The 64,786-nt window shown below is 41.8% G+C and overlaps 27 non-coding genes across 27 annotated transcripts; all 27 read right to left on the bottom strand.

The window, feature by feature from the left end:
- Positions 1–3,021: 3,021 nt before the first annotated feature.
- Positions 3,022–3,092, bottom strand: TRNAG-GCC (transfer RNA glycine (anticodon GCC)). Its single transcript has one exon. It is a non-coding gene; the product is annotated as a tRNA-Gly (tRNA).
- A 1,847-nt stretch (positions 3,093–4,939) lies between these two features.
- TRNAG-GCC (transfer RNA glycine (anticodon GCC)) lies at positions 4,940–5,010 on the bottom strand. The gene has a single exon. It is a non-coding gene; the product is annotated as a tRNA-Gly (tRNA).
- A 1,441-nt stretch (positions 5,011–6,451) lies between these two features.
- Positions 6,452–6,522, bottom strand: TRNAD-GUC (transfer RNA aspartic acid (anticodon GUC)). The gene has a single exon. It is a non-coding gene; the product is annotated as a tRNA-Asp (tRNA).
- Positions 6,523–7,265: 743 nt separating this feature from the next.
- On the bottom strand, positions 7,266–7,336 carry TRNAG-GCC (transfer RNA glycine (anticodon GCC)). The gene has a single exon. It is a non-coding gene; the product is annotated as a tRNA-Gly (tRNA).
- Positions 7,337–8,859: 1,523 nt separating this feature from the next.
- On the bottom strand, positions 8,860–8,930 carry TRNAG-GCC (transfer RNA glycine (anticodon GCC)). Its single transcript has one exon. It is a non-coding gene; the product is annotated as a tRNA-Gly (tRNA).
- A 784-nt stretch (positions 8,931–9,714) lies between these two features.
- TRNAG-GCC (transfer RNA glycine (anticodon GCC)) lies at positions 9,715–9,785 on the bottom strand. Its single transcript has one exon. It is a non-coding gene; the product is annotated as a tRNA-Gly (tRNA).
- A 2,091-nt stretch (positions 9,786–11,876) lies between these two features.
- Positions 11,877–11,947, bottom strand: TRNAG-GCC (transfer RNA glycine (anticodon GCC)). Its single transcript has one exon. It is a non-coding gene; the product is annotated as a tRNA-Gly (tRNA).
- A 1,847-nt stretch (positions 11,948–13,794) lies between these two features.
- On the bottom strand, positions 13,795–13,865 carry TRNAG-GCC (transfer RNA glycine (anticodon GCC)). Its single transcript has one exon. It is a non-coding gene; the product is annotated as a tRNA-Gly (tRNA).
- Positions 13,866–15,306: 1,441 nt separating this feature from the next.
- TRNAD-GUC (transfer RNA aspartic acid (anticodon GUC)) lies at positions 15,307–15,377 on the bottom strand. The gene has a single exon. It is a non-coding gene; the product is annotated as a tRNA-Asp (tRNA).
- A 743-nt stretch (positions 15,378–16,120) lies between these two features.
- TRNAG-GCC (transfer RNA glycine (anticodon GCC)) lies at positions 16,121–16,191 on the bottom strand. The gene has a single exon. It is a non-coding gene; the product is annotated as a tRNA-Gly (tRNA).
- Positions 16,192–17,673: 1,482 nt separating this feature from the next.
- On the bottom strand, positions 17,674–17,744 carry TRNAG-GCC (transfer RNA glycine (anticodon GCC)). Its single transcript has one exon. It is a non-coding gene; the product is annotated as a tRNA-Gly (tRNA).
- A 785-nt stretch (positions 17,745–18,529) lies between these two features.
- TRNAG-GCC (transfer RNA glycine (anticodon GCC)) lies at positions 18,530–18,600 on the bottom strand. The gene has a single exon. It is a non-coding gene; the product is annotated as a tRNA-Gly (tRNA).
- A 2,500-nt stretch (positions 18,601–21,100) lies between these two features.
- TRNAG-GCC (transfer RNA glycine (anticodon GCC)) lies at positions 21,101–21,171 on the bottom strand. The gene has a single exon. It is a non-coding gene; the product is annotated as a tRNA-Gly (tRNA).
- Positions 21,172–28,914: 7,743 nt separating this feature from the next.
- Positions 28,915–28,985, bottom strand: TRNAG-GCC (transfer RNA glycine (anticodon GCC)). Its single transcript has one exon. It is a non-coding gene; the product is annotated as a tRNA-Gly (tRNA).
- A 1,968-nt stretch (positions 28,986–30,953) lies between these two features.
- TRNAG-GCC (transfer RNA glycine (anticodon GCC)) lies at positions 30,954–31,024 on the bottom strand. The gene has a single exon. It is a non-coding gene; the product is annotated as a tRNA-Gly (tRNA).
- Positions 31,025–31,686: 662 nt separating this feature from the next.
- Positions 31,687–31,757, bottom strand: TRNAG-GCC (transfer RNA glycine (anticodon GCC)). The gene has a single exon. It is a non-coding gene; the product is annotated as a tRNA-Gly (tRNA).
- Positions 31,758–34,334: 2,577 nt separating this feature from the next.
- Positions 34,335–34,405, bottom strand: TRNAG-GCC (transfer RNA glycine (anticodon GCC)). Its single transcript has one exon. It is a non-coding gene; the product is annotated as a tRNA-Gly (tRNA).
- Positions 34,406–36,740: 2,335 nt separating this feature from the next.
- TRNAG-GCC (transfer RNA glycine (anticodon GCC)) lies at positions 36,741–36,811 on the bottom strand. Its single transcript has one exon. It is a non-coding gene; the product is annotated as a tRNA-Gly (tRNA).
- A 2,048-nt stretch (positions 36,812–38,859) lies between these two features.
- TRNAG-GCC (transfer RNA glycine (anticodon GCC)) lies at positions 38,860–38,930 on the bottom strand. Its single transcript has one exon. It is a non-coding gene; the product is annotated as a tRNA-Gly (tRNA).
- Positions 38,931–39,715: 785 nt separating this feature from the next.
- On the bottom strand, positions 39,716–39,786 carry TRNAG-GCC (transfer RNA glycine (anticodon GCC)). Its single transcript has one exon. It is a non-coding gene; the product is annotated as a tRNA-Gly (tRNA).
- A 2,378-nt stretch (positions 39,787–42,164) lies between these two features.
- TRNAG-GCC (transfer RNA glycine (anticodon GCC)) lies at positions 42,165–42,235 on the bottom strand. Its single transcript has one exon. It is a non-coding gene; the product is annotated as a tRNA-Gly (tRNA).
- Positions 42,236–43,061: 826 nt separating this feature from the next.
- TRNAG-GCC (transfer RNA glycine (anticodon GCC)) lies at positions 43,062–43,132 on the bottom strand. Its single transcript has one exon. It is a non-coding gene; the product is annotated as a tRNA-Gly (tRNA).
- Positions 43,133–44,573: 1,441 nt separating this feature from the next.
- TRNAG-GCC (transfer RNA glycine (anticodon GCC)) lies at positions 44,574–44,644 on the bottom strand. Its single transcript has one exon. It is a non-coding gene; the product is annotated as a tRNA-Gly (tRNA).
- A 785-nt stretch (positions 44,645–45,429) lies between these two features.
- Positions 45,430–45,500, bottom strand: TRNAG-GCC (transfer RNA glycine (anticodon GCC)). The gene has a single exon. It is a non-coding gene; the product is annotated as a tRNA-Gly (tRNA).
- A 13,750-nt stretch (positions 45,501–59,250) lies between these two features.
- TRNAG-GCC (transfer RNA glycine (anticodon GCC)) lies at positions 59,251–59,321 on the bottom strand. The gene has a single exon. It is a non-coding gene; the product is annotated as a tRNA-Gly (tRNA).
- Positions 59,322–60,716: 1,395 nt separating this feature from the next.
- TRNAG-GCC (transfer RNA glycine (anticodon GCC)) lies at positions 60,717–60,787 on the bottom strand. The gene has a single exon. It is a non-coding gene; the product is annotated as a tRNA-Gly (tRNA).
- Positions 60,788–64,181: 3,394 nt separating this feature from the next.
- On the bottom strand, positions 64,182–64,252 carry TRNAG-GCC (transfer RNA glycine (anticodon GCC)). Its single transcript has one exon. It is a non-coding gene; the product is annotated as a tRNA-Gly (tRNA).
- Between the last annotated feature and the right edge of the window lie 534 nt (positions 64,253–64,786).

A 64,786-nucleotide genomic window follows, 5' to 3' on the forward strand; every position in this document is an offset into this window, starting at 1 on the left:
TGTCGAAATTCCCTGCGCAGACAGTAACCATCTCCGATTTTGAAAATTCCTCCGAGAAAAAAAGTTATGACGTCAAAATATCTCCGCAAATGGAAATCGCCTTAAACATTTTCTCCGAAACTCGGAAAGCTTTTTAAATTCTGTTTGTGGGAATGAAACAGGGCATAACAGAGATGAATTACCGCACATATGATACATCACGATGACGTCATATCAATTTTTATGACCTCGTTCCTATTTTTTGACATTTTTTGTTTCACAACCCAGAGTTTTCATTGGATCTTCGTGAAACTTGCCATGTATATGCAGAAAGCCCACGCGCAGATAGCAACCATCTCCGATTTTGGAAATTCTTCCGAGAAAAAAAGTTGACGTCACAATATCACCGCTAATGGATTTCGCCAATACCATTATCTCCGAAACTGGGCAAGCTGTTTGAATTTTGTTTGCGGGATTCAAGCCGGGCATGAGCACAGATAATTTATCGCAAACCTGTAACATCACAATGACGTCATATTCGTTTTTATGACTTCATTATTGAGAGGACGAGGATCTTCGCTCATTTGAGCTTGTGTGCAATGCTGTGCAGAGATTTCACTTCCTCTTTCACCCCATCATCTGTTCCAAAGTCATGTGCAAGGCAATCACTCTCCCCTTGCTTTCTCACACTCCTGATGCATGGACGTGGCAATTGCCTCTTCCTCTTCTCAACGTCACCACTTTTCCCGATGAGAGCAACTCCTTCAAACAAGAAATCCTTGAAAGAGCCGGCACAGGAACTCCTTCAAGTAAGAAATCTTTCAAAGAGCCTGGACAGGAACTCCTTCAATGAGAATGTGAAATTCATTCTCATTTCAATCCATTGCCAGACGCAAAACAAAATGATGTCATTGAAAAAAGTTTTGCATTGACTGGGATTTGAACGCAGGTCTCCCACATGGCAAGCGAGAATTCTACCACTGAACTACCAATGCCATGAACCTCACACCGATGGAAACATGACTAGTCTGGGAATTGCAGAACTTCACATCAAAGGGAAATATCTTCATCCTGATGACTTTTCGATTTCCATTTGTTCATGGCATCATGAAAAATATCTTTCGATCCTCTTGGAGGATCTCTCAGTCTTACTCACGTTGTTGTTGTTCATCTTCTTCTTGTGGACTTTTTTGTTTCACAGCCTTCAGTTTTCATCGAAACTTCCTGAAACTGGGCAAATATATGTCAAAATACCCTGCGCAGACAGTTACAATCTCCGATTTTGAAAATTCCTCCGAGAAAAAAAGTTATGACGTCAAAATATCTCCGCTAATGGAAATCGCCCAAAACATTTTCTACGAAACGAGGCAAGCTTTGTAAATTCTGTTTGCGAGAATCAAACAGGGCACAACAGAGATGAATTACCGCACATATACATCACTATGACGTCATTTCAATTTTTATGATATCATTCCAATTTTTTTGACATTTTTTGTTTCACAACCCAGAGTTTTCATCAGATCTTCGTGAAACTTGCCATGTATATGCCGAAAGCCCACGCTTAGGCAGTAACCATCTCCGATTTTGGAAATTCTTCCGAGAAAAAAAGTTGACGTCAAAAAAATCACCGCTAATGGAAATCGCCAACACCATTATCTCCGAAACTGGGCAAGCTGTTTGAATATTGTTTGCGGGAATCAAGCCGGGCATTAGCAGAGATAATTTATCGCAAACCTGAAACATCACAATGACGTCATATTCGTTTTTATGACGTCATTATTAAGAGGATGTGGATCTACACTCATTTGAGCTTGTTTGCAATGCTGTGCAGAGATTTCACTCCCTCTTTCACTCCATCATCTGTTCCAAAGTCATGTGCAAGGCCATCACCCTCCCCTTGCCTTCTCACACTCCTCATGCATGGACGTGGCAATTGGCTCTTCCTCTTCTCAACGTCACCACTTTTCCCAATGACAGTAACTCCTTCAAACAAGAAATCTTTCAAAAAGCCTGGACAAGAACTCCATCAAACAAGAAATTCTTGAAAGAGCCGGAACAGGAACTGCTTCCAGCAAGACATCCTTGAAAAAGCCCAGACATGAACTCCATCAAACAAGAAATCTGACAAAGAGCCAGGACAGGAACTGCTTCCAGCAAGACATCCTTGAAAAAGCCCAGACATGATCTCCGTCAAACAACAAATCTATCCAAGAGCCAGGACAAGAACTCCTTCCATGACAATGTGAAATTCATTCTATATTTCAATCCATTGCCAGACACAAAACAAAATGATGTTATTGAAAAAAGTGTTGCATTGACTGGGAATTGAACCCAGGTCTCCACATGGCAAACGAGAATTCTACCACTGAACTACCAATGCCATGAAACTCACACCAATGTCAACATGACCAGTCTGGGAATTGCAAAACTTCACATCAAAGGGAAATATCTTCATCCTGATGACTTTTCGAATTCCATTTGTTCATGGTATCATAAAAAATATTGTTTGCAATGCTGTGCAGAGATTTCACTTCCTCTTTCACTCCATCATCTATTCCCGTGTCATGTGGAAGGAAATCACCCTCCCGTTGCCTTCTCACACTCCTGATGCAGGGACGTGGCAATTGGCTCTTCCTCTTATCAACGTTTCCACGATTCCCAATGAAGAGAACTCCTTCAAACAAGAAATCTTTGAAAGAAGCTCCAAAGTAACTACTTCAAATAAGAAAGCTATTTAAGATCCTGAAAACGAACTCCTTCAAACATGAAATGTTTCACCGAGCCTGGACAAGAACTCTTTCAAACAAGAAATCCTTCAAAGAGCCTGGACAAGAACTCCTTCAACCAAGAAATCTTAAAAGGAGCCTGGACAAGAACTCCTTCAAGCAAGAGATCCTTGAAAGAGCCAGGACAGGAACTCCTCCAAACGAGAAATCTGACAAAGAGCCGGGACAGAAACTGCTTCAATGACAATGTGAAATTCATTCTATATTTCAATCCATTGACAGACACAAAACAAAATGATGTTATTGAAAAAAGTGTTGCATTGACTGGGAATTGAACCCAGGTCTCCCACATGGCAAACGAGAATTCTACCACTGAACTACCAATGCCATGAAACTCACACCAATGGAAACATGACCAGTCTGGGAATTGCACAACTTCACATCAAAGGGAAATGTCTTCATCCTGATGACTTTTCGATTTCCATTTGTTCATGGCATCATGAAAAATATTGTTTGCAATGCTGTGCAGAGATTTCACTTCCTCTTTCACTCCATCATCTATTCCAGTGTCATGTGGAAGGAAATCACCCTCCCGTTGCCTTCTCACACTCCTGATGCAGGGACGTGGCAATTTGCTGTTCCTCTTCTCAATGTCACCACTTTTCCCAATGATGAGAACTCCTTCAAACAAGAAATCCTTGAAAGAGCCTGAACAAGAACTCTTTCAAACAGGAAATCTTTCAAAGACCAAGGACAAGAACTCCTTAAAACAAGAAATCTGACAACGAGCCTGGACAGGAACTCATTCAAACAAGAAATCCTTGAATGAGCCTGAACAGGAACTCCTTCAAACAAGAAATCTGACAACGAGCCTGGACAAGAACTCCATCAAACAAGAAATCCTTGAAAGAGCCTGGACAAGAACTCCATCAAACAAGAAATCCTTGAAAGAACTGGGACAAGAACTCCTTCAAACAAGAAATCCTTGAATGAGCCTGAACAGGAACTCCTTCAAACAAGAAATCTGACAACGAGCCTGGACAAGAACTCCATCAAACAAGAAATCCTTGAAAGAGCCAGGACAGGAACTGCTTCCAGCAAGATATCCTTGAAAGAGCCAGGATAGGAACTCCTTCAAACAAGAAATCTGACAAAGAGCCTGGACAAGAACTCCTCCAGCCAAGAAATCCTTGAAAAAGCACAGACATGATCTCCTTCAAACAACAAATCCATCCAAGAGCCTGGACAGGAACTCCTTCAAACAACAAATCTGTCCAAGTAGCATGGACAGGAACTCCTTCAATGACAATGTGAAATTCATTCTATATTTCAATCCATTGCCAGACACAAAACAAAATGATTTAATTCAAAAAAGTGTTGCATTGACTGGGAATTGAACCCAGGTCTCCCACATGGCAAGCAAGAATTCTCCCACTGAACTACCAATGCCATGAAACTCACACCAATGGAAACATGACCAGTCTGGGAATTGCACAACTTCACATCAAAGGGAAATATCATCATCCTGATGACTTTTCGAATTCCATTTGTTCATGGCATCATAAAAAATATTGTTTGCAATTCTGTGCAGAGATTTCACTTCCTCTTTCACTCCATCATCTATTCCAGTGTCATGTGGAAGGAAATCACCCTCCCGTTGCCTTCTCACACTCCTGATGCAGGGACGTGGCAATTTGCTGTTCCTCTTCTCAATGTCACCACTTTTCCCAATGACGAGAACACCTTCAAACAAGAAATCCTTGAAAGAGCCTGAACAAGGACTCTTTCAAACAGGAAATCTTTCAAAGATCATGGACAAGAACTCCTTAAAACAAGAAATCTGACAACGAGCCTGGACAAGAACTCCATCAAACAAGAAATCGTTGAAAGAACTGGGACAAGAACTCCTTCCAACAAGAAATCCTTGAATGAGCCTGAACAGGAACTCCTTCAAACAAGAAATCTGACAACGAGCCTGGACAAGAACTCCTTCAAACAAGAAATCCTTGAATGAGCCTGAACAGGAACTCCTTCAAACAAGAAATCTGACAACGAGCCGGTACAAGAACTCCATCAAACAAGAAATCCTTGAAAAAGCACAGACATGATCTCCTTCAAACAACAAATCTGTCCAAGAGCCTGGACAGGAACTCCTTCAATGACAATGTGAAATTAATTCCATATTTCAATCCATTGCCAGACACAAAACAAAATGATGCAATTCAAAAAAGTGTTGCATTGACTGGGAATTGAACCTAGGTCTCCCACATGGCAAGCGAGAATTCTACCACTGAACTACCAATGCCATGAAGCTTACACCAATGGAAACATGACCAGTCTGGGAATTGCACAACTTCACATCAAAGGGAAATATCTTCATCCTGATGACTTTTCGATTTCCATTTGTTCATGGCATCATGAAAAATATCTTTCGATCCTCTTGGAGGATCTCTCAGTCTTACTCACGTTGTTGTTCTTCATCTTCTTCTTGTGGACTTTTTTGTTTCACAGCCTCCAGTTTTCATCGAAACTTCCTGAAACTGGGCAAATATATGTCGAAATTCCCTGCGCAGACAGTCACCATCTCCGATTTTGAAAATTCCTCCGAGAAAAAAAGTTATGACGTCAAAATATCTCCGCAAATGGAAATCGCCTGAAACATTTTCTACGAAACGAGACAAGCTTTTTAAATTCTGTTTGTGGGAATCAAACAGGGCATAACAGAGATGAACTACTGCGCATATGATACATCACGATGACGTCATATCAATTTTTATGACCTCGTTCCTATTTTTTGACATTTTTAGTTTCACAACCCAGAGTTTTCATCGGATCTTCGTGAAACATACCATGTATATGCTGAAAGCCCACGCACTGGCAATAACCATCTCCGATTTTGGAAATTCTTCCGAGAAAAAAAGTTGACATCATAATATCACAGCTGATGGATTTCGCCGATACCATTATCTCTGAAACTGGGCAAGCTGTTTGAATTTTGTTTGCGGGAATCAAGCCGGGCATCAGCACAGATAATTTATCGCAAACCTGACACATTACAATAATGTCATATTCGTTTTTATGACGTCATCATTTAGAGGACGAGGATCTTCGCTCATTTGAGCTTGTTTGCAATGCTGTGCAGAGATTTCACTTCCTCTTTCACTCCATCATCTGTTCCAAAGTCATGTGCAAGACAATCACTCTCCCCTTTCTTTCTCACACTTCTTATGCAGGGACGTGGCAATTGGCTCTTCCTCTTCTCAACGTCACCACTTTTCCAAATGACAGCAACTCCTTCAAACAAGAAATCTTTGAAAGAACCTCCAAAGGAACCACTGAAAATAAAAAAATCTATTTAACAGCCTGGACAATAACTCCTTCAAACAAAGACATCATTGAAAGAACCAGGACAAGAACTCCTTCAAAAAAGAAATCTGACAACGAGCCTGGACAAGAACTGCATCAAACAAGAAATCCTTGAAAGAGCCAGGACAGGAACTGCTTCCAGCAAGATATCCTTGAAAGAGCCGGGATAGGAACTCCTTCAAACAAGAAATCTGACAAAGAGCCTGGATAAGAACTCCTCCAGACAAGAAATTCTTGAAAAAGCACAGACATGATCTCCTTCAAACAACAAATCTGTCCAAGAGCCTGGACAGGAACTCCTTCAATGACAATGTGAATTTCAGTCTATATTTCAATCCATTGCCAGACACAAAACAAAATGATGTCATTCAAAAAAGTTTTGCATTGACTGGGAATTGAACCCAGGTCTCCCACATGACAAGCAAGAATTCTACCAATGAACTACCAATGCCATGAAACTCACACGAATGGAAACATGACCAGTCTGGGAATTGCACAACTTCACATCAAAGGGAAATATCTTCATCCTGATGACTTTTCGATTTCCATTTGTTCATGGCATCATGAAAAATATTGTTTGCAATGCTGTGCAGAGATTTCACTTCCTCTTTCACTCCATCATCTATTCCAGTGTCATGTGGAAGGAAATCACCCTCCCGTTGCCTTCTCACACTCCTGATGCAGGGACGTGGCAATTGGCTCTTCCTCTTATCAACGTTTCCACTATTCCCAATGAAGAGAACTCCTTCAAACAAGAAATCTTTGAAAGAAGCTCCAAAGTAACTACTTCAAATAAGAAAGCTATTTAAGATCCTGAAAACGAACTCCTTCAAACATGAAATGTTTCACCGAGCCTGGACAAGAACTCCTTCAAACAAGAAATCCTTCAAAGAGCCTGGACAAGAACTCCTTCAAACAAGAAATCTTAAAACGAGCCTGGACAAGAACTCCTTCATGCAAGAGATCCTTGAAAGAGCCGGGACAAGAACTCCTTCAAGAAAGAAATCTTTCAAAGAGCCTGGACAGGAACTCCTACATGCAAGAGATCCTTGAAAGAGCCGGGACAAGAACTCCTTCAAGAAAGAAATCTTTCAAAGAGCCGGGACAGGAACTCCTTCAATGAGAATGTGAAATTCATTCTCATTTCAATCCATTGCCAGACACAAAACAAAATGATGTTATTGAAAAAAGTTTTGCATTGACTGGGAATTGAACCCAGGTCTCCCACATGGCAAGCCAGAATTCTACCACTGAACTACCAATGCCATGAAGCTCACACCAATGGAAACATGACCAGTCTGGGAATTGCACAACTTCACATCAAATGGAAATATCTTCATCCTGATGACTTTTCGATTTCCCTTTGTTCATGGCATCATGAAAAATATCTTTCGATCCTCTTGGAGGATCTCTCAGTCTTACTCACGTTGTTGTTCTTCATCTTCTTCTTGTGGACTTTTTTGTTTCACAGCCTCCAGTTTTCATCGAAACTTCCTGAAACTGGGCAAATACATGTCGAAATTCCCTGCGCAGACAGTCACCATCTCTGATTTTGAAAATTCCTCCGAGAAAAAAAGTTATGACGTCAAAATATCTCCGCAAATGGAAATCGCCTAAAACATTTTCTACGAAACGAGACAAGCTTTTTAAATTCTGTTTGCGGGAATCAAACAGGGCATAACAGAGATGAACTACCGCGCATATGATACATCACGATGACGTCATATCAATTTTTATGACTTCGTTCCTATTTTTTGACATTTTTAGTTTCACAACCCAGAGTTTTCATCGGATCTTCGTGAAACTTGCCATGTATATGCAGAAAGCCCACGCGCTGGCAGTAACCATCTCCGATTTTGGAAATTCTTCCGAGAAAAAAAGTTGACGTCATAATATCACAGCTGATGGATTTCGCTGATACCATTATCTCCGAAACTGGGCAAGCTGTTTGAATTTTGTTTGCGGGAATCAAGCCGGGCATCAGCACAGATAATTTATCACAAACCTGACACATTACAATAACGTCATATTCGTTTTTATGACGTCATCATTTAGAGGAGGAGGATCTTCGCTCATTGGAGCTTGTTTGCAATGCTGTGCAGAGATTTCACTTCCTCTTTCACTCCATCATCTGTTCCAAAGTCATGTGCAAGGCAATCACTCTCCCCTTGCTTTCTCACACTCCTTATGCAGGGACGTGGCAATTGGCTCTTCCTCTTCTCAACGTCACCACTTTTCCAAATGACAGCAACTCCTTCAAACAAGAAATCTTTGAAAGAACCTCTAAAGGAACCACTGAAAATGAAAAAATCTATTTAATATCCTGGACAATAACTCCTTCAAACAAAGAAATCATTGAAAGAACCAGGACAGGAACTCCTTAAAACAAAAAATCCTTGAAAGGACCAGGACAGGAACTCTTTCAAACAAGAAATCCTTGAATGAGCCTGAACAGGGACTCCATCAAACAGGAAATCTTTCATAGAGCATGGACAAGAACTCCTAAAAACAAGAAATCTGACAATGAGCCTGGACAAGAACTCCTTCAAAAAAGAAATCTGACAACGAGCCTGGACAAGAACTCCATCAAACAAGAAATCCTTGAAAGAGCCAGGACAGGAACTGCTTCCAGCAAGACATCCTTGAAAAAGCACAGACATGATCTCCTTCAAACAACAAATCTATCCAAGAGCCTGGACAGGAACTCCTTCAATGACAATGTGAAATTCATTCTATATTTCAATCCATTGCCAGACACAAAACAAAATGATGTTATTGAAAAAAGTGTTGCATTGACTGGGAATTGAACCCAGGTCTCCCACATGGCAAGCGAGAATTCTACCACTGAACTACCAATGCCATGAAACTAACACCAATGGAAACATGACCAGTCTGGGAATTGCACAACTTCACATCAAAGGGAAATGTCTTCATCCTGATGACTTTTCGAATTCCATTTGTTCATGGCATCATGAAAAATATTGTTTGCAATGCTGTGCAGAGATTTCACTTCCTCTTTCACTCCATCATCTATTCCAGTGTTATGTGGAAGGAAATCACCCTCCCGTTGCCTTCTCACACTCCTGATGCAGGGACGTGGCAATTTGCTGTTCCTCTTCTCAATGTCACCACTTTTCCCAATGACGAGAACACCTTCAAACAAGAAATCCTTGAAAGAGCCTGAACAAGGACTCTTTCAAACAGGAAATCTTTCAAAGAGCATGGACAAGAACTCCTTAAAACAAGAAATCTGACAACGAGCCTGGACAGGAACTCATTCAAACAAGAAATCTGACAATGAGCCTGGACAAGAACTCCTTCAAACAAGAAATCCTTGAATGAGCCTGAACAGGAACTGCTTCCAACAAAAAATCTTTCAAAGAGCCAGGACAGGAACTCCTTCAAACAAGAAATCCTTGAATGAGCCTGAACAGGAACTCCTTCAAACAAGAAATCTGACAACGAGCCTGGACAAGAACTCCATCAAACAAGAAATCCTTGAAAAAGCACAGACATGATCTCCTTCAAACAACAAATCTGTCCAAGAGCCTGGACAGGAACTCCTTCAATGACAATGTGAAATTAATTCCATATTTCAATCCATTGCCAGACACAAAACAAGATGATGTAATTCAAAAAGTGTTGCATTGACTGGGAATTGAACCCAGGTCTCCCACATGGCAAGCGAGAATTCTACCACTGAACTACCAATGCCATGAAACTCACACCAATGGAAACATGACCAGTCTGGGAATTGCACAACTTCACATCAAAGGGAAATATCTTCATCCTGATGACTTTTCGATTTCCATTTGTTCATGGCATCATTAAAAATATCTTTCGATCCTCTTGGAGGATCTCTCAGTCTTACTCACGTTGTTGTTCTTCATCTTCTTCTTGTGGACTTTTTTGTTTCACAGCCTCCAGTTTTCATCGAAACTTCCTGAAACTGGGCAAATATATGTCGAAATTCCCTGCGCAGACAGTCACCATCTCCGATTTTGAAAATTCCTCCGAGAAAAAAAGTTATGACGTCAAAATATCTCCGCAAATGGAAATCGCCTGAAACATTTTCTACGAAACGAGACAAGCTTTTTAAATTCTGTTTGCGGGAATCAAACAGGGCATAACAGAGATGAACTACCGCGCATATGATACATCACGATGACGTCATATCAATTTTTATGACCTCGTTCCTATTTTTTGACATTTTTAGTTTCACAACCCAGAGTTTTCATCGGATCTTCGTGAAACTTGCCATGTATATGCAGAAAGCCCACGCGCTGGCAGTAACCATCTCCGATGTTGGAAATTCTTCCGAGAAAAAAAGTTGACATCATAATATCACAGCTGATGGATTTCGCCAATACCATTATCTCTGAAACTGGGCAAGCTGTTTGAATTTTGTTTGCGGGAATCAAGCCGGGCATTAGCACAGATAATTTATCGCAAACCTGACACATTACAATAATGTCATATTCGTTTTTATGACGTCATCATTTAGAGGAGGAGGATCTTCGCTCATTTGAGCTTGTTTGCAATGCTGTGCAGAGATTTCACTTCCTCTTTCACTCCATCATCTGTTCCAAAGTCATGTGCAAGGCAATCACTCTCCCCTTGCTTTCTCACACTTCTTATGCAGGGACGTGGCAATTGGCTCTTCCTCTTCTCAACGTCACCACTTTTCCAAATGACAGCAACTCCTTCAAACAAGAAATCTTTGAAAGAACCTCCAAAGGAACCACTGAAAATGAAAAAATCTATTTAATAGCCTGGACAATAACTCCTTCAAACAAAGACATCATTGAAAGAACCAGGACAAGAACTCCTTCAAAAAAGAAATCTGACAATGAGCCTGGACAAGAACTCCATCAAACAAGAAATCCTTGAAAGAGCCAGGACAGGAACTGCTTCCAGCAAGACATCCTTGAAAAAGCACAGACATGATCTCCTTCAAACAACAAATCTCTCCAAGAGCCTGGACAGGAACTCCGTCAATGACAATGTGAAATTCACTCTATATTTCAATCCATTGCCAGACACAAAACAAAATGATGTTATTGAAAAAAGTGTTGCATTGACTGGGAATTGAACCCAGGTCTCCACATGGCAAACGAGAATTCTACCACTGAACTACCAATGCCATGAAACTCACACCAATGTCAACATGACCAGTCTGGGAATTGCAAAACTTCACATCAAAGGGAAATATCTTCATCCTGATGACTTTTCGAATTCCATTTGTTCATGGTATCATAAAAAATATTGTTTGCAATGCTGTGCAGAGATTTCACTTCCTCTTTCACTCCATCATCTATTCCCGTGTCATGTGGAAGGAAATCACCCTCCCGTTGCCTTCTCACACTCCTGATGCAGGGACGTGGCAATTGGCTCTTCCTCTTATCAACGTTTCCACGATTCCCAATGAAGAGAACTCCTTCAAACAAGAAATCTTTGAAAGAAGCTCCAAAGTAACTACTTCAAATAAGAAAGCTATTTAAGATCCTGAAAACGAACTCCTTCAAACATGAAATGTTTCACCGAGCCTGGACAAGAACTCTTTCAAACAAGAAATCCTTCAAAGAGCCTGGACAAGAACTCCTTCAACCAAGAAATCTTAAAAGGAGCCTGGACAAGAACTCCTTCAAGCAAGAGATCCTTGAAAGAGCCAGGACAGGAACTCCTCCAAACGAGAAATCTTCCAAAGAGCCGGGACAGGAACTGCTTCAATGACAATGTGAAATTCATTCTATATTTCAATCCATTGACAGACACAAAACAAAATGATGTTATTGAAAAAAGTGTTGCATTGACTGGGAATTGAACCCAGGTCTCCCACATGGCAAGCAAGAATTCTACCACTGAACTACCAATGCCATGAAACTCACACCAATGGAAACATGACCAGTCTGGGAATTGCACAACTTCACATCAAAGGGAAATGTCTTCATCCTGATGACTTTTCGATTTCCATTTGTTCATGGCATCATGAAAAATATTGTTTGCAATGCTGTGCAGAGATTTCACTTCCTCTTTCACTCCATCATCTATTCCAGTGTCATGTGGAAGGAAATCACCCTCCCGTTGCCTTCTCACACTCCTGATGCAGGGATGTGGCAATTTGCTGTTCCTCTTCTCAATGTCACCACTTTTCCCAATGACGAGAACTCCTTCAAACAAGAAATCCTTGAAAGAGCCTGAACAAGGACTCTTTCAAACAGGAAATCTTTCAAAGAGCATGGACAAGAACTCCTTAAAACAAGAAATCTGACAACGAGCCTGGACAGGAACTCATTCAAACAAGAAATCTGACAATGAGCCTGGACAGGAACTCATTCAAACAAGAAATCTGACAACGAGCCTGGACAGGAACTCATTCAAACAAGAAATCTGACAATGAGCCTGGACAAGAACTCCATCAAACAAGAAATCCTTGAAAGAACTGGGACAAGAACTCCTTCAAGCAAGAAATCCTTCAATGAGCCTGAACAGGAACTCCTTCAAACAAGAAATCTGACAACGAGCCTGGACAAGAACTCCATCAAACAAGAAATCCTTGAAAGAGCCAGGACAGGAACTGCTTCCAGCAAGATATCCTTGAAAGAGCCAGGATAGGAACTCCTTCAAACAAGAAATCTGACAAAGAGCCTGGACAAGAACTCCTCCAGCCAAGAAATCCTTGAAAAAGCACAGACATGATCTCCTTCAAACAACAAATCCATCCAAGAGCCTGGACAGGAACTCCTTCAAACAACAAATCTGTCCAAGTAGCATGGACAGGAACTCCTTCAATGACAATGTGAAATTCATTCTATATTTCAATCCATTGCCAGACACAAAACAAAATGATTTAATTCAAAAAAGTGTTGCATTGACTGGGAATTGAACCCAGGTCTCCCACATGGCAAGCAAGAATTCTCCCACTGAACTACCAATGCCATGAAACTCACACCAATGGAAACATGACCAGTCTGGGAATTGCACAACTTCACATCAAAGGGAAATATCATCATCCTGATGACTTTTCGAATTCCATTTGTTCATGGCATCATAAAAAATATTGTTTGCAATTCTGTGCAGAGATTTCACTTCCTCTTTCACTCCATCATCTATTCCAGTGTCATGTGGAAGGAAATCACCCTCCCGTTGCCTTCTCACACTCCTGATGCAGGGACGTGGCAATTTGCTGTTCCTCTTCTCAATGTCACCACTTTTCCCAATGACGAGAACACCTTCAAACAAGAAATCCTTGAAAGAGCCTGAACAAGGACTCTTTCAAACAGGAAATCTTTCAAAGATCATGGACAAGAACTCCTTAAAACAAGAAATCTGACAACGAGCCTGGACAAGAACTCCATCAAACAAGAAATCGTTGAAAGAACTGGGACAAGAACTCCTTCCAACAAGAAATCCTTGAATGAGCCTGAACAGGAACTCCTTCAAACAAGAAATCTGACAACGAGCCTGGACAAGAACTCCTTCAAACAAGAAATCCTTGAATGAGCCTGAACAGGAACTCCTTCAAACAAGAAATCTGACAACGAGCCGGTACAAGAACTCCATCAAACAAGAAATCCTTGAAAAAGCACAGACATGATCTCCTTCAAACAACAAATCTGTCCAAGAGCCTGGACAGGAACTCCTTCAATGACAATGTGAAATTAATTCCATATTTCAATCCATTGCCAGACACAAAACAAAATGATGTAATTCAAAAAAGTGTTGCATTGACTGGGAATTGAACCCAGGTCTCCCACATGGCAAGCGAGAATTCTACCACTGAACTACCAATGCCATGAAACTCACACCAATGGAAACATGACCAGTCTGGGAATTGCACAACTTCACATCAAAGGGAAATATCTTCATCCTGATGACTTTTCGATTTCCATTTGTTCATGGCATCATAAAAAATATCTTTCGATCCTCTTGGAGGATCTCTCAGTCTTACTCACGTTGTTGTTCTTCATCTTCTTCTTGTGGACTTTTTTGTTTCACAGCCTCCAGTTTTCATCGAAACTTCCTGAAACTGGGCAAATATATGTCGAAATTCCCTGCGCAGACAGTCACCATCTCCGATTTTGAAAATTCCTCCGAGAAAAAAAGTTATGACGTCAAAATATCTCCGCAAATGGAAATCGCCTGAAACATTTTCTACGAAACGAGACAAGCTTTTTAAATTCTGTTTGTGGGAATCAAACAGGGCATAACAGAGATGAACTACTGCGCATATGATACATCACGATGACGTCATATCAATTTTTATGACCTCGTTCCTATTTTTTGACATTTTTAGTTTCACAACCCAGAGTTTTCATCGGATCTTCGTGAAACATACCATGTATATGCAGAAAGCCCACGCACTGGCAATAACCATCTCCGATTTTGGAAATTCTTCCGAGAAAAAAAGTTGACATCATAATATCACAGCTGATGGATTTCGCCGATACCATTATCTCTGAAACTGGGCAAGCTGTTTGAATTTTGTTTGCGGGAATCAAGCCGGGCATTAGCACAGATAATTTATCGCAAACCTGACACATTACAATAATGTCATATTCGTTTTTATGACGTCATCATTTAGAGGACGAGGATCTTCGCTCATTTGAGCTTGTTTGCAATGCTGTGCAGAGATTTCACTTCCTCTTTCACTCCATCATCTGTTCCAAAGTCATGTGCAAGACAATCACTCTCCCCTTTCTTTCTCACACTTCTTATGCAGGGACGTGGCAATTGGCTCTTCCTCTTCTCAACGTCACCACTTTTCCAAATGACAGCAACTCCTTCAAACAAGAAATCTTTGAAAGAACCTCCAAAGGAACCACTGAAAATAAAAAAATCTATTTAACAGCCTGGACAATAACTCCTTCAAACAAAGACATCATTGAAAGAACCAGGACAAGAACTCCTTCAAAAAAGAAATCTGACAACGAGCCTGGACAAGAACTGCATCAAACAAGAAATCCTTGAAAGAGCCAGGACAGGAACTGCTTCCAGCAAGATATCCTTGAAAGAGCCGGGATAGGAACTCCTTCAAACAAGAAATCTGACAAAGAGCCTGGATAAGAACTCCTCCAGACAAGAAATTCTTGAAAAAGCACAGACATGATCTCCTTCAAACAACAAATCTGTCCAAGAGCCTGGACAGGAACTCCTTCAATGACAATGTGAATTTCAGTCTATATTTCAATCCATTGCCAGACACAAAACAAAATGATGTCATTCAAAAAAGTTTTGCATTGACTGGGAATTGAACCCAGGTCTCCCACATGACAAGCAAGAATTCTACCAATGAACTACCAATGCCATGAAACTCACACGAATGGAAACATGACCAGTCTGGGAATTGCACAACTTCACATCAAAGGGAAATATCTTCATCCTGATGACTTTTCGATTTCCATTTGTTCATGGCATCATGAAAAATATTGTTTGCAATGCTGTGCAGAGATTTCACTTCCTCTTTCACTCCATCATCTATTCCAGTGTCATGTGGAAGGAAATCACCCTCCCGTTGCCTTCTCACACTCCTGATGCAGGGACGTGGCAATTGGCTCTTCCTCTTATCAACGTTTCCACTATTCCCAATGAAGAGAACTCCTTCAAACAAGAAATCTTTGAAAGAAGCTCCAAAGTAACTACTTCAAATAAGAAAGCTATTTAAGATCCTGAAAACGAACTCCTTCAAACATGAAATGTTTCACCGAGCCTGGACAAGAACTCCTTCAAACAAGAAATCCTTCAAAGAGCCTGGACAAGAACTCCTTCAAACAAGAAATCTTAAAACGAGCCTGGACAAGAACTCCTTCATGCAAGAGATCCTTGAAAGAGCCGGGACAAGAACTCCTTCAAGAAAGAAATCTTTCAAAGAGCCTGGACAGGAACTCCTACATGCAAGAGATCCTTGAAAGAGCCGGGACAAGAACTCCTTCAAGAAAGAAATCTTTCAAAGAGCCGGGACAGGAACTCCTTCAATGAGAATGTGAAATTCATTCTCATTTCAATCCATTGCCAGACACAAAACAAAATGAAGTCATTGAAAAAAGTTTTGCATTGACTGGGAATTGAACCCAGGTCTCCCACATGGCAAGCCAGAATTCTACCACTGAACTACCAATGCCATGAAACTCACACCAATGGAAACATGACTAGTCTGGGAATTGCACAACTTCACATCAAATGGAAATATCTTCATCCTGATGACTTTTCGATTTCCCTTTGTTCATGGCATCATGAAAAATATCTTTCGATCCTCTTGGAGGATCTCTCTGTCTTACTCACGTTGTTGTTCTTCATCTTCTTCTTGTGGACTTTTTTGTTTCACAGCCTCCAGTTTTCATCGAAACTTCCTGAAACTGTGCAAATACATGTCGAAATTCCCTGCGCAGACAGTCACCATCTCTGATTTTGAAAATTCCTCCGAGAAAAAAAGTTATGACGTCAAAATATCTCCGCAAATGGAAATCGCCTAAAACATTTTCGACGAAACGAGACAAGCTTTTTAAATTCTGTTTGCGGGAATCAAACAGGGCATAACAGAGATGAACTACCGCGCATATGATACATCACGATGACGTCATATCAATTTTTATGACTTCGTTCCTATTTTTTGACATTTTTAGTTTCACAACCCAGAGTTTTCATCGGATCTTCGTGAAACTTGCCATGTATATGCAGAAAGCCCACGCGCTGGCAGTAACCATCTCCGATTTTGGAAATTCTTCCGAGAAAAAAAGTTGACGTCATAATATCACAGCTGATGGATTTCGCTGATACCATTATCTCCGAAACTGGGCAAGCTGTTTGAATTTTGTTTGCGGGAATCAAGCCGGGCATCAGCACAGATAATTTATCACAAACCTGACACATTACAATAACGTCATATTCGTTTTTATGACGTCATCATTTAGAGGAGGAGGATCTTCGCTCATTGGAGCTTGTTTGCAATGCTGTGCAGAGATTTCACTTCCTCTTTCACTCCATCATCTGTTCCAAAGTCATGTGCAAGGCAATCACTCTCCCCTTGCTTTCTCACACTCCTTATGCAGGGACGTGGCAATTGGCTCTTCCTCTTCTCAACGTCACCACTTTTCCAAATGACAGCAACTCCTTCAAACAAGAAATCTTTGAAAGAACCTCTAAAGGAACCACTGAAAATGAAAAAATCTATTTAATATCCTGGACAATAACTCCTTCAAACAAAGAAATCATTGAAAGAACCAGGACAGGAACTCCTTAAAACAAAAAATCCTTGAAAGGACCAGGACAGGAACTCTTTCAAACAAGAAATCTTTCATAGAGCATGGACAAGAACTCCTAAAAACAAGAAATCTGACAATGAGCCTGGACAAGAACTCCTTCAAAAAAGAAATCTGACAACGAGCCTGGACAAGAACTCCATCAAACAAGAAATCCTTGAAAGAGCCAGGACAGGAACTGCTTCCAGCAAGACATCCTTGAAAAAGCACAGACATGATCTCCTTCAAACAACAAATCTATCCAAGAGCCTGGACAGGAACTCCTTCAATGACAATGTGAAATTCATTCTATATTTCAATCCATTGCCAGACACAAAACAAAATGATGTTATTGAAAAAAGTGTTGCATTGACTGGGAATTGAACCCAGGTCTCCCACATGGCAAGCGAGAATTCTACCACTGAACTACCAATGCCATGAAACTAACACCAATGGAAACATGACCAGTCTGGGAATTGCACAACTTCACATCAAAGGGAAATGTCTTCATCCTGATGACTTTTCGAATTCCATTTGTTCATGGCATCATGAAAAATATTGTTTGCAATGCTGTGCAGAGATTTCACTTCCTCTTTCACTCCATCATCTATTCCAGTGTTATGTGGAAGGAAATCACCCTCCCATTGCCTTCTCACACTCCTGATGCAGGGACGTGGCAATTTGCTGTTCCTCTTCTCAATGTCACCACTTTTCCCAATGACGAGAACACCTTCAAACAAGAAATCCTTGAAAGAGCCTGAACAAGGACTCTTTCAAACAGGAAATCTTTCAAAGAGCATGGACAAGAACTCCTTAAAACAAGAAATCTGACAACGAGCCTGGACAGGAACTCATTCAAACAAGAAATCTGACAATGAGCCTGGACAAGAACTCCTTCAAACAAGAAATCCTTGAATGAGCCTGAACAGGAACTGCTTCCAACAAAAAATCTTTCAAAGAGCCAGGACAGGAACTCCTTCAAACAAGAAATCCTTGAATGAGCCTGAACAGGAACTCCTTCAAACAAGAAATCTGACAACGAGCCTGGACAAGAACTCCATCAAACAAGAAATCCTTGAAAAAGCACAGACATGATCTCCTTCAAACAACAAATCTGTCCAAGAGCCTGGACAGGAACTCCTTCAATGACAATGTGAAATTAATTCCATATTTCAATCCATTGCCAGACACAAAACAAGATGATGTAATTCAAAAAAGTGTTGCATTGACTGGGAATTGAACCCAGGTCTCCCACATGGCAAGCGAGAATTCTACCACTGAACTACCAATGCCATGAAACTCACACCAATGGAAACATGACCAGTCTGGGAATTGCACAACTTCACATCAAAGGGAAATATCTTCATCCTGATGACTTTTCGATTTCCATTTGTTCATGGCATCATTAAAAATATCTTTCGATCCTCTTGGAGGATCTCTCAGTCTTACTCACGTTGTTGTTCTTCATCTTCTTCTTGTGGACTTTTTTGTTTCACAGCCTCCAGTTTTCATCGAAACTTCCTGAAACTGGGCAAATATATGTCGAAATTCCCTGCGCAGACAGTCACCATCTCCGATTTTGAAAATTCCTCCGAGAAAAAAAGTTATGACGTCAAAATATCTCCGCAAATGGAAATCGCCTGAAACATTTTCTACGAAACGAGACAAGCTTTTTAAATTCTGTTTGCGGGAATCAAACAGGGCATAACAGAGATGAACTACCGCGCATATGATACATGACGATGACGTCATATCAATTTTTATGACCTCGTTCCTATTTTTTGACATTTTTAGTTTCACAACCCAGAGTTTTCATCGGATCTTCGTGAAACTTGCCATGTATATGCAGAAAGCCCACGCGCTGGCAGTAACCATCTCCGATGTTGGAAATTCTTCCGAGAAAAAAAGTTGACATCATAATATCACAGCTGATGGATTTCGCCTAAACCATTATCTCTGAAACTGGGCAAGCTGTTTGAATTTTGTTTGCGGGAATCAAGCCGGGCATTAGCACAGATAATTTATCGCAAACCTGACACATTACAATAATGTCATATTCGTTTTTATGACGTCATCATTTAGAGGAGGAGGATCTTCGCTCATTTGAGCTTGTTTGCAATGCTGTGCAGAGATTTCACTTCCTCTTTCACTCCATCATCTGTTCCAAAGTCATGTGCAAGGCAATCACTCTCCCCTTGCTTTCTCACACTTCTTATGCAGGGACGTGGCAATTGGCTCTTCCTCTTCTCAACGTCACCACTTTTCCAAATGACAGCAACTCCTTCAAACAAGAAATCTTTGAAAGAACCTCCAAAGGAACCACTGAAAATGAAAAAATCTATTTAATAGCCTGGACAATAACTCCTTCAAACAAAGACATCATTGAAAGAACCAGGACAAGAACTCCTTCAAAAAAGAAATCTGACAATGAGCCTGGACAAGAACTCCATCAAACAAGAAATCCTTGAAAGAGCCAGGACAGGAACTGCTTCCAGCAAGACATCCTTGAAAAAGCACAGACATGATCTCCTTCAAACAACAAATCTCTCCAAGAGCCTGGACAGGAACTCCGTCAATGACAATGTGAAATTCACTCTATATTTCAATCCATTGCCAGACACAAAACAAAATGATGTTATTGAAAAAAGTGTTGCATTGACTGGGAATTGAACCCAGGTATCCCACGTGGCAAGTGAGAATTCTTCCACTGAACCTGCAATGTCATGAAACTCACACCAATGGAAACATGACCAGTCTAGGAATTGCACAACTTCACATCAAAGGGAAATATCTTCATCCTGATGACTTTTCGATTTCCATTTGTTCATGGTATCGTAAAAAATATTGGTTGCAATGCTGTGCAGAGATTTCACTTCCTCTTTCACTCCATCATCTATTCCAGTGTTATGTGGAAGGAAATCACCCTCCCGTTGCCTTCTCACACTCCTGATGCAGGGACGTGGCAATTGGCTCTTCCTCTTATCAACGTTTCCACTATTCCCAATGAAGAGAACGCCTTCAAACAAGAAATCCATGAAAGAGCCTGAACAAGAACTCCCTCAAACAAGAAATCTTTCAAAGAGTATGGACAAGAACTCCTTTAAACAAGAAATCCTTGAAAGAGCCGGCAGAGGAACTCCTTCAAGTCAGAGATCCATGAAAGAGCCGGGACAGGAACTCCTTCAAACAAGAAATCCTTGAAAGAGTATGGACAAGAACTCCTTCAAATAAGAAATCCTTGAAAGAGCCGGCACAGGAACTCCTTCAAACAAGAAATCCTTGAAAGAGCCTACACAGGAACTCATTCAAACAAGAAATCATCGAAAGAGCCTGAACAAGAACTCCTTCAAACAAGAAATCCTTAAAAGAGCCTACACAGGAACTCATTCAAACAAGAAATCATCGAAAGAGCCTACACAGGAACTCATTCAAACAAGAAATCATCGAAAGAGCCTACACAGGAACTCATTCAAACAAGAAATCATCGAAAGAGCCTACACAGGAACTCATTCAAACAAGATATCCTCGAAAGAGCCTGAACAAGAACTCTTTCAACAAAAAATCGTTGAAAGAGCCTGAAGAAGAACTCCTTCAAACAAGAAGTCCTTGAAAGAGCCGGGACAGGAACTCCTCCAAACAAGAAATCCTTGAAAGAGCCGGGACAAGAACTCCTTCAAGAAAGAAATCTTTCAAAGAGCCTGGACAGGAACTCCTTCAATGAGAATGTGAAATTCATTCTCATTTCAATCCATTGCCAGACACAAAACAAAATGAAGTCATTGAAAAAAGTTTTGCATTGACTGGGAATTGAACCCAGGTCTCCCACATGGCAAGCGAGAATTCTACCACTGAACTACCAATGCCATGAAACTCACACCAATGGAAACATGACCAGTCTGGGAATTGCACAACTTCACATCAAAGGGAAATATCTTCATCCTGATGACTTTTCGATTTCCATTTGTTCATGGCATCATGAAAAATATCTTTCGATCCTCTTGGAGGATCTCTCAGTCTTACTCACGTTGTTGTTCTTCATCTTCTTCTTGTGGACTTTTTTGTTTCACAGCCTCCAGTTTTCATCGAAACTTCCTGAAACTGGGCAAATATATGTCGAAATTCCCTGCGCAGACAGTAACCATCTCCGATTTTGAAAATTCCTCCGAGAAAAAAAGTTATGACGTCAAAATATCTCCGCAAATGGAAATCGCCTAAAACGTTTTCTACGAAACGAGGCAAGCTTTTTAAATTCTATTTGCGGGAATCAAACGGGGCATAACAGAGATGAACTACCGCGCATATGATACATGACGATGACGTCATATCAATTTTTATGACCTCGTTCCTATTTTTTGACATTTTTAGTTTCACAACCCAGAGTTTTCATCGGATCTTCGTGAAATTTGCCATGTATATGCAGAAAGCCCACGCGCTGGCAGTAACCATCTCCGATTTTGGAAATTCTTCCGAGAAAAAAAGTTGACGTCATAATATCACAGCTGATGGATTTCGCCAATACCATTATCTCCGAAACTGGGCAAGCTGTTTGAATTTTGTTTGTGGGAATCAAGCCGGGCATTAGCACAGATAATTTATCGCAAACCTGACACATTACAATAACGTCATATTCGTTTTTATGACGTCATCATTTAGAGGAGGAGGATTTTCGCTCATTTGAGCTTGTGTGCAATGCTGTGCAGAGATTTCACTTCCTCTTTCACTCCATCATCTGTTCCAAAGTCATGTGCAAGGCAATCACTCTCCCCTTGCTTTCTCACACTCCTAATGCAGGGACGTGGCAATTGGCTCTTCCTCTTCTCAACGTCACCACTTTTCCAAATGACAGCAACTCCTTCAAACAAGAAATCTTTGAAAGAACCTCCAAAGGAACCACTGAAAATGAAAAAATCTATTTAATAGCCTGGACAATAACTCCTTCAAACAAAGAAATCATTGAAAGAACCAGGACAGGAACTCCTTCAAACAAAAAATCCTTGAAAGGACCAGGACAGGAACTCTTTCAAACAAGAAATCCTTGAATGAGCCTGAACAGGGTCTCCATCAAACAGGAAATCTTTCATCGAGCCTGGACAAGAACTCCTAAAAACAAGAAATCTGACAACGAGCCTGGACAAGAACTCCATCAAACAAGAAATCCTTGAAAGAGCCAGGACAGGAACTGCTTCCAGCAAGACATCCTTGAAAAATCACAGACATGATCTCCTTCAAACAACAAATCTATCCAAGAGCCTGGACAGGAACTCCTTCAATGACAATGTGAAATTCATTCTATATTTCAATCCATTGCCAGACACAAAACAAAATGATGTTATTGAAAAAAAGTGTTGCATTGACTGGGAATTGATCTCACGTATCCCACATGGCAAGCGAGAATTCTACCACTGAACTACCAATGCCATGAAACTCACACCAATGGAAACATGACCAGTCTGGGAATTGCACAACTTCACATCAAAGGGAAATGTCTTCATCCTGATGACTTTTCGATTTCCATTTGTTCATGGCATCATGAAAAATATTGTTTGCAATGCTGTGCAGAGATTTCACTTCCTCTTTCACTCCATCATCTATTCCAGTGTCATGTGGAAGGAAATCACCCTCCCGTTGCCTTCTCATACTCTCGATGCAGGGACGTGGCAATTTGCTGTTCCTCTTCTCAATGTCACCACTTTTCCCAATGACGAAAACACCTTCAAACAAGAAATCCTTGAAAGAGCCTGAACAAGGACTCTTTCAAACAGGAAATCTTTCAAAGAGCATGGACAAGAACTCCTTAAAACAAGAAATCTGACAACGAGCCTGGACAGGAACTCATTCAAACAAGAAATCTGACAATGAGCCTGGACAAGAACTCCATCAAACAAGAAATCCTTGAAAGAACTGGGATAAGAACTCCTTCAAACAAGAAATCCTTGAATGAGCCTGAACAGGAACTGCTTCCAACAAAAAATCTTTCAAAGAGCCAGGACAGGAACTCCTTCAAACAAGAAATCCTTGAATGAGCCTGGACAAGAACTCCTTCAAAAAAGAAATCTGACAACGAGCCTGGACAAGAACTCCATCAAACAAGAAATCCTTGAAAGAGCCAGGACAGGAACTGCTTCCAGCAAGATATCCTTGAAAGAGCCGGGATAGGAACTCCTTCAAACAAGAAATCTGACAAAGAGCCTGGACAAGAACTCCTCCGGACAAGAAATCCTTGAAAAAGCACAGACATGATCTCCTTCAAACAACAAATCTGTCCAAGAGCCTGGACAGGAACTCCTTCAATGACAATGTGAAATTCATTCTACATTTCAATCCATTGACAGACACAAAACAAAATGATGTTGTTGAAAAAAGTGTTGCATTGACTGGGAATTGAACCCAGGTATGCCACATGGCAAGTGAGAATTCTACCACTGAACTACCAATGCCATGAAACTCACACCAATGGAAACATGACCAGTCTGGGAATTGCACAACTTCACATCAAAGGGAAATGTCTTCATCCTGATGACTTTTCGAATTCCATTTGTTCATGGTATCATAAAAAATATTGTTTGCAATGCTGTGCAGAGATTTCACTTCCTCTTTCACTCCATCATCTATTCCAGTGTCATGTGGAAGGAAATCACCCTCCCGTTGCCTTCTCACACTCCTGATGCAGGGACGTGGCAATTGGCTCTTCCTCTTATCAACGTTTCCACTATTCCCAATGAAGAGAACTCCTTCAAACAAGAAATCTTTGAAAGAAGCTCCAAAGTAACTACTTCAAATAAGAAAGCTATTTAAGATCCTGAAAACGAACTCCTTCAAACATGAAATGTTTCACCGAGCCTGGACAAGAACTCCTTCAAACAAGAAATCCTTCAAAGAGCCTGGACAATAACTCCTTCAAACAAGAAATCTTAAAAGGAGCCTGGACAAGAACTCCTTCATGCAAGAAATTCTTGAAAGAACTGGGACAGGAACTCCTTCAAGCAAGAGATCCTTGAAAGAGCCGGGACAAGAAGTCCATCAAACAAGAAGCGAGTTAGCAGAGGTTAGCGAGTTAGCGAGAGTTAGCGAAAGGTTAGCAAGTTAGTTAACATGAGTTCGCGAGAGGTCTCCTTCGGGGCTCCCTGCTGACGTTCTCAAAGCTAAGTTTCCGGTTGTTATTTGTCCCGTTTTAACTGTTTAATTTTCTCACCTGCATGTTACTGTGTGTTGCTAGTTCGGTTTTGTTTCAAAAATCGTGCTATTTTGTGAGTATTTTTGTCGACGTTCTTACCTGGTGCTTGAGGCCTAGGCCTAGGCTTGAGGCCTACCGGTTCCACTCGGTGTTCGATCGTTTTTTGTTTCTTTGTTTTTTCTCCCCATGACCTTCAATTTCTATCCTCCCCATTACCTTCAATTTTGATCCTCCCCACTTTCCAAACATCCCCCATTCTCCCAACTAATCTCTTTCTTATCTCAAAAAAAATAAAAATAAATAAAAAAATACCCTACAACAACAACAACACGCTCACCTTCTCCCGATTCTTATTCTTCCTATTAACTTCCTCCTCGTCTTCTTCCTCGATTTTTTATTTTATTTTTTATTTTTTTACACTTCCATGACCTAATCTGTTGAACTCTCTCATACATTATTTTTAACAACAAAAACGATCTTATAATGCTTCATCTTCCTCTCTCACACATGTGGTACTCTTTACTGTTTCACAATGCACTACTCTTCTGCTATTTTAACAGACTGCTCTCATTTCGACCTCTCCTTCATTCCTTGCCTAAAAAATCCAACTATTACAGCGCTTCTTCTCTCCATTCTCTGAATTCGCCTTCATTGCATCCATCAAGAATTGTGTTAAATCGCATCTCTGACCTAAAACTTTTAAAAACCACAGTTTGCCATGGATGTTCGCTTTCCATCAACCATTCTTTTTTTCCAACTTCAGTGCCAACTCACCTCCCTCACCCCTCACTCTCACTCTCAAAGCAACCATCCCACTCTTCTTCCTCCAAGCCTCCCTCTCACCTCTCTCAAAAATTCCCCCCTCACCTTTCTCCCACCTTTCATCCCCCTCACTCTTCCTTCTCAAAGTTTCCCCCCTCTCATCCACCAACCTGCCTCCCTCCACTGCCCTCTCATCTCCATCTCTTCACTCCACCTCCTCAAATCCTCAACTGCCTTCTTCCTTGTCTCTTGTCCCCCCTCTCTCCCAGCACCACAGAGCCTTTTCTCCTCCTCATTCGGCCCCCTCCCCTCGCTATTCTGCAATACCCCACACTCCTTCAGCAACCCTCCTTACCTGCCCCCCTCGTCCCTTGTCCTACCCTCCCCCTCCCCCTCCACCTCCAGCACCCAAAGCCTCCTCCCCTTCCTCTTCATTAAAAGTGTGGACCTCAAATATCCGGGGCCTTCGCTCAAACCTTTCAGATCTTTCCATACAGGTTGCCACTGAAAAACCAGACATTATCTGCCTAACAGAAACTTTCCTCTCCCAAGACGTATCTGACTCCCAAGTATCTCTCCCTGGTTACTCCCTCTTACGGTATGACAGACCTGAGCCTCGTCCTGGTGGAGGTGTTGCTCTCTTCAAAGACTCTATTCCTCACTCTCCATGCACTGCTCTCACTCCCCCACACCCCCAGGAATACCTCTGGCTTCGGCTTCCCCTCCACTCCCACCTCATGTTTATATGTGTACTGTACCGTCCACCGAACAGTGATGACTCCATCTACACCTCACTATCCGAAAACATGGACCATCTTCTATCTTCTCATCCAAACTCTCTCTTCCTCTTATGTGGTGACTTCAATTGTCATCACGCCAGTTGGCTAGGTGTGGGTACCTCTCTCACCTGCCATGGCACCTCAGCAAAAGCTTTCTGCGACTCATTGGGACTGACTCAATCGGTCAACTTCCCAACCCGGATCTCAACCAATGGTACTCCATCTCTTCTGGATCTGATTTGGACAAATTTCCCTGACAATATCTGCTGCTCTTCCTTCGCTCCAATCGGTTCTTCTGACCACGTCCTTGTCAAAGTGGACATCTCTCTGGCTGTTATCAGAGAACCACCTCACCGCTGTCGAGTCTGGCATTTCACTCAAGCCGACTGGCAGGTTCTCCGAGCGGCCATCAAACTTACAGACTGGTCTCCTATCACTACTTTCTCAAACATCAACTAATCCTGGGAATTCTTTCAAAGAAACTTGCTCTCCCTCATGCACAGATTTATCCCCTCTCGTGTTCAGTTGTCTTACCCTTCCTCCCGCCCTTGGTTTACTGAAGCTTGTGGCGAGGCAGTTGTCCTGAAACAACTTGCCTTTGCCTCATGGAAAGCAAACCCAACTGAGGGCAATCTCAGTTCTTTCCACAAAGCTCGGAACAAGTGTGTATCTACCCTCAGGAGAGCCAGAAAACAACATCTTTCTCATCTCAAGTCTGAACTCTCAAACCTCTCTCCCTCCTCAAAATCCTGGTGGCGTTTAATCAAATCTGTTTCTGGTGTATGTTCCCCCTCCATCCCCTCCCTTACCTCAAATGGCCGCACTACTGATTCCACACGTGATAAAGCTGAATGTCTAAACTCGGTGTTTGCAGCTAAATCTTGTGTCCTAAACCCATCACTATCTCTACCCACTTTACCCAGTCGCACCCAACTGTCCCTAGACTCTGTATCCTTTTCTCCTGACAAGGTGGAGAGCTTGCTTTCAAACCTCGAGTCAGATTCTGCAACCGGTCCAGACGGCATCAGCCCACGTGTCCTCAAAGCCTGCTCTTCTGCTCTTGCTCACCCTCTCTCTGTTCTATTCACCTTCTCATTTGCCCAAGGTCATCTGCCATCTGCTTGGAAATCTGCTAACATCACTGCCCTGCATAAAAAGGTGCAAAAACAGATCCCTGTAACTACAGACCAATCAGCCTTCTCCCAATCATCAGCAAGGTGATGGAATCCATCATCGCTTCAGACATGAAATCCTTCCTCTTCTCCAATGGCTTGATTTCCAATCATCAATTTGGTTTCAGACCAGGTCACTCTACCCTGGATATGCTGCTTCTGCTCTCCCATCAATGGATGGAGGTCCTCAATGCCAGACAGGAAATCCGAGCCGTATCCCTGGACATATCACGTGCTTTTGACACAGTCTGGCACCCTACCCTACTCACCAAACTCTCTTCCCATGGTATTCAAGGCCATCTCCACTCATGGCTCGCAGACTTCCTCTCCTGTCGCAGTCAACGTGTGGCCCTAAATGGAGTTCTTTCATCCCCTCTTCCTGTGCAGGCTGGAGTTCCTCAAGATAGCGTTCTGGGCCCTGTTCTTTTTCTGGTTTTCATCAATGATCTCTCGGACTCTCTGGAAAATCCTCTATTTCTCTTTGCCGACGACTCCACCCTCTGCCGTACCATCTGTCATCCCTCAGACCGGCAAGCAGCAGCTTCTTCGCTCACTGCAGATCTGGATAAAATCACAAACTGGTCCAACACGTGGAACATGTCTTTCAATCCGGACAAATCTCACACTCTCACTATGTCTCTTCGAAAGGACCGTTTACAAAAACCCCCCATCCACTTTCTCAACAATCCTCTGGAAGAAGTCTTTTCTTTCAAGCTTCTAGGTCTCACTATCTGCCATGACCTTTCCTGGGAAAGTCACATTTCCAACCTCGCCTCAAAAGCCAGTCGCCGACTGGGAATCCTTCGTCGTGCTAAGTCCTTCCTCGGCCCTCTTGAGCTCCTGACCACTTACAAAGCTTTTGTCCGTAGCCTGATGGAGTACTGCTCTCCCCTCTGGGCTGGTGCTCCTGCCTCCCACCTTTCTCGGCTTCACGCTGTCGAAACTAGGGCATTTAAGATCATCGGCATCTCCCGCAATGAAGTTGAGTCTTTGGGCCTCTCACTCAATCACCGCAGGTTGGTCGGTGGTCTTTCTGTCTTCTACCGACTCCTCTCCAGCCTTGCCCCCCTTGCTCTCTCTGCGATTTGTCCCCACCATATTTCCACAGGGCGCTCAAGGTCCGCCAACAACCCCCTTCTGGTAAAACTACCAAAATCACGAATCACTGCTCATCTTCACTCTTTCATTCCTCTTTTTTTTCCCGCCTTTGAAATAAACTCACTCACTCTATTCTTTCCCATTCTTCCCTCCAGGCTTTCAAAACAGCTGTTCACCACCACCTCTTATCTTCCCCCATCCAAATCCTCGATCTTTTCTACCCCCGATAATCCACCCAAGCCCATTTCCTTCATTTCTCCTGCTTTCCTTCCTGAAAGTCCCCGAAATGTCCATCTTCTCTTCGCCATGTTCCCCGTCCCATCCCCATCACTCTCCCTTCCACAGTTCACCTGATGTGTCTGTTCCCCACTGTTTTGTCCCTTCCACTCCCGCCCCTCTTGTCTCATGCCTCCTTGCTGTGAGTTGTGTGTTTGCTCTCATACGAGCCTCGACCAAGGTAGACAAAAAAAAATCCTTGAAAGAGCCAGGACAGGAACTCCTACAAACGAGAAATCTGACAAAGAGCCGGGACAGGAACTGCTTCAATGACAATGTGAAATTCATTCTATATTTCAATCCATTGACAGACAGAAAACAAAATGATGTTATTGAAAAAAGTTTTGCATTGACTGGGAATTGAACCCAGGTCTCCCACATGGCAAGCGAGAATTCTACCATTAAACTACCAATGCCATGAAACTCACACCAATGGAAACATGACCAGTCTGGGAATTGCACAACTTCACATCAAAGGGAAATATCTTCATCCTGATGACTTTTCGATTTCCATTTGTTCACGGCATCATGAAAAATATCTTTCGATCCTCTTGGAGGATCTCTCAGTCTTTCTCACGTTGTTGTTCTTCATCTTCTTCTTGTGGACTTTTTTGTTTCACAGCCTCCAGTTTTCATCGAAACTTCCTGAAACTGGGCAAATACATGTCGAAATTCCCTGCGCATCTCCTCCGATATCTCCGATATTGAAAATTCCTCCGAGAAAAAAAGTTATGACGTCAAAATATCTCCGCAAATGGAAATCGCCTTAAACATTTTCTCCGAAACTAGACAAGCTTTTTAAATTCTGTTTGCGGGAATCAAACAGGGCATAACAGAGATGAACTACCGCGCATATGATACATGACGATGACGTCATATCAATTTTTATGACCTCATTCCTATTTTTTGACATTTTTTGTTTCACAACCCAGAGTTTTCATCGGATCTTCGTGAAACTTGCCATGTATATGCAGAAAGCCCACGCGCAGACAGTAACCATCTCCGATTTTGGAAATTCTTCCGAGAAAAAAAGTTGACGTCATAATATCACCGCTAATGGATTTCGCCTCTGCCATTATCTCCGAAACTGGGCAAGCTGTTTGAATTTTGTTTGCGGGAATCAAGCCGGGCATGAGCACAGCTAATTTATCGCAAACCTGAAACATCACAATGACATCTTATTCGTTTTTATGACGTCATTACTGAGAGGACGAGGATCTTCGCTCATTTGAGCTTGTGTGCAATGCTGTGCAGAGATTTCACTTCCTCTTTCACTCCATCATCTGTTCCAAAGTCATGTGCAAGGCAATCACTCTCCCCTTGCCTTCTCACACTCCTGATGCATGGACGTGGCAATTGGCTCTTCCTCTTCTCAACGTCACCACTTTTCCTAATGACAACAACTCCATCAAACAATAAATCTTTGAAAGAACTTCCAAAGGAACGACTTCAAACAAGAAATCCTCGAAAGAGCCGGGAGAGGAACTGCTTCCAGCAAGACATCCTTGAAAAAGCACAGACATGATCTCCTTCAAACAACAAATCTATCCAAGAGCCTGGACAAGAACTCCTTCAATGACAATGTGAAATTCATTCTATATTTCAATCCATTGCCAGACACAAAACAAAATGATGTTATTCAAAACAGTGTTGCATTGACTGGGAATTGAACCCAGTTCTCCCACATGGTAAGCAAGAATTCTACAACTGAACGACCAATGCCATGAAACTCACTCCAATGGAAACATGACCAGTCTGGGAATTGCACAACTTCACATCAAAGGGAAATGTCTTCATCCTGATGACTTTTCGATTTCCATTTGTTCATGGCATCATGAAAAATATTGTTTGCAATGCTGTGCAGAGATTTCACTTCCTCCTTCACTCCATCATCTATTCCAGTGTCATGTGGAAGGAAATCACCCTCCCGTTGCCTTCTCACACTCCTGATGCAGGGACGTGGCAATTGGCTCTTCCTCTTATCAACGTTTCCACTATTCCCAATGACAGCAACTCCTTCAAACAAGAAATCTTTGAAAGAAGCTCCAAAGTAACTACTTCAAATAAGAAAGCTATTTAAGATCCTGAAAACGAACTCCTTCAAACATGAAATGTTTCACCGAGCCTGGACAAGAACTCCTTCAAACAAGAAATCCTTCAAAGAGCCTGGACAAGAACTCCTTCAAACAAGAAATCTTAAAACGAGCCTGGACAAGAACTCCTTCATGCAAGAGATCCTTGAAAGAGCCAGGACAGGAACTCCTCCAAACGAGAAATCTGACAAAGAGCCGGGACAAGAACTCCTTCAATGACAATGTGAAATTCATTCTATATTTCAATCCATTGACAGACACAAAACAAAATGATGTTATTGAAAAAAGTTTTGCATTGACTGGGAATTGAACCCAGGTCTCCCACATGGCAAGCGAGAATTCTACCACTGAACTACCAATGCCATGAAACTCACACCAATGGAAACATGACCAGTCTGGGAATTGCACAACTTCACATCAAAGGGAAATGTCTTCATCCTGATGACTTTTCGATTTCCATTTGTTCATGGCATCATGAAAAATATTGTTTGCAATGCTGTGCAGAGATTTCACTTCCTCCTTCACTCCATCATCTATTCCAGTGTCATGTGGAAGGAAATCACCCTCCCGTTGCCTTCTCACACTCCTGATGCAGGGACGTGGCAATTGGCTCTTCCTCTTATCAACGTTTCCACTATTCCCAATGAAGAGAACTCCTTCAAACAAGAAATCTTTGAAAGAAGCTCCAAAGTAACTACTTCAAATAAGAAAGCTATTTAAGATCCTGAAAACGAACTCCTTCAAACATGAAATGTTTCACCGAGCCTGGACAAGAACTCCTTCAAACAAGAAATCCTTCAAAGAGCCTGGACAAGAACTCCTTCAAACAAGAAATCTTAAAACGAGCCTGGACAAGAACTCCTCCAGACAAGAAATCCTTGAAAAAGCACAGACATGATCTCCTTCAAACAACAAATCTGTCCAAGAGCCTGGACAGGAACTCCTTCAATGACAATGTGAAATTCATTCTATATTTCAATCCATTGACAGACAGAAAACAAAATGATGTTATTGAAAAAAGTTTTGCATTGACTGGGAATTGAACCCAGGTCTCCCACATGGCAAGCGAGAATTCTACCATTGAACTACCAATGCCATGGAACTCACACCAATGGAAATATGACCAGTCTGGGAATTGCACAACTTCACATCAAAGGGAAATATCTTCATCCTGATGACTTTTCGATTTCCATTTGTTCATGGTATCATAAAAAATATTGGTTGCAATGCTGTGCAGAGATTTCACTTCCTCTTTCACTCCATCATCTATTCCAGTGTCATGTGGAAGGAAATCACTCTCCCGTTGCCTTCTCACACTCCTGATGCAGGGACGTGGCAATTGGCTCTTCCTCTTATCAACGTTTCCACTATTCCCAATGAAGAGAACTCCTTCAAACAAGAAATCTTTGAAAGAAGCTCCAAAGTAACTACTTCAAATAAGAAAGCTATTTAAGATCCTGAAAACGAACTCCTTCAAACATAAAATGTTTCACCGAGCCTGGACAAGAACTCCTTCAAACAAGAAATCCTTCAAAGAGCCTGGACAAGAACTCCTTCAAACAAGAAATCTTAAAACGAGCCTGGACAAGAACTCCTTCATGCAAGAAATCCTTGAAAGAACTGGGACAGGAACTCCTTCAAGCAAAAAATCCTTGAAAGAACTGGGACAAGAACTCCATCAAACAAGAAATCCTTGAAAGAGCCAGGACAGGAACTCCTCCAAACGAGAAATCTGACAAAGAGCCGGGACAGGAACTGCTTCAATGACAATGTGAAATTCATTCTATATTTCAATCCATTGACAGTCACAAAACAAAATGATGTTATTGAAAAAAGTTTTGCATTGACTGGGAATTGAACCCAGGTCTCACACATGGCAAGCGAGAATTCTACCACCGAACTACCAATACCATGAAACTCACACCAATGGAAACATGACCAGTCTGGGAATTGCACAACTTCACATCAAAGGGAAATGTCTTCATCCTGATGACTTTTCGAATTCCATTTGTTCATGGTATCATAAAAAATATTGTTTGCAATGCTGTGCAGAGATTTCACTTCCTCTTTCACTCCATCATCTATTCCAGTGTCATGTGGAAGGAAATCACCCTCCCGTTGCCTTCTCACACTCTCGATGCAGGGACGTGGCAATTTGCTGTTCCTCTTCTCAATGTCACCACTTTTCCCAATGACGAAAACACCTTCAAACAAGAAATCCTTGAAAGAGCCTGAACAAGGACTCTTTCAAACAGGAAATCTTTCAAAGAGCATGGACAAGAACTCCTTAAAACAAGAAATCTGACAACGAGCCTGGACAGGAACTCATTCAAACAAGAAATCTGACAATGAGCCTGGACAAGAACTCCATCAACAAGAAATCCTTGAAAGAACTGGGACAAGAACTCCTTCAAACAAGAAATCCTTGAATGAGCCTGAACAGGAACTGCTTCCAACAAAAAATCTTTCAAAGAGCCAGGACAGGAACTCCTTCAAACAAGAAATCCTTGAATGAGCCTGAACAGGAACTCCTTCAAACAAGAAATCTGACAACGAGCCTGGACAAGAACTCCTTCATGCAAGAAATCCTTGAAAGAACTGGGACAAGAACTCCATCAAACAAGAAATCCTTGAAAGAGCCAGGACAGGAACTCCTCCAAACGAGAAATCTGACAAAGAGCCGGGACAGGAACTGCTTCAATGACAATGTGAAATTCATTCTAGATTTCAATCCATTGACAGACACAAAACAAAATGATGTCATTCAAAAAAGTTTTGCATTGACTGGGAATTGAACCCAGGTCTCCCACATGGCAAGCGAGAATTCTCCCACTGAACTTCCAATGCCATGAAACTCACACCAATGGAAACATGACCAGTCTGGGAATTGCACAACTTCACATCAAAGGGAAATGTCTTCATCCTGATGACTTTTCGATTTCCATTTGTTCATGGCATCATGAAAAATATTGTTTTCAATGCTGTGCAGAGATTTCACTTCCTCTTTCACTCCATCATCTATTCCAGTGTCATGTGGAAGGAAATCACCCTCCCGTTGCCTTCTCACACTCCCGATGCAGGGACGTGGCAATTTGCTGTTCCTCTTCTCAATGTCACCACTTTTCCCAATGACGAGAACTCCTTCAAACAAGAAATCCTTGAAAGAGCCTGAACAAGGACTCTTTCAAACAGGAAATCTTTCAAAGAGCATGGACAAGAACTCCTTAATACAAGAAATCTGACAACGAGCCTGGACAGGAACTCATTCAAATAAGAAATCTGACAACGAGCCTGGACAAGAACTCCATCAAACAAGAAATCCTTGAAAGAACTTGGACAAGAACTCCTTCAAACAAGAAATCCTTGAATGAGCCTGAACAGGAACTCCTTCAAACAAGAAATCTGACAACGAGCCTGGACAAGAACTCCATCAAACAAGAAATCCTTGAAAGAGCCAGGACAGGAACTGCTTCCAGCAAGATATCCTTGAAAGAGCCGGGACAAGAACTCCATCAAACAAGAAATCCTTGAAAGAGCCAGGACAGGAACTCCTCCAAACGAGAAATCTGACAAAGAGCCGGGACAGGAACTGCTTCAATGAGAATGTGAAATTCATTCTCATTTCAATCCATTGCCAGACACAAAACAAAATGATGTTATTGAAAAAAGTTTTGCATTGACTGGGAATTGAACCCAGGTCTCCCACATGGCAAGCGAGAATTCTACCACTGAACTACCAATGCCATGAAATTCACACCAATGGAAACATGACCAGTCTAGGAATTGCACAACTTCACATCAAAGGGAAATGTCTTCATCCTGATGACTTTTCGATTTCCTTTGTTCATGGCATCATTAAAAATATCTTTCGATCCACTTGGAGGATCTCTCAGTCTTTCTCACGTTGTTGTTCTTCATCTTCTTCTTGTGGACTTTTTTGTTTCACAGCCTCCAGTTTTCATCGAAACTTCCTGAAACTGGGCAAATACATGTCGAAATTCCATGCGCAGACAGTCACCATCTCCGATTTTGAAAATTCCTCCGAGAAAAAAAGTTATGACGTCAAAATATCTCCGCAAATGGAAATCGCCTTAAACATTTTCTCCGAAACGAGGCAAGCTTTTTAAATTCTGTTTGCGGGAATCAAACAGGGCATGACAGAGATGAACTACCGCGCATATGATACATCACGATGACGTCATATCAATTTTTATGACCTCGTTCCTATTTTTTGACATTTTTTGTTTCACAACCCAGAGTTTTCATCAGATCTTCGTGAAACTTGCCATGTATATGCAGAAAGCCCACGCGCAGACAGTAACCATCTCCGATTTTGGAAATTCTTCCGAGAAAAAAAGTTGACGTCATAATATCACCGCTAATGGATTTCGCCTATGCCATTATCTCCGAAACTGGGCAAGCTGTTTGAATTTTGTTTGTGGGAATCAAGCCGGGCATGAGCACAGATAATTTATCGCAAACCTGAAACATCACAATGACATCTTATTCGTTTTTATGACGTCATTATTGAGAGGACGAGGATCTTCGCTCATTTGAGCTTTTGTGCAATGCTGTGCAGAGATTTCACTTCCTCTTTCACTCCATCATCTGTTCCAAAGTCATGTGCAAGGCAATCACTCTCCCCTTGCCTTCTCACACTCCTGATGCATGGATGTGGCAATTGGCTCTTCCTCTTCTCAACGTCACCGTTTTTCCCAATGAGAGCAACTCCTTCAAACAATAAATCTTTGCAAGAACTTCCAAAGGAACGACTTCAAACAAGAAATTTCTCCAAGAGCCTGGACAGGAACTCCTTCAATGACAATGCAAAATTCATTTGATAATTTCATTCCAGTGCCAGACACAAAACAAAAGGATGTGATGAAAAACAGTGTTGCATTGACTGGGAATTGAACGCAGGTCTCCCACAAGGCAAGCAAGAATTCAACCACTGAACTCCCAATACCATGAAACTCACACCAATGGAAACATGACCAGTCTGGGAATTGCACAACTTCACATCAAAGGGAAATATCATCATCCTGATGACTTTTCGAATTCCATTTGTTCATGGTATCATAAAAAATATTGTTTGCAATGCTGTGCAGAGATTTCACTTCCTCTTTCACTCCATCATCTATTCCAATGTCATGTGGAAGGAAATCACTCTCCCCTTGACTTCTCACACTCCTGATGCAGGGACGTGGCAAATGGTTCTTCGTCTTCTCAATGTCACCACTTTTCCCAATGACGAGAACGCCTTCAAACAAGAAATCCATGAAAGAGCCTGAACAAGAACTCCCTCAAACAAGAAATCTTTCAAAGAGTATGGACAAGAACTCCTTCAAACAAGAAATCCTTGAAAGAGCCGGCAGAGGAACTCCTTCAAGTCAGAGATCCTTGAAAGAGCCGGGACAGGAACTCCTTCAAACAAGAAATCCTTGAAAGAGCCTGAACAAGAACTCCCTCAAACAAGAAATCTTTCAAAGAGTATGGACAAGAACTCCATCAAATAAGAAATCCTTGAAAGAGCCGGCACAGGAACTCCTTCAAACAAGAAATCCTTGAAAGAGCCTACACAGGAACTCATTCAAACAAGAAATCATCGAAAGAGCCTGAACAAGAACTCCTTCAAACAAGAAATCCTTAAAAGAGCCTACACAGGAACTCATTCAAACAAGAAATCATCGAAAGAGCCTACACAGGAACTCATTCAAACAAGAAATCATCGAAAGAGCCTACACAGGAACTCATTCAAACAAGAAATCATCGAAAGAGCCTACACAGGAACTCATTCAAACAAGATATCCTCGAAAGAGCCTGAACAAGAACTCTTTCAACAAAAAATCGTTGAAAGAGCCTGAAGAAGAACTCCTTCAAACAAGAAGTCCTTGAAAGAGCCGGGACAGGAACTCCTCCAAACAAGAAATCCTTGAAAGAGCCGGGACAAGAACTCCTTCAAGAAAGAAATCTTTCAAAGAGCCTGGACAGGAACTCCTTCAATGAGAATGTGAAATTCATTCTCATTTCAATCCATTGTCAGACACAAAACAAAATGATGTCATTGAAAAAAAGTTTTGCATTGACTGGGAATTGAACCCAGGTCTCCCACATGGCAAGCGAGAATTCCACCACTGAACTACCAATGCCATGGAACTCACACCAATGGAAACATGACCAGTCTGGGAATTGCACAACTTCACATCAAATGGAAATATCTTCATCCTGATGACTTTTCGATTTCCCTTTGTTCATGGCATCATGAAAAATATCTTTCGATCCTCTTGGAGGATCTCTCAGTCTTACTCACGTTGTTGTTCTTCATCTTCTTCTTGTGGACTTTTTTGTTTCACAGCCTTCAGTTTTCATCGAAACTACCTGAAACTGGGCAAATATATGTCGAAATACCCTGCGCAGACAGTTACCATCTCCGATTTTGAAAATTCCTCCGAGAAAAAAAGTTATGACGTCAAAATATCTCCGCTAATGGAAATCGCCTGAAACATTTTCTACGATACGAGGCAAGCTTTTTAAATTCTGTTTGCGGGAATCAAACAGGGCACAACAGAGATGAATTACCGCACATATACATCACTATGACGTCATTTCAATTTTTATGACATCATTCCTATTTTTTTGACATTTTTTGTTTCACAACCCAGAGTTTTCATCAGATCTTCGTGAAACTTGCCATGTATATGCAAAAAGCCCACGCTTAGGCAGTAACCATCTCCGATTTTGGAAATTCCTCCGAGAAAAAAAGTTGACGTCAAAAAAATCACCGCTAATGGAAATCGCTAACACCATTATTTCCGAAACTGGGCAAGCTGTTTGAATATTGTTTGCGGAAATCAAGCCGGGCATTAACAGAGATAATTTATCGCAAACCTGAAACATCACAATGACGTCATATTCGTTTTTATGACGTCATTATTAAGAGGACGTGGATCTACACTCATTTGAACTTGTTTGCAATGCGGTGCAGAGATTTCACTCCCTCTTTCACTCCATCATCTGTTCCAAAGTCATGTGCAAGGCCATCACCCTCCCATTGCCTTCTCACATTCCTCATGCATGGACGTGGCAATTGGCTCTTCCTCTTCTCAACGTCACCACTTTTCCCAATGACAGTAACTCCTTCAAACAAGAAATCTTTCAAAAAGCCTGGACAAGAACTCCTTCAAACAAGAAATCTTTCAAAAAGCCTGGACAAGAACTCCATCAAACAAGAAATCCTCGAAAGAGCCAGGACAGGAACTGCTTCCAGCAAGACATCCTTGAAACAGCCTGAAGAAGAACTCCTTCAAACAAGAAATCTTTCAAAGAGCCTGGACAAGAACTCCATCAAACAAGAAATCCTTGAAAGAGCCGGGACAGGAACTGCTTCCAGCAAGACATCCTTGAAAAAGCCCAGACATGATCTCCTTCAAACAACAAATCTATCCAAGAGCCTGGACAAGAACTCCTTCAATGACAATGTGAAATTCATTCTATATTTCAATCCATTGTCAGACACAAAACAAAATGATGTTATTGAAAAAAGTGTTGCATTGACTGGGAATTGAACCCAGGTCTCCCACATGGCAAGTGAGAAGTCTCCCACTGAACCACCAACGCCATGAAATTCACACCAATGGAAACATGACCAGTCTGGGAATTGCACAACTTCACATCAAAGGGAAATGTCTTCATCCTGATGACTTTTCGAATTCCATTTGTTCATGGCATCATAAAAAATATTGGTTGCAATGCTGTGCAGAGATTTCACTTCCTCTTTCACTCCATCATCTATTCCAGTGTCATGTGGAAGGAAATCACCCTCCCTTTGCCTTCTCACACTCCTGATGCAGGGACGTGACAATTTGCTGTTCCTCTTCTCAATGTCACCACTTTTCCCAATGACGAAAACACCTTCAAACAAGAAATCCTTGAATGAGCCTGAACAGGGACTCCATCAAACAGGAAATCTTTCATAGAGCATGGACAAGAACTCCATCAAACAAGAAATCCTTGAAAGAGCCAGGAAAGGAACTGCTTCCAGCAAGACATCCTTGAAAAAGCACAGACATGATCTCCTTCAAACAACAAATCTATCCAAGAGCCTGGACAGGAACTCCTTCAATGACAATGTGAAATTCATTCTATATTTCAATCCATTGCCAGACACAAAACAAAATGATGTTATTGAAAAAAGTGTTGCATTGACTGGGAATTGAACCCAGGTCTCCCACATGGCAAGCGAGAATTCTACCACTGAACTACCAATGCCATGAAACTCACACCAATGGAAACATGACCAGTCTGGGAATTGCACAACTTCACATCAAAGGGAAATATCTTCATCCTGATGACTTTTCGAATTCCATTTGTTCATGGTATCATAAAAAATATTGGTTGCAATGCTGTGCAGAGATTTCACTTCCTCTTTCACTCCATCATCTATTCCAGTGTCATGTGGAAGGAAATCACTCTCCCCTTGACTTCTCACACTCCTGATGCAGGGACGTGGCAATTGGCTCTTCCTCTTCTCAACGTTTCCACGATTCCCAATGAAGAGAACTCCTTCAAAAAAGAAATCTTTGAAAGAAGCTCCAAAGTAACTACTTCAAATAAGAAAGCTATTGAAGATCCTGAAAACGAACTCTTTCAAATATGAAATGTTTCACCGAGCCTGGACAAGAACTCCTTCAAACAAGAAATCCTTCAAAGAGCCTGGACAAGAACTCCTTCAAACAAGAAATCTTAAAACGAGCCTGGACAAGAACTCCTTCATGCAAGAAATCCTTGAAAGAACTGGGACAGGAACTCCTTCAAGCAAGAGATCCTTGAAAGAGCCGGGACAAGAACTCCATCAAACAAGAAATCCTTGAAAGAGCCAGGACAGGAACTCCTCCAAACGAGAAATCTGACAAAGAGCCGGGACAGGAACTCCTCCAAACGAGAAATCTGACAAAGAGCCGGGACAGGAACTGCTTCAATGACAATGTGAAATTCATTCTATATTTCAATCCATTGACAGACACAAAACAAAATGATGTTATTGAAAAAAGTTTTGCATTGACTGGGAATTGAACCCAGGTCTCCCACATGGCAAGCGAGAATTCTACCACTGAACTACCAATGCCATGAAACTCACACCAATGGAAACATGACCAGTCTGGGAATTGCACAACTTCACAACAAAGGGAATATCTTCATCCTGATGACTTTTCGATTTCCATTTGTTCATGGCATCATGAAAAATATCTTTCGATCCTCTTGGAGGATCTCTCAGTCTTACTCACGTTGTTGTTCTTCATCTTCTTCTTGTGGACTTTTTTGTTTCACAGCCTCCAGTTTTCATCGAAACTTCCTGAAACTGGGCAAATATATGTCGAAATTCCCTGCGCAGACAGTCACCATCTCCGATTTTGAAAATTCCTCCGAGAAAAAAAGTTATGACGTCAAAATATCTCCGCTAATGGAAATCGCCTAAAACGTTTTCTACGAAACAAGGCAAGCTTTTTAAATTCTATTTGCGGGAATCAAACGGGGCATAACAGAGATGAACTACCGCGCATATGATACATGACGATGACGTCATATCAATTTTTATGACCTCGTTCCTATTTTTTGACATTTTTAGTTTCACAACCCAGAGTTTTCATCGGATCTTCGTGAAATTTGCCATGTATATGCAGAAAGCCCACGCGCTGGCAGTAACCATCTCCGATTTTGGAAATTCTTCCGAGAAAAAAAGTTGACGTCATAATATCACAGCTGATGGATTTCGCCAATACCATTATCTCCGAAACTGGGCAAGCTGTTTGAATTTTGTTTGTGGGAATCAAGCCGGGCATTAGCACAGATAATTTATCGCAAACCTGACACATTACAATAACGTCATATTCGTTTTTATGACGTCATCATTTAGAGGAGGAGGATTTTCGCTCATTTGAGCTTGTTTGCAATGCTGTGCAGAGATTTCACTTCCTCTTTCACTCCATCATCTGTTCCAAAGTCATGTGCAAGGCAATCACTCTCCCCTTGCTTTCTCACACTCCTTATGCAGGGACGTGGCAATTGGCTCTTCCTCTTCTCAACGTCACCACTTTTCCAAATGACAGCAACTCCTTCAAACAAAGAAATCATTGAAAGAACCAGGACAGGAACTCCTTCAAACAAAAAATCCTTGAAAGGACCAGGACAGGAACTCTTTCAAACAAGAAATCCTTGAATGAGCCTGAACAGGGTCTCCATCAAACAGGAAATCTTTCATCGAGCCTGGACAAGAACTCCTAAAAACAAGAAATCTGACAACGAGCCTGGACAAGAACTCCTTCAAAAAAGAAATCTGACAACGAGCCTGGACAAGAACTCCATCAAACAAGAAATCCTTGAAAGAGCCAGGACAGGAACTGCTTCCAGCAAGACATCCTTGAAAAAGCACAGACATGATCTCCTTCAAACAACAAATCTATCCAAGAGCCTGGACAGGAACTCCTTCAATGACAATGTGAAATTCATTCTATATTTCAATCCATTGCCAGACACAAAACAAAATGATGTTATTGAAAAAAAGTGTTGCATTGACTGGGAATTGATCTCACGTATCCCACATGGCAAGCGAGAATTCTACCACTGAACTACCAATGCCATGAAACTCACACCAATGGAAACATGACCAGTCTGGGAATTGCACAACTTCACATCAAAGGGAAATGTCTTCATCCTGATGACTTTTCGATTTCCATTTGTTCATGGCATCATGAAAAATATTGTTTGCAATGCTGTGCAGAGATTTCACTTCCTCTTTCACTCCATCGTCTATTCCAGTGTCATGTGGAAGGAAATCACCCTCCCGTTGCCTTCTCACACTCTCGATGCAGGGACGTGGCAATTTGCTGTTCCTCTTCTCAATGTCATCACTTTTCCCAATGACGAAAACACCTTCAAACAAGAAATCCTTGAAAGAGCCTGAACAAGGACTCTTTCAAACAGGAAATCTTTCAAAGAGCATGGACAAGAACTCCTTAAAACAAGAAATCTGACAACGAGCCTGGACAGGAACTCATTCAAACAAGAAATCTGACAATGAGCCTGGACAAGAACTCCATCAAACAAGAAATCCTTGAAAGAACTGGGACAAGAACTCCTTCAAACAAGAAATCCTTGAATGAGCCTGAACAGGAACTGCTTCCAACAAAAAATCTTTCAAAGAGCCAGGACAGGAACTCCTTCAAACAAGAAATCCTTGAATGAGCCTGGACAAGAACTCCTTCAAAAAAGAAATCTGACAACGAGCCTGGACAAGAACTCCATCAAACAAGAAATCCTTGAAAGAGCCAGGACAGGAACTGCTTCCAGCAAGACATCCTTGAAAAAGCACAGACATGATCTCCTTCAAACAACAAATCTATCCAAGAGCCTGGACAGGAACTCCTTCAATGACAATGTGAAATTCATTCGATATTTCAATCCATTGCCAGACACAAAACAAAATGATGTTATTGAAAAAAGTGTTGCATTGACTGGGAATTGAACCCAGGTCTCCCACATGGCAAGCGAGAATTCTACCACTGAACTACCAATGCCATGAAACTCACACCAATGGAAACATGACCAGTCTGGGAATTGCACAACTTCACATCAAAGGGAAATATCTTCATCCTGATGACTTTTCGATTTCCATTTGTTCATGGCATCATGAAAAATATTGTTTGCAATTCTGTGCAGAGATTTCACTTCCTCTTTCACTCCATCATCTATTCCAGTGTCATGTGGAAGGAAATCACCCTCCCGTTGCCTTCTCACACTCCTGATGCAGGGACGTGGCAATTTGCTGTTCCTCTTCTCAATGTCACCACTTTTCCCAATGACGAGAACACCTTCAAACAAGAAATCCTTGAAAGAGCCTGAACAAGGACTCTTTCAAACAGGAAATCTTTCAAAGAGCATGGACAAGAACTCCTTAAAACAAGAAATCTGACAACGAGCCTGGACAGGAACTCATTCAAACAAGAAATCTGACAATGAGCCTGGACAAGAACTCCATCAAACAAGAAATCGTTGAAAGAACTGGGACAAGAACTCCTTCAAACAAGAAATCCTTGAATGAGCCTGAACAGGAACTGCTTCCAACAAAAAATCTTTCAAAGAGCCAGGACAGGAACTCCTTCAAACAAGAAATCCTTGAATGAGCCTGAACAGGAACTCCTTCAAACAAGAAATCTGACAACGAGCCTGGACAAGAACTCCATCAAACAAGAAATCCTTGAAAAAGCACAGACATGATCTCCTTCAAACAACAAATCTGTCCAAGAGCCTGGACAGGAACTCCTTCAATGACAATGTGAAATTAATTCCATATTTCAATCCACTGCCAGACACAAAACAAAATGATGTAATTCAAAAAAGTGTTGCATTGACTGGGAATTGAACCCAGGTCTCCCACATGGCAAGCGAGAATTCTACCACTGAACTACCAATGCCATGAAACTCACACCAATGGAAACATGACCAGTCTGGGAATTGCACAACTTCACATCAAAGGGAAATATCTTCATCCTGATGACTTTTCGATTTCCATTTGTTCATGGCATCATGAAAAATATCTTTCGATCCTCTTGGAGGATCTCTCAGTCTTACTCACGTTGTTGTTCTTCATCTTCTTCTTGTGGACTTTTTTGTTTCACAGCCTCCAGTTTTCATCGAAACTTCCTGAAACTGGGCAAATATATGTCGAAATTCCCTGCGCAGACAGTCACCATCTCCGATTTTGAAAATTCCTCCGAGAAAAAAAGTTATGACGTCAAAATATCTCCGCAAATGGAAATCGCCTGAAACATTTTCTACGAAACGAGACAAGCTTTTTAAATTCTGTTTGCGGGAATCAAACAGGGCATAACAGAGATGAACTACCGCGCATATGATACATCACGATGACGTCATATCAATTTTTATGACCTCGTTCCTATTTTTTGACATTTTTAGTTTCACAACCCAGAGTTTTTATCGGATCTTCGTGAAACTTGCCATGTATATGCAGAAAGCCCACGCGCTGGCAGTAACCATCTCCGATTTTGGAAATTCTTCCGAGAAAAAAAGTTGACATCATAATATCACAGCTGATGGATTTCGCCTATACCATTATCTCTGAAACTGGGCAAGCTGTTTGAATTTTGTTTGCGGGAATCAAGCCGGGCATTAGCACAGATAATTTATCACAAACCTGACACATTACAATAATGTCATATTCGTTTTTATGACGTCATCATTTAGAGGAGGAGGATCTTCGCTCATTTGAGCTTGTTTGCAATGCTGTGCAGAGATTTCACTTCCTCTTTCACTCCATCATCTGTTCCAAAGTCATGTGCAAGGCAATCACTCTCCCCTTGCGTTCTCACACTCCTCATGCATGGACGTGGCAATTGGCTCTTCCTCTTCTCAACGTCACCACATTTCCAAATGACAGCAACTCCTTCAAACAAGAAATCTTTGAAAGAACCTCCAAAGGAACCACTGAAAATGAAAAAATCTATTTAATAGCCTGGACAATAACTCCTTCAAACAAAGACATCATTGAAAGAACCAGGACAGGAACTCCTTCAAACAAAAAATCCTTGAAAGGACCAGGACAGGAACTCTTTCAAACAAGAAATCCTTGAATGAGCCTGAACAGGGACTCCATCAAACAGGAAATCTTTCATAGAGCATGGACAAGAACTCCATCAAACAAGAAATCCTTGAAAGAGCCAGGAAAGGAACTGCTTCCAGCAAGACATCCTTGAAAAAGCACAGACATGATCTCCTTCAAACAACAAATCTATCCAAGAGCCAGGACAGGAACTGCTTCAATGACAATGTGAAATTCATTCTATATTTCAATCCATTGCCAGAGACAAAACAAAATGATGTTATTGAAAAAAGTGTTGCATTGACTGGGAATTGAACCCAGGTCTCCCACATGGCAAGCGAGAATTCTACCACTGAACTACCAATGCCATGAAACTCACACCAATGGAAACATGACCAGTCTGGGAATTGCACAACTTCACATCAAAGGGAAATATCTTCATCCTGATGACTTTTCGAATTCCATTTGTTCATGGTATCATAAAAAATATTGTTTGCAATGCTGTGCAGAGATTTCACTTCCTCTTTCACTCCATCATCTATTCCAGTGTCATGTGGAAGGAAATCACCCTCCCGTTGCCTTCTCACACTCCTGATGCAGGGACGTGGCAATTGGCTCTTCCTCTTATCAACGTTTCCACTATTCCCAATGAAGAGAACTCCTTCAAACAAGAAATCTTTGAAAGAAGCTCCAAAGTAACTACTTCAAATAAGAAAGCTATTTAAGATCCTGAAAACGAACTCCTTCAAACATGAAATGTTTCACCGAGCCTGGACAAGAACTCCTTCAAACAAGAAATCCTTCAAAGAGCCTGGACAAGAACTCCTTCAAACAAGAAATCTTAAAACGAGCCTGGACAAGAACTCCTTCATGCAAGAAATCCTTGAAAGAACTGGGACAGGAACTCCTTCAAGCAACACAACCTTGAAAGAACTGCCACAAGAACCCCATCAAACAAGAAATCCTTGAAAGAGCCAGGACAGGAACTCCTCCAAACGAGAAATCTGACAAAGAGCCGGGACAGGAACTCCTCCAAACGAGAAATCTGACAAAGAGCCGGGACAGGAACTGCTTCAATGACAATGTGAAATTCATTCTATATTTCAATCCATTGACAGACACAAAACAAAATGATGTTATTGAAAAAAGTTTTGCATTGACTGGGAATTGAACCCAGGTCTCCCACATGGCAAGCGAGAATTCTACCACTGAACTACCAATGCCATGAAACTCACACCAATGGAAACATGACCAGTCTGGGAATTGCACAACTTCACATCAAAGGTAATATCTTCATCCTGATGACTTTTCGATTTCCATTTGTTCATGGCATCATGAAAAATATCTTTCGATCCTCTTGGAGGATCTCTCAGTCTTACTCACGTTGTTGTTCTTCATCTTCTTCTTGTGGACTTTTTTGTTTCACAGCCTCCAGTTTTCATCGAAACTTCCTGAAACTGGGCAAATATATGTCGAAATTCCCTGCGCAGACAGTCACCATCTCCGATTTTGAAAATTCCTCCGAGAAAAAAAGTTATGACGTCAAAATATCTCCGCAAATGGAAATCGCCTAAAACGTTTTCTACGAAACGAGGCAAGCTTTTTAAATTCTGTTTGCGGGAATCAAACAGGGCATAACAGAGATGAACTACCGCGCATATGATACATGACGATGACGTCATATCAATTTTTATGACCTCGTTCCTATTTTTTGACATTTTTAGTTTCACAACCCAGAGTTTTCATCGGATCTTCGTGAAATTTGCCATGTATATGCAGAAAGCCCACGCGCTGGCAGTAACCATCTCCGATTTTGGAAATTCTTCCGAGAAAAAAAGTTGACGTCATAATATCACAGCTGATGGATTTCGCCAATACCATTATCTCCGAAACTGGGCAAGCTGTTTGAATTTTGTTTGTGGGAATCAAGCCGGGCATTAGCACAGATAATTTATCGCAAACCTGACACATTACAATAACGTCATATTCGTTTTTATGACGTCATCATTTAGAGGAGGAGGATTTTCGCTCATTTGAGCTTGTTTGCAATGCTGTGCAGAGATTTCACTTCCTCTTTCACTCCATCATCTGTTCCAAAGTCATGTGCAAGGCAATCACTCTCCCCTTGCTTTCTCACACTCCTTATGCAGGGACGTGGCAATTGGCTCTTCCTCTTCTCAACGTCACCACTTTTCCAAATGACAGCAACTCCTTCAAACAAAGAAATCATTGAAAGAACCAGGACAGGAACTCCTTCAAACAAAAAATCCTTGAAAGGACCAGGACAGGAACTCTTTCAAACAAGAAATCCTTGAATGAGCCTGAACAGGGTCTCCATCAAACAGGAAATCTTTCATCGAGCCTGGACAAGAACTCCTAAAAACAAGAAATCTGACAACGAGCCTGGACAAGAACTCCTTCAAAAAAGAAATCTGACAACGAGCCTGGACAAGAACTCCATCAAACAAGAAATCCTTGAAAGAGCCAGGACAGGAACTGCTTCCAGCAAGACATCCTTGAAAAAGCACAGACATGATCTCCTTCAAACAACAAATCTATCCAAGAGCCTGGACAGGAACTCCTTCAATGACAATGTGAAATTCATTCTATATTTCAATCCATTGCCAGACACAAAACAAAATGATGTTATTGAAAAAAAGTGTTGCATTGACTGGGAATTGATCTCACGTATCCCACATGGCAAGCGAGAATTCTACCACTGAACTACCAATGCCATGAAACTCACACCAATGGAAACATGACCAGTCTGGGAATTGCACAACTTCACATCAAAGGGAAATGTCTTCATCCTGATGACTTTTCGATTTCCATTTGTTCATGGCATCATGAAAAATATTGTTTGCAATGCTGTGCAGAGATTTCACTTCCTCTTTCACTCCATCGTCTATTCCAGTGTCATGTGGAAGGAAATCACCCTCCCGTTGCCTTCTCACACTCTCGATGCAGGGACGTGGCAATTTGCTGTTCCTCTTCTCAATGTCATCACTTTTCCCAATGACGAAAACACCTTCAAACAAGAAATCCTTGAAAGAGCCTGAACAAGGACTCTTTCAAACAGGAAATCTTTCAAAGAGCATGGACAAGAACTCCTTAAAACAAGAAATCTGACAACGAGCCTGGACAGGAACTCATTCAAACAAGAAATCTGACAATGAGCCTGGACAAGAACTCCATCAAACAAGAAATCCTTGAAAGAACTGGGACAAGAACTCCTTCAAACAAGAAATCCTTGAATGAGCCTGAACAGGAACTGCTTCCAACAAAAAATCTTTCAAAGAGCCAGGACAGGAACTCCTTCAAACAAGAAATCCTTGAATGAGCCTGGACAAGAACTCCTTCAAAAAAGAAATCTGACAACGAGCCTGGACAAGAACTCCATCAAACAAGAAATCCTTGAAAGAGCCAGGACAGGAACTGCTTCCAGCAAGATATCCTTGAAAGAGCCGGGATAGGAACTCCTTCAAACAAGAAATCTGACAAAGAGCCTGGACAAGAACTCCTCCGGACAAGAAATCCTTGAAAAAGCACAGACATGATCTCCTTCAAAAAACAAATCTGTCCAAGAGCCTGGACAGGAACTCCTTCAATGACAATGTGAAATTCATTCTACATTTCAATCCATTGACAGACACAAAACAAAATGATGTTGTTGAAAAAAGTGTTGCATTGACTGGGAATTGAACCCAGGTATGCCACGTGGCAAGTGAGAATTCTACCACTGAACGAGCAATGCCATGAAACTCACACCAATGGAAACATGACCAGTCTGGGAATTGCACAACTTCACATCAAAGGTAAATGTCTTCATCCTGATGACTTTTCGAATTCCATTTGTTCATGGTATCATAAAAAATATTGTTTGCAATGCTGTGCAGAGATTTCACTTCCTCTTTCACTCCATCATCTATTCCAGTGTCATGTGGAAGGAAATCACCCTCCCGTTGCCTTCTCACACTCCTGATGCAGGGACGTGGCAATTGGCTCTTCCTCTTATCAACGTTTCCACTATTCCCAATGAAGAGAACTCCTTCAAACAAGAAATCTTTGAAAGAAGCTCCAAAGTAACTACTTCAAATAAGAAAGCTATTTAAGATCCTGAAAACGAACTCCTTCAAACATGAAATGTTTCACCGAGCCTGGACAAGAACTCCTTCAAACAAGAAATCCTTCAAAGAGCCTGGACAATAACTCCTTCAAACAAGAAATCTTAAAACGAGCCTGGACAAGAACTCCTTCATGCAAGAAATTCTTGAAAGAACTGAGACAAGAACTCCTTCAAGCAAGAGATCCTTGAAAGAGCCGGGACAAGAAGTCCATCAAACAAGAAGCGAGTTAGCAGAGGTTAGCGAGTTAGCGAGAGTTAGCGAAAGGTTAGCGAGTTAGTTAACATGAGTTCGCGAGAGGTCTCCTTCGGGGCTCCCTGCTGACGTTCTCAAAGCTAAGTTTCCGGTTGTTATTTGTCCCGTTTTAACTGTTTAATTTTCTCACCTGCATGTTACTGTGTGTTGCTAGTTCGGTTTTGTTTCAAAAATCGTGCTATTTTGTGAGTATTTTTGTCGACGTTCTTACCTGGTGCTTGAGGCCTAGGCCTAGGCTTGAGGCCTACCGGTTCCACTCGGTGTTCGATCGTTTTTTGTTTCTTTGTTTTTTCTCCCCATGACCTTCAATTTCTATCCTCCCCATTACCTTCAATTTTGATCCTCCCCACTTTCCAAACATCCCCCATTCTCCCAACTAATCTCTTTCTTATCTCAAAAAACAAAAATAAAAAAAAATAAAAAAAAAATACCCTACAACAACAACAACACGCTCACCTTCTCCCGATTCTTATTCTTCCTATTAACTTCCTCCTCGTCTTCTTCCTCGATTTTTTTTTTATGTTTTATTTTTTTACACTTCCATGACCTAATCTGTTGAACTCTCTCATACATTATTTTTAACAACAAAAACGATCTTATAATGCTTCATCTTCCTCTCTCACACATGTGGTACTCTTTACTGTTTCACAATGCACTACTCTTCTGCTATTTTAACAGACTGCTCTCATTTCGACCTCTCCTTCATTCCTTGCCTAAAAAATCCAACTATTACAGCGCTTCTTCTCTCCATGCTCTGAATTCGCCTTCATTGCATCCATCAAGAATTGTGTTAAATCGCATCTCTGACCTAAAACTTTTAAAAACCACAGTTTGCCATGGATGTTCGCTTTCCATCAACCATTCTTTTTTTCCAACTTCAGTGCCAACTCACCTCCCTCACCCCTCACTCTCACTCTCAAAGCAACCATCCCACTCTTCTTCCTCCAAGCCTCCCTCTCACCTCTCTCAAAAATTCCCCCCTCACCTTTCTCCCACCTTTCATCCCCCTCACTCTTCCTTCTCAAAGTTTCCCCCCCTCTCATCCACCAACCTGCCTCCCTCCACTGCCCTCTCATCTCCATCTCTTCACTCCACCTCCTCAAATCCTCAACTGCCTTCTTCCTTGTCTCTTGTCCCCCCTCTCTCCCAGCACCACAGAGCCTTTTCTCCTCCTCATTCGGCCCCCTCCCCTCGCTATTCTGCAATACCCCACACTCCTTCAGCAACCCTCCTTACCTGCCCCCCTCATCCCTTGTCCTACCCTACCCCTCCCCCTCCACCTCCAGCACCCAAAGCCTCCTCCCCTTCCTCTTCATTAAAAGTGTGGACCTCAAATATCCGGGGCCTTCGCTCAAACCTTTCAGATCTTTCCATACAGGTTGCCACTGAAAAACCAGACATTATCTGCCTAACAGAAACTTTCCTCTCCCAAGACGTATCTGACTCCCAAGTATCTCTCCCTGGTTACGCCCTCTTACGGTATGACAGACCTGAGCCTCGTCCTGGTGGAGGTGTTGCTCTCTTCAAAGACTCTATTCCTCACTCTCCATGCACTGCTCTCACTCCCCCACACCCCCAGGAATACCTCTGGCTTCGGCTTCCCCTCCACTCCCACCTCATGTTTATATGTGTACTGTACCGTCCACCGAACAGTGATGACTCCATCTACACCTCACTATCCGAAAACATGGACCATCTTCTATCTTCTCATCCAAACTCTCTCTTCCTCTTATGTGGTGACTTCAATTGTCATCACGCCAGTTGGCTAGGTGTGGGTACCTCTCTCACCTGCCATGGCACCTCAGCAAAAGCTTTCTGCGACTCATTGGGACTGACTCAATCGGTCAACTTCCCGACCCGGATCTCAACCAATGGTACTCCATCTCTTCTGGATCTGATTTTGACAAATTTCCCTGACAATATCTGCTGCTCTTCCTTCGCTCCAATCGGTTCTTCTGACCACGTCCTTGTCAAAGTGGACATCTCTCTGGCTGTTATCAGAGAACCACCTCACCGCCGTCGAGTCTGGCATTTCACTCAAGCCGACTGGCAGGGTCTCCGAGCAGCCATCAAACTTACAGACTGGTCTCCTATCACTACTTTCTCAAACATCAACTAATCCTGGGAATTCTTTCAAAGAAACTTGCTCTCCCTCATGCACAGATTTATCCCCTCTCGTGTTCAGTTGTCCTACCCTTCCTCCCGCCCTTGGTTTACTGAAGCTTGTGGCGAGGCAGTTGTCCTGAAACAACTTGCCTTTGCCTCATGGAAAGCAAACCCAACTGAGGGCAATCTCAGTTCTTTCCACAAAGCTCGGAACAAGTGTGTATCTACCCTCAGGAGAGCCAGAAAACAACATCTTTCTCATCTCAAGTCTGAACTCTCAAACCTCTCTCCCTCCTCAAAATCCTGGTGGCGTTTAATCAAATCTGTTTCTGGTGTATGTTCCCCCTCCATCCCCTCCCTTACCTCAAATGGCCGCACTACTGATTCCACACGTGATAAAGCTGAATGTCTAAACTCGGTGTTTGCAGCTAAATCTTGTGTCCTAAACCCATCACTATCTCTACCCACTTTACCCAGTCGCACCCAACTGTCCCTGGACTCTGTATCCTTTTCTCCTGACAAGGTGGAGAGCTTGCTTTCAAACCTCGAGTCAGATTCTGCAACCGGTCCAGACGGCATCAGCCCACGTGTCCTCAAAGCCTGCTCTTCTGCTCTTGCTCACCCTCTCTCTGTTCTATTCACCCTCTCATTTGCCCAAGGTCATCTGCCATCTGCTTGGAAATCTGCTAACATCACTGCCCTGCATAAAAAGGTGCAAAAACAGATCCCTGTAACTACAGACCAATCAGCCTTCTCCCAATCATCAGCAAGGTGATGGAATCCATCATCGCTTCAGACATGAAATCCTTCCTCTTCTCCAATGGCTTGATTTCCAATCATCAATTTGGTTTCAGACCAGGTCACTCTACCCTGGATATGCTGCTTCTGCTCTCCCATCAATGGATGGAGGTCCTCAATGCCAGACAGGAAATCCGAGCCGTATCCCTGGACATATCACGTGCTTTTGACACAGTCTGGCACCCTACCCTACTCACCAAACTCTCTTCCCATGGTATTCAAGGCCATCTCCACTCATGGCTCGCAGACTTCCTCTCCTGTCGCAGTCAACGTGTGGCCCTAAATGGAGTTCTTTCATCCCCTCTTCCTGTGCAGGCTGGAGTTCCTCAAGGTAGCGTTCTGGGCCCTGTTCTTTTTCTGGTTTTCATCAATGATCTCTCGGACTCTCTGGAAAATCCTCTATTTCTCTTTGCCGACGACTCCACCCTCTGCCGTACCATCTGTCATCCCTCAGACCGGCAAGCAGCAGCTTCTTCGCTCACTGCAGATCTGGATAAAATCACAAACTGGTCCAACACGTGGAACATGTCTTTCAATCCAGACAAATCTCACACTCTCACTATGTCTCTTCGAAAGGACCGTTTACAAAACCCCCCCATCCACTTTCTCAACAATCCTCTGGAAGAAGTCTTTTCTTTCAAGCTTCTGGGTCTCACTATCTGCCATGACCTTTCCTGGGAAAGTCACATTTCCAACCTCGCCTCAAAAGCCAGTCGCCGACTGGGAATCCTTCGTCGTGCTAAGTCCTTCCTCGGCCCTCTTGAGCTCCTGACCACTTACAAAGCTTTTGTCCATAGCCTGATGGAGTACTGCTCTCCCCTCTGGGCTGGTGCTCCTGCCTCCCACCTTTCTCGGCTTCATGCTGTCGAAACCAGGGCATTTAAGATCATCGGCATCTCCTGCAATGAAACTGAGTCTTTGGGCCTCTCACTCAATCACCGCAGGTTGGTCAGTGGTCTTTCTGTCTTCTACCGACTCCTCTCCAGCCTTGCCCCCCTTGCTCTCTCTGCGATTTGTCCCCACCATATTTCCACAGGGCGCTCAAGGTCCGCCAACAACCCCCTTCTGGTAAAACTACCAAAATCACGAATCACTGCTCATCTTCACTCTTTCATTCCTCTTTTTTTTTCCCGCCTTTGGAATAAACTCACTCACTCTATTCTTTCCCATTCTTCCCTCCAGGCTTTCAAAACAGCTGTTCACCACCACCTCTTATCTTCCCCCATCCAAATCCTCGATCTTTTCTACCCCCGATAATCCACCCAAGCCCATTTCCTTCATTTCTCCTGCTTTCCTTCCTGAAAGTCCCCGAAATGTCCATCTTCTCTTCGCCATGTTCCCCGTCCCATCCCCATCACTCTCCCTTCCACAGTTCACCTGATGTGTCTGTTCCCCACTGTTTTGTCCCTTCCACTCCCGCCCCTCTTGTCTCATGCCTCCTTGCTGTGAGTTGTGTGTTTGCTCTCATACGAGCCTCGACCAAGGTATACAAAAAAAAAAAATCCTTGAAAGAGCCAGGACAGGAACTCCTCCAAACGAGAAATCTGACAAAGAGCCGGGACAGGAACTGCTTCAATGACAATGTGAAATTCATTCTATATTTCAATCCATTGACAGACAGAAAACAAAATGATGTTATTGAAAAAAGTTTTGCATTGACTGGTAATTGAACCCAGGTCTCCCACATGGCAAGCGAGAATTCTACCATTAAACTACCAATGCCATGAAACTCACACCAATGGAAACATGACCAGTCTGGGAATTGCACAACTTCACATCAAAGGGAAATATCTTCATCCTGATGACTTTTCGATTTCCATTTGTTCATGGCATCATGAAAAATATCTTTCGATCCTCTTGGAGGATCTCTCAGTCTTTCTCACGTTGTTGTTCTTCATCTTCTTCTTGTGGACTTTTTTGTTTCACAGCCTCCAGTTTTCATCGAAACTTCCTGAAACTGGGCAAATACATGTCGAAATTCCCTGCGCATCTCCTCCGATATCTCCGATATTGAAAATTCCTCCGAGAAAAAAAGTTATGACGTCAAAATATCTCCGCAAATGGAAATCGCCTTAAACATTTTCTCCGAAACTAGACAAGCTTTTTAAATTCTGTTTGCGGGAATCAAACAGGGCATAACAGAGATGAATTACCGCGCATATGATACATGACGATGACGTCATATCAATTTTTATGACCTCATTCCTATTTTTTGACATTTTTTGTTTCACAACCCAGAGTTTTCATCGGATCTTCGTGAAACTTGCCATGTATATGCAGAAAGCCCACGCGCAGACAGTAACCATCTCCGATTTTGGAAATTCCTCCGAGAAAAAAAGTTGACGTCATAATATCACCGCTAATGGATTTCGCCTCTGCCATTATCTCCGAAACTGGGCAAGCTGTTTGAATTTTGTTTGCGGGAATCAAGCCGGGCATGAGCACAGCTAATTTATCGCAAACCTGAAACATCACAATGACATCTTATTCGTTTTTATGACGTCATTACTGAGAGGACGAGGATCTTCGCTCATTTGAGCTTGTGTGCAATGCTGTGCAGAGATTTCACTTCCTCTTTCACTCCATCATCTGTTCCAAAGTCATGTGCAAGGCAATCACTCTCCCCTTGCCTTCTCACACTCCTGATGCATGGACGTGACAATTGGCTCTTCCTCTTCTCAACGTCACCACTTTTCCCAATGAGAGCAACTCCTTCAAACAATAAATCTTTGAAAGAACTTCCAAAGGAACGACTTCAAACAAGAAATTTCTCCAAGAGCCTGGACAGGAACTCCTTCAAACAAGAAATCTCTCCAAGAGCCTGGACAGGAACTCCTTCAATGACAATGCATAATTCATTCGATAATTTCATTCCAGTGCCAGACACAAAACAAAAGGATGTGATGAAAAACAGTATTGCATTTACTGGGAATTGAACACAGGTCTCCCACAAGGCAAGCGAGAATTCAACCACTGAACTCCCAATGCCATGAGCATCGCACTGATGGAAACATGACCAGGCTGGGAATTGCACAACTTCACATCAAAGGGAAATATCATCATCCTGATGACTTTTCGAATTCCATATGTTCATGGCATCATAAAAAATATTGTTTGCAATGCTGTGCAGAGATTTCATTTCCTCTTTCACTCCATCATCTGTTCCAAAGTCATGTGCAAGGAAATTACTCTCCCCTTGCTTTCTCACACTCCTGATGCATGGACGTGGCAATTGGCTCTTCCTCTTCTCAACGTCACCACTTTTCCCAATGACAGCAACTCCTTCAAACAAGAAATCTTTCAAAGAGCCTGGACAAGAACTCCATCAAACAAGAAATCCTCGAAAGAGCCGGGAGAGGAACTGCTTCCAGCAAGACATCCTTGAAAAAGCACAGACATGATCTCCTTCAAACAACAAATCTATCCAAGAGCCTGGACAAGAACTCCTTCAATGACAATGTGAAATTCATTCTATATTTCAATCCAGTGCCAGACACAAAACAAAATGATGTTATTCAAAAAAGTGTTGCATTGACTGGGAATTGAACCCAGTTCTCCCACATGGCAAGCAAGAATTCTACAACTGAACTACCAATGCCATGAAACTCACACCAATGGAAACATGACCAGTCTGGGAATTGCACAACTTCACATGAAAGGGAAATATCTTCATCCTGATGACTTTTCGATTTCCATTTGTTCATGGTATCATAAAAAATATTGTTTGCAATGCTGTGCAGAGATTTCACTTCCTCTTTCACTCCATCATCTATTCCAGTGTCATGTGGAAGGAAATCACCCTCCCGTTGCCTTCTCACACTCCTGATGCAGGGACGTGGCAATTTGCTGTTCCTCTTCTCAATGTCACCAGTTTTCCCAATGACGAGAACACCTTCAAACAAGAAATCCTTGAAAGAGCCTGAACAAGAACTCTTTCAAACAGGAAATCTTTCAAAGAGCATGGACAAGAACTCCTTAAAACAAGAAATTTGACAACGCGCCTGGACAAGAACTCCATCAACCAAGAAATCCTTGAAAGAGCCTGGACACGAACTCCATCAAACAAGAAATCCTTGAAAGAACTGGGACAAGAACTCCTTCAAACAAGAAATCCTTGAATGAGCCTGAACAGGAACTCCTTCAAACAAAAAATCTTTCAAAGAGCCAGGACAGGAACTCCTTCAAACAAGAAATCCTTGAATGAGCCTGGACAAGAACTCCTTCAAAAAAGAAATCTGACAAAGAGCCAGGACAGGAACTGCTTCCAGCAAGATATCCTTGAAAGAGCCGGGATAGGAACTCCTTCAAACAAGAAATCTGACAAAGAGCCTGGACAAGAACTCCTCCAGACAAGAAATCCTTGAAAAAGCACAGACATGATCTCCTTCAAACAACAAATCTGTCCAAGAGCCTGGACAGGAACTCCTTCAATGACAATGTGAATTTCAGTCTATATTTCAATCCATTGCCAGACACAAAACAAAATGATGTCATTCAAAAAAGTGTTGCATTGATTGGGAATTGAACCCAGCTCTCCCACATGGCAAGCGAGAATTCTACCACTGAACTACCAATGCCATGAAACTCACACCAATGGAAACATGACCAGTCTGGGAATTGCACAACTTCACATCAAAAGGAAATGTCTTCATCCTGATGACTTTTCGAATTCCATTTGTTCATGGCATCATGAAAAATATTGTTTGCAATGCTGTGCAGAGATTTCACTTCCTCTTTCACTCCATCATCTATTCCAGTGTCATGTGGAAGGAAATCACCCTCCCGTTGCCTTCTCACACTCCTGATGCATGGACGTGGCAATTGGCTCTTCCTCTTATCAACGTTTCCACTATTCCCAATGAAGACAACTCCTTCAAACAAGAAATCTTTGAAAGAAGCTCCAAAGTAACTACTTCAAATAAGAAAGCTATTTAAGATCCTGAAAACGAACTCCTTCAAACATGAAATGTTTCACCGAGCCTGGACAAGAACTCCTTCAAACAAGAAATCCTTCAAAGAGCCTGGACAAGAACTCCTTCAAACAAGAAATCTTAAAACGAGCCTGGACAAGAACTCCTTCATGCAAGAGATCCTTGAAAGAGCCGGGACAAGAACTCCATCAAACAAGAAATCCTTGAAAGAGCCAGGACAGGAACTGCTTCAATGACAATGTGAAATTCATTCTATATTTCAATCCATTGACAGACACAAAACAAAATGATGTTATTGAAAAAAGTGTTGCATTGACTGGAAATTGAACCCAGGTCTCCCACATGGCAAGCGAGAATTCTCCCACTGAACTACCAATGCCATGAATCTCACACCAATGGAAACATGACCAGTCTGGGAATTGCACAACTTCACATCAAAGGGAAATATCTTCATCCTGATGACTTTTCGATTTCCATTTGTTCATGGCATCATGAAAAATATCTTTCGATCCTCTTGGAGGATCTCTCAGTCTTACTCACGTTGTTGTTCTTCATCTTCTTCTTGTGGACTTTTTTGTTTCACAGCCTCCAGTTTTCATCGAAACTTCCTGAAACTGGGCAAATACATGTCGAAATTCCCTGCGCAGACAGTCACCATCTCCGATTTTGAAAATTCCTCCGAGAAAAAAAGTTATGACGTCAAAATATCTCCGCAAATGGAAATCGCCTAAAACATTTTCTACGAAACGAGACAAGCTTTTTAAATTCTGTTTGCGGGAATCAAACAGGGCATAACAGAGATGAACTACTGCGCATATGATACATCACGATGACGTCATATCAATTTTTATGACCTCGTTCCTATTTTTTGACATTTTTAGTTTCACAACCCAGAGTTTTCATCGGATCTTCGTGAAACTTGCCATGTATATGCAGAAAGCCCACGCGCTGGCAGTAACCATCTCCGATTTTGGAAATTCTTCCGAGAAAAAAAGTTGACGTCATAATATCACAGCTGATGGATTTCGCCGATACCATTATCTCCGAAACTGGGCAAGCTGTTTGAATTTTGTTTGCGGGAATCAAGCCGGGCATTAGCACAGATAATTTATCGCAAACCTGACACATTACAATAACGTCATATTCGTTTTTATGACGTCATCATTTAGAGGAGGAGGATCTTCGCTCATTGGAGCTTGTTTGCAATGCTGTGCAGAGATTTCACTTCCTCTTTCACTCCATCATCTGTTCCAAAGTCATGTGCAAGGCAATCACTCTCCCCTTGCTTTCTCACACTCCTTATGCAGGGACGTGGCAATTGGCTCTTCCTCTTCTCAACGTCACCACTTTTCCAAATGACAGCAACTCCTTCAAACAAGAAATCTTTGAAAGAACCTCTAAAGGAACCACTGAAAATGAAAAAATCTATTTAATATCCTGGACAATAACTCCTTCAAACAAGAAATCTTTGAAAGAACCTCTAAAGGAACCACTGAAAATGAAAAAATCTATTTAATATCCTGGACAATAACTCCTTCAAACAAAGAAATCATTGAAAGAACCAGGACAGGAACTCCTTAAAACAAAAAATCCTTGAAAGGACCAGGACAGGAACTCTTTCAAACAAGAAATCCTTGAATGAGCCTGAACAGGGACTCCATCAAACAGGAAATCTTTCATAGAGCATGGACAAGAACTCCTAAAAACAAGAAATCTGACAATGAGCCTGGACAAGAACTCCTTCAAAAAAGAAATCTGACAACGAGCCTGGACAAGAACTCCATCAAACAAGAAATCCTTGAAAGAGCCAGGACAGGAACTGCTTCCAGCAAGACATCCTTGAAAAAGCACAGACATGATCTCCTTCAAACAACAAATCTATCCAAGAGCCTGGACAGGAACTCCTTCAATGACAATGTGAATTTCAGTCTATATTTCAATCCATTGCCAGACACAAAACAAAATGATGTCATTCAAAAAAGTGTTGCATCGATTGGGAATTGAACCCAGCTCTCCCACAGGGCAAGCGAGAATTCTACCACTGAACTACCAATGCCATGAAACTCACACCAATGGAAACATGACCAGTCTGGGAATTGCACAACTTCACATCAAAAGGAAATGTCTTCATCCTGATGACTTTTCGAATTCCATTTGTTCATGGCATCATGAAAAATATTGTTTGCAATGCTGTGCAGAGATTTCACTTCCTCTTTCACTCCATCATCTATTCCAGTGTCATGTGGAAGGAAATCACCCTCCCGTTGCCTTCTCACACTCCTGATGCAGGGACGTGGCAATTGGCTCTTCCTCTTATCAACGTTTCCACTATTCCCAATGAAGAGAACTCCTTCAAACAAGAAATCTTTGAAAGAAGCTCCAAAGTAACTACTTCAAATAAGAAAGCTATTTAAGATCCTGAAAACGAACTCCTTCAAACATGAAATGTTTCACCGAGCCTGGACAAGAACTCCTTCAAACAAGAAATCCTTCAAAGAGCCTGGACAAGAACTCCTTCAAACAAGAAATCTTAAAACGAGCCTGGACAAGAACTCCTTCATGCAAGAAATCCTTGAAAGAACTGGGACAGGAACTCCTTCAAGCAAAAAATCCTTGAAAGAACTGGGACAAGAACTCCATCAAACAAGAAATTCTTGAAAGAGCCAGGACAGGAACTGCTTCAATGACAATGTGAAATTCATTCTATATTTCAATCCATTGACAGTCACAAAACAAAATGATGTTATTGAAAAAAGTTTTGCATTGACTGGGAATTGAACCCAGGTCTCCCACATGGCAAGCGAGAATTCTACCACTGAACTACCAATGCCATGAAACTAACACCAATAGAAACATGACCAGTCTGGGAATTGCACAACTTCACATCAAAGGGAAATATCTTCATCCTGATGACTTTTCGAATTCCATTTGTTCATGGTATCATAAAAAATGTTGTTTGCAATTCTGTGCAGAGATTTCACTTCCTCTTTCACTCCATCATCTATTCCAGTGTCATGTGGAAGGAAATCACCCTCCCGTTGCCTTCTCACACTCCTGATGCAGGGACGTGGCAATTGGCTCTTCCTCTTCTCAACGTTTCCACTATTCCCAATGAAGAGAACTCCTTCAAACAAGAAATCTTTGAAAGAAGCTCCAAAGTAACTACTTCAAATAAGAAAGCTATTTAAGATCCTGAAAACGAACTCCTTCAAACATGAAATGTTTCACCGAGCCTGGACAAGAACTCCTTCAAACAAGAAATCCTTCAAAGAGCCTGGACAAGAACTCCTTCAAACAAGAAATCTTAAAACGAGCCTGGACAAGAACTCCTTCAAGCAAAAAATCCATGAAAGAACTGGGACAAGAACTCCATCAAACAAGAAATCCTTGAAAGAGCCAGGACAGGAACTCCTCCAAACGAGAAATCTGACAAAGAGCCGGGACAGGAACTGCTTCAATGACAATGTGAAATTCATTCTATATTTCAATCCATTGACAGACACAAAACAAAATGATGTTATTGAAAAAAGTTTTGCATTGACTGGGAATTGAACCCAGGTCTCCCACATGGCAAGCGAGAATTCTACCACTGAACTTCCAATGCCATGAAACTCACACGAATGGAAACATGACCAGTCTGGGAATTGCACAACTTCACATCAAAGGGAAATGTCTTCATCCTGATGACTTTTCGATTTCCATTTGTTCATGGCATCATAAAAAATATTGTTTGCAATGCTGTGCAGAGATTTCACTTCCTCTTTCACGCCATCATCTATTCCAGTGTCATGTGGAAGGAAATCACCCTCCCGTTGCCTTCTCACACTCCTGATGCATGGACGTGGCAATTGGCTCCTCCTCTTATCAACGTTTCCACTATTCCCAATGAAGAGAACTCCTTCAAACAAGAAATCTTTGAAAGAAGCTCCAAAGTAACTACTTCAAATAAGAAAGCTATTTAAGATCCTGAAAACGAACTCCTTCAAACATGAAATGTTTCACCGAGCCTGGACAAGAACTCCTTCAAACAAGAAATCTTAAAACGAGCCTGGAAAAGAACTCCTTCATGCAAGAAATCCTTGAAAGAACTGGGACAAGAACTCCTTCAAGCAAGAAATCCTTGAAAGAGCCGGGACAAGAACTCCTTCAATGACAATGTGAAATTCATTCTATATTTCAATCCATTGACAGACACAAAACAAAATGATGTTATTGAAAAAAGTTTTGCATTGACTGGGAATTGAACCCAGGTCTCCCACATGGCAAGCGAGAATTCTCCCACTGAACTACCAATGCCATGAAACTCACACCAATGGAAACATGACCAGTCTGGGAATTGCACAACTTCACATCAAAGGGAAATTTCTTCATCCTGATGACTTTTCGAATTCCATTTGTTCATGGCATCTTGAAAAATATTGTTTGTAATGCTGTGCAGAGATTTCACTTCCTCTTTCACTCCATCATCTATTCCAGTGTCATGTGGAAGGAAATCACCCTCCCGTTGCCTTCTCACACTCCTGATGCAGGGACGTGGCAATTGGCTCTTCCTCTTCTCAACGTCACCACTTTTCCCAATGACAGCAACTCCTTCAAACAAGAAATCTTTCAAAGAAGCTCCAAAGTAACTACTTCAAATAAGAAAGCTATTTAAGATCCTGAAAACGAACTCCTTCAAACAAGAAATCTTTCAAAGAGCCTGGACAAGAACTCCATCAAACAAGAAATCCTCGAAAGAGCCGGGAGAGGAACTGCTTCCAGCAAGACATCCTTGAAAAAGCACAGACATGATCTCCTTCAAACAACAAATCTATCCAAGAGCCTGGACAAGAGCTCCTTCAATGACAATGTGAAATTCATTCTATATTTCAATCCATTGCCAGACACAAAACAAAATGATGTTATTCAAAAAAGTGTTGCATTGACTGGGAATTGAACCCAGTTCTCCCACATGGCAAGCAAGAATTCTACAACTGAACTACCAATGCCATGAAACTCACACCAATGGAAACATGACCAGTCTGGGAATTGCACAACTTCACATCAAAGGGAAATATCTTCATCCTGATGACTTTTCGATTTCCATTTGTTCATGGTATCATAAAAAATATTGTTTGCAATGCTGTGCAGAGATTTCACTTCCTCTTTCACTCCATCATCTATTCCAGTGTCATGTGGAAGGAAATCACCCTCCCGTTGCCTTCTCACACTCCTGATGCAGGGACGTGGCAATTTGCTGTTCCTCTTCTCAATGTCACCAGTTTTCCCAATGACGAGAACACCTTCAAACAAGAAATCCTTGAAAGAACCTGAACAAGAACTCTTTCAAACAGGAAATCTTTCAAAGAGCATGGACAAGAACTCCTTAAAACAAGAAATTTGACAACGCGCCTGGACAAGAACTCCATCAACCAAGAAATCCTTGAAAGAGCCTGGACACGAACTCCATCAAACAAGAAATCCTTGAAAGAACTGGGACAAGAACTCCTTCAAACAAGAAATCCTTGAATGAGCCTGAACAGGAACTCCTTCAAACAAAAAATCTTTCAAAGAGCCTGGACAAGAACTCCATCAAACAAGAAATCTGACAAAGACCCAGGACAGGAACTGCTTCCAGCAAGATATCCTTGAAAGAGCCGGGATAGGAACTCCTTCAAACAAGAAATCTGACAAAGAGCCTGGACAAGAACTCCTCCAGACAAGAAATCCTTGAAAAAGCACAGACATGATCTCCTTCAAACAACAAATCTGTCCAAGAGCCTGGACAGGAACTCCTTCAATGACAATGTGAATTTCAGTCTATATTTCAATCCATTGCCAGACACAAAACAAAATGATGTCATTCAAAAAAGTGTTGCATTGATTGGGAATTGAACCCAGCTCTCCCACATGGCAAGCGAGAATTCTACCACTGAACTACCAATGCCATGAAACTCACACCAATGGAAACATGACCAGTCTGGGAATTGCACAACTTCACATCAAAAGGAAATGTCTTCATCCTGATGACTTTTCGAATTCCATTTGTTCATGGCATCATGAAAAATATTGTTTGCAATGCTGTGCAGAGATTTCACTTCCTCTTTCACTCCATCATCTATTCCAGTGTCATGTGGAAGGAAATCACCCTCCCGTTGCCTTCTCACACTCCTGATGCATGGACGTGGCAATTGGCTCTTCCTCTTATCAACGTTTCCACTATTCCCAATGAAGACAACTCCTTCAAACAAGAAATCTTTGAAAGAAGCTCCAAAGTAACTACTTCAAATAAGAAAGCTATTTAAGATCCTGAAAACGAACTCCTTCAAACTTGAAATGTTTCACCGAGCCTGGACAAGAACTCCTTCAAACAAGAAATCCTTCAAAGAGCCTGGACAAGAACTCCTTCAAACAAGAAATCTTAAAACGAGCCTGGACAAGAACTCCTTCATGCAAGAAATCCTTGAAAGAACTGGGACAGGAACTCCTTCAAGCAAAAAATCCTTGAAAGAACTGGGACAAGAACTCCATCAAACAAGAAATCCTTGAAAGAGCCAGGACAGGAACTCCTCCAAACGAGAAATCTGACAAAGAGCCGGGACAGGAACTGCTTCAATGACAATGTGAAATTCATTCTATATTTCAATCCATTGACAGACACAAAACAAAATGATGTTATTGAAAAAAGTTTTGCATTGACTGGGAATTGAACCCAGGTCTCCCACATTGCAAGCGAGAATTCTCCCACTGAACTTCCAATGCCATGAAACTCACACGAATGGAAACATGACCAGTCTGGGAATTGCACAACTTCACATCAAAGGGAAATGTCTTCATCCTGATGACTTTTCGATTTCCATTTGTTCATGGCATCATAAAAAATATTGTTTGCAATGCTGTGCAGAGATTTCACTTCCTCTTTCACGCCATCATCTATTCCAGTGTCATGTGGAAGGAAATCACCCTCCCGTTGCCTTCTCACACTCCTGATGCATGGACGTGGCAATTGGCTCCTCCTCTTATCAACGTTTCCACTATTCCCAATGAAGAGAACTCCTTCAAACAAGAAATCCTTGAAAGAACTGGGACAAGGACTCTTTCAAACAGGAAATCTTTCAAAGAGCATGGACAAGAACTCCTTAAAACAAGAAATCTGACAACGAGCCTGGACAGGAACTCATTCAAACAAGAAATCTGACAATGAGCCTGGACAAGAACTCCATCAAACAAGAAATCTTTGAAAGAAGCTCCAAAGTAACTACTTCAAATAAGAAAGCTATTTAAGATCCTGAAAACGAACTCCTTCAAACATGAAATGTTTCACCGAGCCTGGACAAGAACTCCTTCAAACAAGAAATCCTTCAAAGAGCCTGGACAAGAACTCCTTCAAACAAGAAATCTTAAAACGAGCCTGGACAAGAACTCCTTCAAGCAAAAAATCCATGAAAGAACTGGGACAAGAACTCCATCAAACAAGAAATCCTTGAAAGAGCCAGGACAGGAACTCCTCCAAACGAGAAATCTGACAAAGAGCCTGGATAAGAACTCCTCCAGACAAGAAATTCTTGAAAAAGCACAGACATGATCTCCTTCAAACAACAAATCTGTCCAAGAGCCTGGACAGGAACTGCTTCAATGACAATGTGAAATTCATTCTATATTTCAATCCATTGACAGACACAAAACAAAATGATGTTATTGAAAAAAGTTTTGCATTGACTGGGAATTGAACCCAGGTCTCCCACATGGCAAGCGAGAATTCTACCACTGAACTACCAATGCCATGAAACTCACACGAATGGAAACATGACCAGTCTGGGAATTGCACAACTTCACATCAAAGGGAAATGTCTTCATCCTGATGACTTTTCGATTTCCATTTGTTCATGGCATCATAAAAAATATTGTTTGCAATGCTGTGCAGAGATTTCACTTCCTCTTTCACGCCATCATCTATTCCAGTGTCATGTGGAAGGAAATCACCCTCCCGTTGCCTTCTCACACTCCTGATGCATGGACGTGGCAATTGGCTCCTCCTCTTATCAACGTTTCCACTATTCCCAATGAAGAGAACTCCTTCAAACAAGAAATCTTTGAAAGAAGCTCCAAAGTAACTACTTCAAATAAGAAAGCTATTTAAGATCCTGAAAACGAACTCCTTCAAACATGAAATGTTTCACCGAGCCTGGACAAGAACTCCTTCAAACAAGAAATCTTAAAACGAGCCTGGAAAAGAACTCCTTCATGCAAGAAATCCTTGAAAGAACTGGGACAAGAACTCCTTCAAGCAAGAAATCCTTGAAAGAGCCGGGACAA

This window comes from Eptatretus burgeri, chromosome 1 (assembly GCF_056783735.1).
Source record: "Eptatretus burgeri isolate ZD-2024b chromosome 1, Ebu_testis_v1, whole genome shotgun sequence".
NCBI classification, from domain to species: Eukaryota; Metazoa; Chordata; class Myxini; order Myxiniformes; family Myxinidae; genus Eptatretus; species Eptatretus burgeri.